Below are 64232 nucleotides of genomic sequence, written 5' to 3' on the forward strand. Positions count from 1 at the left end.
TATTGTGTTTAAATGTACCAGTAAACACAGCAACAAGACCTCCTTTCAGAGAAGACAAAATATCTTATTTTCATATTAATTTAAATGGAGTTGTTAAAATCACTATAGCAGTAAACTCTAATCAAAAAATGAAATAACTATCCAACCCTACCACTAGTTATCTCTTCTTGCTTAAGTCATATTTATAAAAGACTTTTTCTTGAAAAGTTGCCCAAGAAGTTTAAATTTAATTCAAAGCTATTTCTGCATTCACTCACCCACTCAATAAAGATTTATTAAGTACTAACTTGGTGTAAGGCTCTTGTCCTAATTAGTTGCCAATTTCTTATTATGCTGTAAGAATAGCAGTAAAACAAAATGCTTTATACGAAACCAAGAATGAAAGAATCAAAGCCAGTCTGTGGCTTACATTGGTTAAGCTGTAACAAAAATACCTCTGAAGAAAATTTCAAGCAAACAGAGATGAAAACAACTTGCCAAATACTAACTTACCTGTCACAGCTCAGGGTAGCAACATATTGACCCAAAGGATCCCAGGTTACTCCTTGTACATAACTTTTATGTTCATTAAAAATTGAGATCTTTTGTCCTACGAATAAAGCACACAACACACACATTACCAAAACCCACTAATGCACAAATGGTATAAACTACAATTTAAGTATTGTTCCTTCATGCCGTTCCATAATTCAGCAGTTGGTAACTTAGACTCTACCAAACTCCACGTCAGGCTCTGGGGACCAAAGATGACTTCACATGGCCCCTCCTCCCAGGGAGCTCACAGCTCATGGTGGGGACAGACCCACCACCAGCATGCGCACTGTGACACGACGCAGAGAAGAGGGCAGCTAACAAAGCCGGGGTGAGGTCGAGAAGGAGTGAGCTCAGAGTTTGGTTCTCCAGGTCAGGCAGGATACACGGGGCCGATGAGGAGAGAAGAAGGTATTCTGAGCAAATCCACGGGGTGAAAGTCAGTTTAGGCCACTGGAGCAGTGGCAAGTAGCCGAGACTGCTGGTGTGTGCAAGACCCTCGTGTGCAAGGAAACGGTTCTGGGGGTTCATGGTGTGGCTCAGAGCAACGCTCAGCTGGGAAGTGACCTGCATTATAAAGATGAAACTGAGGGTCGAAGAGAGCACAGAAAAGTGTCACTAGTTAGGAGGTGACAGCAGACCAGGTGAGAGATGAGGGCCTGAACCAGAGCATTGTGACTAGGGATGGGAAAAGGGCTTTGGGGGAAACATTTAGAAGATAAAACCAGTAGCACACAGAGATTACCCGGATAAAAAGAGGAGGGAGTTAGGAAGCCTTGGCCAGTCTTAAAAAAGCAAAACCCAGGGAATTCCCTGGCGGTCCAGTGGTTAAGACTCCGCACTTCCACTGCAAGGGGCGGGTTCAATCCCTGGTTGGGGAACTAAAATCCTACATGCCGCATGATGAGGCCAAAGAAAACAAAACCCCAAACCTTCTTCTCTGGGGCGCGGTCTACACCCCGTCACTCGCTCTCCCGACCACTCACTCAACCCTCTGCCATGGGCTCCCTCCCGCTCCTTGCCTGCCCCACCCTGGCCCTGAAGTCGCCAGTGACCTGCCAGTGACTTTACACACTGCACAAATGTCAGGCTAACTTTCCTTCCCCCTCCCCTTCTTGAAGGCCTTTAGGGGAGTCTGCTGAGATTAAGGTGGCCAGGGGTGAAGAAGAAGGCTAAGGAGACCTACGGAGGTTTGGGGGAGCTGCCGGGGAGAACAGGAGTGGGATCGAACCTCACAAGCAAAAGGGGCTGGGACCCCAGGACCCCATCGGAGGCTGGTGAGGACGAATTTATAGCGGCCCAATATGCAGGGTGGCCGGTTTGTGACCAGCTGTGCTCAGTCCGGGACCAGGAGACTGTCAGTATTGTAGCACCAATCCTGGGCTGGGGTTTTCTTGGTACCGTCGGGTGAAAGAAAAGGGTCTATGTACATAAATGATCCCCTTGGGGAGCAAAGTGGAGAGAGAAAATAAGAGGTCAGACGGGCCGGCAGAGCAGGAATCGAGAGGGCTCAGGGGACCTGAGGGCTCTAGCAGGAAGCAGGGGTGCTGAGGGGCCTGAAGGAGGCGTCTTGTCAGGAGAGCAGGACGCCTGGCTACGACGTCACTGTCCGAGCACTTAAGTGACAGGCCTTCAAAGAAGCCCAGCTGCAGAACAGTGGACTGGCCGACAGGACAAGCGTGGATCAAGCGGGCGTTCTTTCTAAAGGGCCACCTTGAAGATTACGACACAGACTTTGGAGGAACTAAGGTGATGGGCAGAAGGAATCACAGCATGTGAACTTCCATAAATAGAAACGTACCGCCTCTAAACAATTTTGCCCACGTTACACGTCAAGAAAAAAAACACGATGGAGGCCTAGGACGTGGTCTTGATTTCCACGCTCCTCAAAACCGCTCCTCCCCCCCACCCTGCTACCTGCTGTGCTGTCCTGGGAGAGTTTGCCACATGCCAGCCAATGACATCTTTTTAAGACATAAGTAGGGGACTTCCCTGGTGGCCCAGTGGGTAAGACTCCGCACTCCCAAGGCAGGGGGCCCGGGTTCGATCCCTGGTCAGGGAACTAGATCCCGCATGCGTGCCGCAACTAAGACCCGGCGCAGCCAAAAATAAATACGTAAATAAATAAATAAATATTTTTTTAAAAATAAGCGAAATCACATTAGTCTACTGCTTAAAACCCATCAGCAGCACGTGGTCACACCTTGGTTACAATCTGAGACCCGACCCTGTGGCCAGGACCCACCACCCTCCAGCCTCAGGTCCCCCCTCCCTCCTGCTCCAGCCATCTGGTGATTTCCTGCTCCTGGGACACAAGCAGCAGCTCCGGCCGCCGGGCCTCTGCACATGCCGTTCCCATGAAATAATGCACACGGCTTGCTCCCTGGATTCATTCCAGTCTCTGTTCAAACTCCACAAGCTCAGAGAAGCCTTCCCAGATCACCCTATCACTCCCGGACCCCTTCAGAGCGCTATCACTTCCTGGCATCATACGTTTGTGTATTCGTCTGACACCCCACTAGGACGTAGTCATTGTATTCACGCATCCTCCAGCACCTGCAAGAGTGCCCAGCCTGCTGGCAGTGTTCAAGATCGTTACAACTGGCTTCAGGGGGTGCTGACGGAGTGTCAACGGACACTGAAATTACCCAACACACGGCCAGATTTGGGAAAAAGAAGACAGTGACACTGGTCCTCCCCATTGCCGAGTGTCTGGGATTGATAAGAAAGAGCATGACGGAAATGAGGCAAGAGAGAGGACGCTTCAGCTGGACCGCACAGAACGAAGAACAGAGGCCTCTACAGCGTGGATGAAAACTGGGCTGATGCAGTGCTGACACCACAGGGGATGCCAATGCCGCTGCCTGACTCCTGACCTGGGCACTTGGGTTGCAGGAGAATCAGCAGATAAAGAAGAAGAGAAGAGGTTTGGGAGAAGACATCAAGCTTGAGTACAGGACTGCAGGGGGTAAAAGTGGTCAGGCGTCAGCCACCACTGGCTTTTGGCATTTCACTGCTATTTTCATCCTACGGTAACTTCTTACATGTTTATTGTCCCCTCAACCAGTGAACAGGTTCTTTCAAAGCAGTGAGGTGTCCTTGGCTTGCCTTGATGTCCCGAAATGGAAACCTTATCCCACCGACCCCAACATCGAGCATGCAATGCCTCACTGATTATGACTTGCTAACTTCCCGAGATCCTAAGTTCCAGGACGGCAGGGATCAGCTGTGTGCCGCCCCGCCGGCCCCGTCATGTCTGCACCCCCAGGCGTGTGCGATCTACCTTGCTTTGGCACCAGCAACTCATGACACCACTGCTAAGCCTCATACATTCTGACTGGGCCCTTAAAAATGCAGTGGATCCATGGCATATGGGGCTAATCCCTAACCTGTCCTGCCAAACACCTATTCCAGTTCACTAAAAAAACTCCTCTGAAGCCTTTAAAGGTTCGGCTTTTTAGACACTTAGAATAGTCCTTCCCCCGACAATAACAAAAACATATTAGCTACCTTTACTGACATCCCATATGATGGCCGTGTTATCCACAGAGGCAGAAGCCATTAAATTCCCATCGGTTGCCCAGCAAATATCATACACATCTTCTAAGTGGCCCCTAGAATCCAAAGAGGAGAAAAAGCAATTCTTGTCTCAAGGAGAGAAAAAATTGTCAAAAATTTAAAAGCACACTCAGGGACAATACATTACAGTGGGACTTTAGGAATTTCCACTAGAGCTATATTAGCTATAGCTATAAACTACTACCTTCAAGGATATTTGTATCTTTAAAATTGATTCAAGTTTACTAAGGAAAATTTTATAAGACAAACTAAGAAAATCCATTTTAATCATATTTTTATCTTTTAAACTATGCCCGTATTACTGTCTTGCACAAGTATAAGTTTTAAGTGAGATATAAAAGTCAAAATGCGGGCTTCCCTGGTGGCGCAGTGGTTGGGAGTCCGCCTGCCGATGCAGGGGACACGGGTTCGTGCCCTGGTCCGGGAAGATCCCACATGCCGCGGAGTGGCTGGGCCCGTGAGCCATGGCCACTGAGCCTGCGCGTCCGGAGCCTGTGCTCCGCAACGGGAGAGGCCGCAACAGTGAGAGGCCCGCGTACCGCAAAAAAAAAAAAAAAAAAATGCGCATCAGCTTAATGTATCCAGGTCGTAAGGATAAATCCCTCCCAGGCCCCTCCCGAGGTTACCTCAGGGTTTTTACGACAGTCCAGTTCTCCTTGTTCAGCTGAGCCTCATCATCATCCTGAAAAGCGATCTGTTCTGGTTCCTTGTTATCATTCACCTTCCACAGAAGAATGACAGCATCTGTGGAGCGAGTCAGTTAAAGATAAGCCACGCTTTACAAAGCATGGCTCCTTCACTTCTGGATTTTTAGGGTATTAAATAATATCTATGTTGTTCAATAGACACTATGGCCACAAGGATTTACGTCTAAGAATTGGGGCAGGAAAAGCAAATTTGCCTTCCGAACAAAAACTCCAAAATCAAACTCATACCAGCTCAGAGCTAGACAAGGTCTCCTTAAACAGAAGTGTCCCCAGGCCAGGAAAACACTACTGCAAAGACTACATTAACAAATCCACAGGCATAACCTGTAAGTGGCCGAATAAGGAAACAACAGAGGCACCAACGCAAGGGTTGGCAAATCATTCCTAGCTGTGTAACCTACGGCCAGTCACTTCCCATCTTGATGCCTCGGTCTCCTCACCCGTAAAATGAGAAGGATAACAGTGCCTAGCTCATCAGCTATCGTGAGCATCAAATGAGGCAAATGCATAAAGCACTTACCCCACGATGCCCGGCACATGGTAAGCCCATGCATGTGTCAGCTGTTAACACCATGGACGTGTCAGATACCTTAGCGTGATGTCATCAATTGTCTGAGTCCTCTAGCTCCCCACGTTCTGACGCCACGCTCACCACATAACCTTCTGACGAAGACGTGGCTTCCCTTCGAGGAATGCCCGAAGGAGGAGAGTGAAGGAGCCGGTGGTGTGGACACACACGTTCTCTCTCTAAATTAACTGGAATCCGGGGAGCTTGGTTGGGATGAGACTGGCCCTGACGGACCGGCACTCTCCATGTGCTGACTGACTGACGACAGGTTTCCGGGCCCTCGAGGCCAAAGGACCTGGGCTGCCCTGTGCGGCCTCACAGAGGACGGCCCGCCAGCCTCCCCACAGCCCCCTGTGCTGCTGCCACTCCCCACCTCCCCCCTCGACGGAAACACTGGACATCAGGGCACTGAATTCAACCAGGCTTCTTTCCCTCCTTCTTCAGACAACATCTGAGATTTCTTCTTTCTTTTTATTCTGACTTCTAGACTATCTTAGTTTTAGAGCATGATAAAAAGATTTACTTCTTCTGTATCATTTTATGCCATTTAAGCGCAAGCAGAAAGGGAATTTCCTGGCGGTCCAGTGGTTAGGACTCCGCGCTTCCACTGCAGGGAGCACGGGTTCAATCCCTGGTTGGGGAGCTAAGATCCTGCATGCCGCGTGGCACAGGCAAAAAATAAATAAATTTTAAAAAATAAGCACAAGGAGGAAATATCAATCAATCTACTCCCACCAAAGAAACATAATTTAGAGGGCTGTTCAGACTATACTCCCTAAGCCAATTAATTCGTTAATTACAGAGAGACATGGAACTGACTGTGATCACTTACAGATGCTAAACTGACAGCCAAACAAGGCCAGGCCAGTTGCCTTGGGACTTAGAATGGTAAGCACCCACCTACTTGTCTCCAAGCAGCCCAGTGAGAGCAAGTGGGAAAGCGGCCGTTTTCAAACAGGTCTTCTCAGTTTAAGCTTTGCATCCTCCACCCCTTCACACTCCCCACAACATTATTTTACTAAACTATCTAAATGACAGATTGAGAGGGTCAAGCGACCTCTAAAATAACAAAGTATGTCTAGCTCAAATCTCACTCTTCAATATGAGACACATGGGTATCTGGTTTCTGAAGAATCTTGAAGTACAATACTCACCATCCCCTCCTGATGCTAAAACTTCCCCACTTGGAGAAAAACGCACGACATTGACAGCTTTGGTATGGCGAACAAGATTGGACAGAAATTCAACAATGGCCTTTCCATCTGGTCCTTTTTCTACCTTCCAGATCTGCTGATACGAACACATTCATTCAGAGAAACGTATAGCGAGCACGCACCATACTGTACCGACGAAAACATCACTACGCTGATTTTCAGAAAGAAAATTTAGTCTTTCTTTTGAAATGTAAGAGGAAGGAACTCCTATCTGAAACATAAACCTACAGTCCCATTGCCTCCCACCTCTTTCTTGTGCAAACTGTTTCCCAGGAGGAAACTGGCTCAGGGTTCTACAGCAATGGGCATCCGGTGACATCACTCTAGGTAACAGGACCCCAGGAAGAAAGGTGCTCTCCTTTGCTTTCGTTGTTGACTCAAGGCCCTGAGACTTTAGCCCTCTGGGCTACATAACTAAGTAGTGTGTCTGTTGACACTCATAAATAGAAGAGTGGAGAATGCTGCTTCAACAATGCTTCCCTGGGCCTTTCTGCCTCGGCCCCATTTACCCTGACAGCGGTGTCCACCCCCGCGGAGGCCAGCCTGTGGATCCTCCCGGCGGCTCCGTGCTGGAAGTCCAGGCTGTACACTGGCTCCTTGTTATGCCAGGCGATCTCACAAGTGATGACTTTCATCCTCCTGAGTCTTCAAGGGGCAGAATACCGTTCCTCGGGGACCGTTCTTTCTCCAAAGACAGAGGAAAGCTGAAAATCGTCGGTAATGAGGTGAATATTATAGCAGGATCGATGTACTGAGCGCTTAGTAGGAGCCAGGAACTCTGCTAACCGTTAAAAACGCACGCTGCGTTGGGAGAGGATGTTACTGTTGACGTGTGACGTTAACACCTAGCAAGTTTCACCTAAAATGGTTCGCTGAGTCGTGGCTGTTCAGTTTATTCTCCTGCTACCTCCGGAAAAGCAAAATGGGACACCCGGGCAGAGGAAATCAAGGCACCAGGTCCGGCCTGGCTGGGCGCCCGCGCCCGCTTAGTGGAGGCTGCCGGGCGAGCCCGGAGAGCTGGGGGCGGGCCGCCTGGGGGAGTGGGCCGCGTGGGAGGGGGTTACCCGGGGAAAGGGGCCGGGACCGCGGGGGAGGGGGCTCTCTAGGGGGAGGAGGCCGCCCAGGGGAGGGGCCTGTCCGGGGAACGGACCGAGGCCGGAGGCGAGAAGGCAGCTTCCTTCCCGCTGGGCCCGGGAAGCCGGGACCGGACCTGCCTGGGAGGAGGCCGCTCGGGGCCGGGGCGGGGATCGGCCGCGCGGACGCGCGCTTTTCAGGAGCTATCCCGGGTCCTCGCGGCCGGCCCTCAGCGAGAGCCTCTCGCCCCCCAGGTCCAGCCGGGAAACCTCGGGGACGCGGAAGCCAGCGCGGGGAAGCCTTACCTATAGGGACGTGGTCGGTCCCCGCGGCCGCCAGCTCCCGCCGCCGCGCGCGCCGCTTCCCGCGCGCTGCAGGCCCCGCCTCCGCATGGGCGGGACTCCCGAGACTCTCCGCCTCCGCGTGGGCGGGACTCCCTGGAGGCCCCGCCCCGCCGCAGAGGCTGGTCCAGCGCCGCGAGTCCTGCGAATCTGGGCTGGATCCCGCGGGTTTATTAATTCCCTGCGGACAGATGCACAGGTGGAAGAAATGGGGAGTCCATCGAGTCATTCGTTCAATCACTTATTCCCTTGTTAATCCATTCTTTTAGGAAACATTTACTGAGCATCTGCTATATGCTGTGCCAGCCCTGGATACACAGTGGAGAGCCAAGCTGACTCAGACTTACCCTCAAGAGAATTTACAGTCTGGTAAAAGGAAAAGAAGAGCCGTCCTGTAGGACAGGTGGGGAGGCTGTAACTCTTGAGACCCGCCCAAGACTACCAAGTCTTTCACTGGTGCAGCCAATATTTGACAGCTGTAACCTGTATCAGGCCCCCGTTTTGGTCACTGGTGTTTCAAACATAAATAAACCACAGAAACGGTCTTCGGGCTTCCCGTCATGTACACAAATAATTATAATTAAAAATTAAAGTGAAAAGGAGTGTGAAAGGAACAATGTGCTCTTACAGTTCTGAGTACGAGGTTATTTTGAATTTGAAGGCTCAAAGGAAGTTTGAAGAGAAGGAGGCATTTAAAGTGGGCTTCAAGTGATAGAGTTTCGGATGAGCAGCTCTGGGAAATGAGAATTGAAGGTAAAGAAACTCACCGTTGACAACAGAGGCACAAAGGAGGAGCAATGGGACCTGGCAATGAATGGGAAAGGATGGATGGGTCAATGACTCAGAAGCCTTTGTACATGAATAAGCAGGTTATATGCACATAAGTTTCAAAGGCAGTTTCAATTCTCCTTCTAAATTAACTGGAATCCTGGTTGCATACATTACTCTGGGAGCTTCCCTGAGATGAGACTGGCCCGGATAAATGGACAATCTCCTTGTGCTAACAGCAGGTTTCTGGGCCTTCAAGGCCAAGGGGCTTTGTAAAATGAGTGCTACCCTGTGCAACCTTGCAGAAGACAGCTTGCCAGCCTACCCTAGGTGACTCTCCCACTCTTCACATTTCCCCTCCTCTCTCTCTCTGGATATCTTGGCCCTGAATTCAACCAGGTCTCTTTCTCCTTTTGCAAACAAAAACTGAGATTTTGGTTTTTTTATGTATTTTTAAGATATATATTGGCTCTAGATCGTTTTGGAGAATTCAAAACTCTGTGATTGTTCAGTACCTGGATTGCTTACAGTATACCTCAACTAGCAGATGTGGTTACAGACACTTTTTAAGAACAGAATTTAACAGTTTAAAGTGAGGTTGTAAATCAGAAGGCAGAAATAGATGCAGCAGGCCTTTTGAAATGGGATAATTTTCCAAATGTGACATTTTATCTGTGAGTTTCCCAGAAGGCCAGGAAAAAAATCCCTTGTGATGCATAGCCTTAATTGATCAAAGGAACATACAGGTTCATCTGAGGAGCCAATTCTTCCTGGCTTTTTAAAACAATTTTCTTTTGGCATTTTTAGGGAAAAGAATTGACATGGATTCTTATATAAATGCTGGTTGATGCTTGTAGCCGGTTTCATGAAAGGTATAGAAATTGTCTACAGATGGATGTCTCATGTTGACAAAAATGACAGGAGGCTCCTTAAGCCTGTTTCCTACAGAAAGCTAGGATAATGTAATCCAGATATGTAGTTTTTAGATGTTCTCTCTTGAGTCATGGCTAGGATTTCGAGAACTTGGACTGGGAATGACTAATATGTACTGTAGATAATCCGATTGTTTGAAAAGCGCACATAAGAGAAAAAAAAAAACAAAAAGGAAAATCCCACTCCTATATATGTACCGAAAAGAAATAAAAGTAAAAGCAAGGATGCAATTAGATATTTATACAGCAGTGTTCATAGCAGCATTAATAGCAAAAAGTGGAACCAACCTAAATGTCCATGGACAGATGAATGGATAAACGAAATATGGTACATACATACAATGGAATATCATTCAGCCTTAAAAAGGAATGAAACTGATACATACAACAAGATGGATGAACCTTAAAAATGTTATGCAAAGTGAAATAAGCCAGACACAAAAGAACAAATATGGGGCTTCCCTGGTGGCGCAGTGGTTAAGAATCCGCCTGCCAATGCAGGGGACATGGGTTCGAGCCCTGGTCTGGAAAGATCCCACATGCCGCGGAGGAACTAGTCCCGTGCGCCACAACTACTAACCCTGCGCTCTAGAGCCTGCGAGCAACAACTACTGAAGCCCGCGTGACTAGAGCCTATGCTCCACAACAAAAGAAGCCACCACAGTGAGTAGTCCCCACTCGCTGCAACTAGAGAAAGCCCACGCGCAGCAACAAAGAACCAACACAGCCAAAAATACATAGATTAAAAATAAAAAGAACAAATATGTTATGATTCCACTTCTATGAGGTACCTAGAATAAGGAAATTCATAGAGACAGAACGTAGAGGCCACCGGGAGGCAGGTGGGAATGAGGAGTTATTGTTTAGTGGATACAGAGCTTATCTGAGATGATGAAAAAGTTCTGGAAATGGATAGTGGTGATAGTTGCCCAACAATGTGAATGTACTTAATGCCACTGAATCATACACTTAAAAATGGTAAAATGATAAATTTTATGTAATGTATATATTTCCACAATAAAAAAATTAATGAGTTAATATTTACAACACACACACACACAAATATTACCGGAGGGATAAGTTAATGAGGATACAGATAAGACAAGATTGACCATGAGTTGGAAATTGTTGAAGCAGAGTGATGGGTACACATGAGCTCATTGTAATAGTTCCTCTATTTTTTAAAAAAAATTTTATTGGAGTATAGTTGGTTTACAATGTTATGTTAGTTTCAGGTGTACAGCAAAGTGAATCAGTTATAGATATATCCACTTTTTTAGATTTTTCTCCCATATAGGCCATTACAGAATATTGAATAGAGTTCCCTGTGCTATACAGTAGGTCCTTATTAGTTGTTGTTTTTTTATTAATTTATTTATTATTTTTGGCGGTGTTGGGTCTTCGTTTCTGAGCGAGGGCTTTCTCTAGTTGTGGCAAGCGGGGGCCACTCTTCATCGCGGTGCACAGGCCTCTCATTATTGCGGCCTCTCTTGTTGCGGAGCACAGGCTCCAGATGCGCAGGCTCAGTAGTTGTGGCTCACGGGCCTAGTTGCTCCATGGCATGTGGGATCTTCCCAGACCAGGGCTTGAACCCATGTCCCCTGCATTGGCAGGCAGATTCTCAACCACTGTGCCACCAGGGAAGCCCAGTTATCTATTTTATATATAGTAGTGTGTATGTCACTCCCAATCTCCCAATTTATCCCTCCTGCCCACCACTTCACCCCCGGTAACCATGTTTGTTTTCTGCATTTGTATCTCTATTTCTGTTTTGTACAGAAGTTCATTTGTACCCTTTTGTAGATTCCACATATAAGCAATATCATATATGTCTCTCTCTGACTTACTTCACTCAGTATGACAATCTCTAGGTCCATCCATGTTGCTGCAAATGGCATTAATTCCTTCTTTTTATGGCTGAGTAATATTCCACAGTATATATGTACCACATCTTCTTTATCCATTCCTCTGTCGATGGACATTTAGGTTGCTTCCATGTCCTGGCTATTGTTAATAGTGCTGCAATGAACAGTTTCTCTACTTTTGTATGCAATTGAAAATTCTCGTTATAGAGGGAATTCCCTGGCTGTCCAGTGGTTAGGACTCCAAGCTTCCACTGCTGGGGGTCCAGGTTCAACCCCCGGTCGGTAAACTAAGATCCCGCAAGCCACCTGGCATGGCCAAAAAATTTTTTAAAAAAAGAAATTTTTAAAAAAATCCCCGGGGGCTTCCCTGGTGGCGCAGTGGTTGAGAGTCCGCCTGCCAATGCAGGGGACAAGGGTTCATGCCCCGGTCTGGGAAGGTCCCGCGTGCCACGGAGCGGCTGGACCCGTGAGCCATGGCCACTGGGTCTGCACGTCTGGAGCCTGTGCTCTGCAATGGGAGAGGCCGCAGCAGTGAGAGGCTCGCGTACCTCAAAAAAAAAAAAAAAAAAAATTCCCTTTACAGAGCTTAAAATATCTGATACTGAAAAAAATCAATTTAGGGACACAGTACATTAGTGGGAAATGAGGAACTACTGGTTGAAGTGATGATGGTGAATATGGTGTATAAGACTATTATCATATACTTTATATAACAATTATATGTAAGTATTATAATATGTAATGATTTTTATTATTGCCCTAGACCCCTGTAATTCTCTGCCCAGGAAAAGAGGTAACAGGTATAGTTAGTTATGTCAGACTGCGTCACTTCTCTGGCTGTCGGCTGGTTAGACAACTCACACTGTAAAGTCACACAGCAAGTTGGGAAGAGCGCTTTCTAGCACCTAGAAAGCGTCATGCAGACAGCATGAACACCACAGTTTGAGATACTCCACCAAGGGAATCGCAAAGACATGGGACAACTGCCTATCCAGAAAAAAAAAAATGAAAAGCCCTCATCAAATTACTTCCAGTCAGCCCTGCTTCAGATCACGGTACAAACTTTCAAAACACAGGCCACACAGTTCAAAACACAGGCCAGTTTTCAACAGCATTTAACATGAATGAGGAAGACTGATGACTCATGTACTTTGTGAATATAAAGCACCGTTACACTTTGCTATGAAGATACAGCTGAATTCTGGGTAATATTTAGATAATTGAAGATACTCATAACCTAAATATTAGCCAAGCTGGGGTAAAAAGTTCTTTGGAGTCTATTCTATATATCATTACCATAATGAGTCCTGACTGCTTTGCAAGAAATTAATACTGAACCTTGAGGTTAAACTTGTTTTCCATGTTTGAAATAGGTAATTGTATTTACTCAGCCCATTCTTATTAGAATGCCTGTGTAGGAAATTTACTTGTGATTCACACTCCAGTTTTGTAATGGTTAATTCATTCTCTATGACCACACTCACCTAAAAACTTCACCTGCATTTGAATGGCTTGAATTTACCAAGACTTGTCTTCAAGGGTCTTGACTTTCTCCCTAGAGGCCAGTATATGTAAATTAACTTCATGACCACAAAATTAATGCTAAAAAAGCAATGCATATATATTTTCCTCTATGCCAAGTGGATGGATATTAATGGTATTCTTTTTGTGAGCCGTGACCAATGTCCCAAAGACAAATACAGGGACTTCCCTGGTGGCGCACTGGTTAGGAATCCGCCTGCCAATGCAGGGGACATGGGTTTGAGCCCTGGTCTGGGAAGATCCCACATGCCGCGGAGCAACTAAGCCCGTGCGCCACAACTACTGAGCCTGTGTTCTAGAGCCCGCGAGCCTCAACTACTGAGCCCGTGAGCCACAACTACTGAAGCCTGCACGCCTAGAGACCATGCTCTGCAACTGGAGAAGCCACCGCAATGAGAAACCCATGCACGGCAACCAAGAGTAGCCCCTGCTCACCACGACTAGAGAAAGACCGCGTGCAGCAACGAAGACCCAATGCAGCCAAAAATAAATAAATAAAAATAAAAATGCAGATGAAGTGCATAACCTAGAAATATCTAAAAATTTAAGAAAAAGTTGGGGGGAGGGTTAAATTAGGTGATTGGCATCAATATATACACACTGCTATATATAAAATGGATAACCAACAAGGACCTACTGTATAGCACAGGGAGCTATAGTTATATTTTGTAATAACCTATAAGTGAAAAGAATCTGAAAAATATATATATATATAAAAAACTGAATCACTGTGCTGTACACCTGAAACATGACACTGTAAATCATTTATACTTCAAAATAAATATATAATAAAATGCACGATTTCATGTAATAAACAAACATAAGAAAAATTTAGGTATATCATGAATGCACAGAATATATGTAGATACTAGTCTATCCTTACATAGGTATAAGGGAGGTGATATTTAATATAAAATTAATGTAAGTTTCCTGTTCTATAACTTTGCTTTCAAAGAATTACATTACCACACAGTATGCTTCTCTCGTAACTGGAGAAACTGCGTATCATCACAGGTAAGAGGTTTTTTAAAATATGTAACGTTTCCAATACTGTATTAAGAATATAACTGTAGGGACTTCCCTGGTGGTCCAGTGGTAAAGAATCCGCCTTGCAATGCAGGGGACATGGGTTCGATCCCTGGTCAGGGAACTAAGATCCCACATGCCACGGGGCAACTAAGCCTGCATGCCACAACTACTGAGCTCACGCGCCTCAACTACAGCCTGCATGCTGCAAACTACAGAGCCCATGCGCCACAACTACAGAAGAGAAAACCCACACACCACAGCTAGAGAGAAGCCCGCATGCTGCAACGAAAGATCCCACAGGCCTCAATGAAGATCCCACATGCTGCAACTAAGACCCAACGCAGCCAAAAATAAATAATAATCTATGAAAAAAAAAACTATTGAAAAAAAATATAACTGTAATACTGTATGCCATAAAAATTTTATAACGAGCTTCCCTGGTGGCACAGTGTTTAAGAATCCGCCTGCCAACGCAGGGGACACGAGTTTGAGCCCTGGTCTGGGAAGATCTCACATGTCATGGAGCAACTAAGCCCACATGCACAACTACTGAGCCTGTGCACTAGAGCCCGCGAGCCACAACTTCTGAAGACCGCACGCCTAGAGCTGGTGCTCCGCAACAAGAGAAGCCACTTCAGAGAAGCCTGCACACCGCAACGAAGAGTAGCCCCTGCTCGCCGCAACTAGAGAAAGCCTGCGTGCAGCAACGAAGAACCAACACAGCCAAAAAAAAAAATTTATAACAGGCTTCCCTGGTGGCACAGTGGTTAATAATCCGCCTGCCAATGCAGGGAGCATGCGTTTGAGTCCTGGTCCGGGAAGAACCCACATGCCGCAGAGCAACTAAGCCCGTGCGCCACAACTACTGAGCCTGCACTCTAGAGTCTGTGAGCCACAACTACTGAGCCCGTGTGCCACAGCTACTGAAACCCACGTGCCTAGAGCCTGTGCTCCGCAACAAGAGAAGCCACCGCAATCAGAAGCCTGCACAGCACAACCAAGATTAACTCCTTCTCGCCACAACCAGGGAAAGCCCACACGCAGCAAAGAAGACCCAATGCAGCCAAAAATAAATAAATTTTAAAAAATTTTATAACGATTAGTATATAGGCTAGGCAACCGTGAAGCAATTGTATTGATTACACCAGGCTACCAAAAAGCAATCATATTCCTTGCTGCTTCTTACCAGTGCATGAATCATTATACCTGTAAATAAATGAATTTTTCATATCACCTTTTCATTTTCAATGGGTACACGTAACATCTAGTGTTGTCTATCATTTAAGATAATACAGATGTACATACTGAGATGGTCCATCTTGTAAACAGATGACGAATTTGGCAGTACAGTACTGTATTTTCCTTATGATTCTCTAACAATTTTTCTCTAGCTTACTTCATTCTAGGAATACAGTAAATGATACCTGTAACACAGACAAAACATGTTAATTGACTGTTCATTGTTGTAAGGCTTCCGGTCAACAGTTATTAGCAACTTTGGGGGAGTCAAAAGTTATACGTGGATTTTTGACTAAATGGGGGTCAGAGCCCACAAGCCCCAAGTTGTTCAAGGGGCAGCCTCATATAAAAAGACATGAATCCAGTGGGTCTCTCACTCCATTCCAATGAGTCTATGTGACACTGTGCAAAGTAAGACTGAACCAACTTCTGAAAGCTAAGAGTTGTCTGGGTAGTGTTTGTGGCCACATTAACAGGCATTTAGCTTCTTTAAAGCAATAAACCAAAGAACCCAACAGAAAAGAATAGGCAGAGAATATGACAGGGTACTCAGAAAAAGGAATTAAAATGGCCAATAAAACATATGAAAACATGTTCAACCTGAGACAAAGAAATGCAGGCTGCCACTTTCCCACCTATCAGCAAGTTTGATGGAGATAGGAAAAAACACACTCATACATCTATTTTTCATAGGAGTATAAATACTCGCAACCATTTTTGGATGGCGACATTTATTAAGATTAACACGGCATACACTTTGACCTACCAGTATTCACTACAAGGTATTTACATTCTGGATATACTTTAAAAAGTATGTGTGCTGTGTATTTTCACAGCAGCAGCTTTTGTAGTAATATCAAAAGACGAGAAATAAATGAGGGCTGGGAGCATATTCATGTCATAAAATGCTACTAAAGCTGTTCAAAAAGTAATATGGAAATGTTACCAATTATATGGTGTGATACCTGTGTAGATTTGATACAAATATATAATCAAATACAAAGATATAAAATTTAATATAAACTGAATGCATATATATATATATGAATGTGTGTATGTAGGCAGCTAATACTTTCTGGAAGGACATAAGAAAACACTTTTCATTTTATATCATTCTGTTGTATTTACATTTCTAACTTGGGCATCAACCCTGCTTCCCTCTCCCTGTCCTTGCTTACCCCAGTGAGAAAGTGGTCATGCAGATCCTGAGTTTGTTTCAGGAACCACTTGAGTTCAACACTTACAAACATTCATCACTGGAGGGTATAGATCAACAGCTCTCAGCTCTGACGGTGCACTGGGAGGCCTTAAAGAAAAGAAGCCTGACAGTTTGGTCCAACCCCCAAAATTCTTAATTAGTACAGGGTGCATCCTCACACTGGGATTCCTAAGAACCGCCCAAGTGATTCTAAAATGCAGTCAGTGAGTGGTAAGAACCATCAGTACATGTCACTTTAATTATTCCTCCATGATAAATAACGACCTAATGGGCTGTATGACAGCAGGAATCAAGTGTCTGAGACCATGGGCAGAGTCACCAGCACCTCCTGCCCACATTAGGAATTTGAGGCCCAAATAAAGGCCACATCCATATGCCACACCTCTCCTGCTGTGTGAAAATTAGCTTTCACTGATTTTGTGGTCTTAGCTGAGGTCCTGTTTGTAGGGACTGTGGACTATTCTGGTTTACGTCCTCACACTGCTTTTAAGTTTTAAATAATTAGTTTAAGCCACACTATCGTCCCCCACACTAGCCTTTGAACAAATTTAACTTGACAAAAAAAGATAGGTAGGAACAAATTTAACTTAACAAAAAAAGACAGGTATCGCTACCTCAATAGATGACATGAAAGCCCATGTACATTCTTCTGTTAAATTTGCTAGCCACAAAGTCATATCTTGGCAATGTTTGTTAAAGAGTGAATATTAGGTAAGTATTTCCAAAGAATCGATTTAGCAAGCAAGTTTCTCTAAATCTATGATTAACTTTGCCATTAAGCCAGTTAACAGCCATATAAAATATGTATTTTTGCAAGAATATAGCTGATCAAAAGGAAGGGAAAAATAGCAAATTCCAGAAATAAGTGCTACATAAATACTCACAAACTTAGACATGCTATACACAGCTGCTACCATTTAGGCAAGGTTTCTTTAGATGACTTACACAAAGTCTCTTTTTGAGTGGAAAATGCACGCACACACTCTCAAGGTGAGCCCAGTCTTAGAGCCTTAATGGAAGTAAATATAACTTCTAAATTTTTAGAAATTATATCTTCTAAATGTAACTTCTAATAAATACAGTAAAATGAGCTCAACTTGAGGGCCTTAACAGACACAATCTTACTTTTCAAAATATAACTTGAATACAGAACTCCTTAAAAGTAGTATCTAAAGTGTGAGCCATCATATATATTTTTATTTTATTACAAGATATTTTAAAATTTGAGCAGATACAACTGTGACAGAAAACCAGCTTCATACCAAAAATACACTTTCAATTACTTTATCAAGCAAATAAAAATTTATTTGCTTTTTCTAGAAGTTAATGTACAGTAAAAATTTAATATTGTACATGACAAACATGTAATTAAGCATACAAAAGGAACATGTATTCAATGTTCAGAAACAAAAGTAAAAATAAATAGCAATGATAAAACTTTGAAAAAAATAATGCACATTTTAGTTGTGGAAAATATGATTCTTAATTATATATACAGTTATACTTAATAGAAAGCCATCTCTTTATAATTGCACAAAACACGGGACCAGTAAAGCATAATTTTTATGGCATGTAATACTATAATCCTAGGTTGTTTGTTGCTTAACTCCAGGATATAAAACACTTAGATTTGTAATATAATAAAAGGTATGCAGTACTGTTGGAGAAAGATTGTCTTCCTCAACTCATATTAACCTGTAGTACTCCTACAAAAGGCTGTACAGGAAATTTCACAAAAAGAAATAGTAAACAATCACTGTGCCCACTCCATGCGGACTAAGCAGCCAAAAATGGGCTTCCAAGTAAATGTGGTGGGGCATTTAATATTTTTATATTTTTATACTAAAAATCATTATTTTTTTCTGTAAAAACACTTTGTGTTTAATAACCATGATCGGCAATCTCAGCACACACAAAAAAATCCTGGCAAAATGGATGGAGTTTCTGCTTACTTTATTTTCATGAATAAAATATTTCAGGAGATAAGAATTTATAGAAAAGAAACATTAATGCTCAATTACTTACAACTTATCGGGAGTGTTATTCCATTTTTAAAAACCCTGTTTTAAACTTCTCTGTAAGAAAATCAAAGGTAACATTTCCATTTGTATTATGGCACAGCCCTCAAGTCAGAGAAAAATACACTTTGGGGAACCAGAAAAGACTGCACAAAGGTTAGGGGAAACCTGAAAACCTCTTGGTGAAAAACACTTGAGTCCTCTAGGGTAATAAAAAAATATGTGTGACTTAATTATAAATATTTACATTTCAAAGCAGAATCATGAGTTAGCTATGTAGCTGCTCAATACCAATGATTCACAGGCATTTCAAAAGGTGTGATAGTGTGTCCACAATATTTGTGTCCACACTTGAATGCATAGAATACAGAAAAGATTATGGTTCTTCAGTCTGTTACGTATCATATCTATAACAAAGTTGCTTAAATTTTGAAAGCTATACAACCAGAAAGACGGAGCAAATATTTTTTAGTATCTCACATAAAATACACTTTAAGTACTACTGATTTCACTCATTTGCTCGACAACTTGTCCTAAGATCTCATCAACTACATCGACATCATAATTCACTTGCTGAAGATCGAGATCAGGTACAATCATGGCCAGGAGCTGTCCTACGTTAACTCGAAGAGATCGAAGTTTGAGGCTGCAAATACAAACATTACACCTATTAGACGAACATTATAACAATACAGTTTAATATTCAGGTAGGCCTTATAATTTAAGGGAAACATTAAAATGGAATCTCTGTAGAATGATATACAAACTAAATGAAAAGCAAAACTTCCTCAAGAGAACTAGATTTAACAATTCATTTAACTTAATAATTCATAATTTAATAACTAAGTATAATATTTATCTGTTGGTATGTAGAGTGTTTCAAAACACTAGCAGCTCTGTTTGGTTCCAACTATTACAATTTTAATTCGAGACTGGAGAAAAGATGGACTGGTAAAATACATAAATTATAAGATGTTATTTACAATTGAAAATCTTGTTATCACCTGGAAAACAATAATGATACACTAGTGAGAACACTGGTCTAAGAATAAGAATGTGTCACTTTGAAGTTCAGCTTCCTTTTGAGCAAAGTGAATTGAATTGTTCCCTAAAACATGTTCTATGAGATATCCATAGTAGTATAAAAGGAAAAAGGAATGGTCCTGTGGTCAAATAAGCTTATACAACTTTGGGTTAAATAATGGTAAAAAGACTTTTTAAAATGCAGGATTTCTGGGACTTCCCTGGTGGCACAGTGGACAGGACTCTGCACTCCCAATGCAGGGCACCTGGGTTCAAACCCTGGTCAGGGAACTAGATCCCACATGCATGCCGCAACTGGGAGTTCGCATGCCACTACTAAGGAGCCGGTGAGCTGCAACTGAGGAGCCCTGCAGCAGCAACTAAGGAGCCCACCTGCTGCAACAAAGACCCGGTGCAACCAAATAAATAAATATTAAAAAAAAAAGCCTTTAAAAAAATAAAATGCAGGATTTCTCTGAACCTATCACATGCTAAAGTTCACTAACTATCCATTTTACTATGCATTTATTATAAACACTGAGAAACCCTGGATTAAATGATCATTATCATTCCTTCCGTTTTCTATACTGTATCTATCTGAATATCCACATTCTAGACTTCAAATTTCTACAACTACACAGCAAGCAGCCTTTGCATCAAAGATTGAGACGCCTAGGTCAAGAGAATGTTACAGTTGTTTTTGTTCTGCCCCCTCCCAAAATATAAGAAGTCTACATTTAGTTTAGATACTGATCTTCCTAGGGTGGAAATCTCTGAAGGAGCGAGCTGCTCATCCTTGGGTTGACAACGCATAAAAATGTGATTTTAAATATGTTTTTTGTGAGCTTATGTTAAGATTCCATTGGACCTTTGATAAAATTTTACATCATGCCCATACCAGCTGTTTTTTGTCCAAGCTTTCCCACTCATCTTCAATCAGAGGCCCATTTCTATACAAAAAATAGAAAAAGACCAGTATGACCCTACAACCATCTTTGACCTATCCTATCCTTTAAGTCTTTTGACTGTCCTGGCTAATTCCTCCTCTCTACAGGACACATCAGAAATCCCTATTTTAGTACACAGAACAGGACTGAGAGAAACATTGTGAGCTCCATATGCAATTTTAAATATTCAAATAGCCACATTAAAAAGTAAGATGAAATAAATTTTAGTTACATATAAAATATTATTTCATCATATAACCAAAATATTGAGGCATTTTATTTATTTATTTTTTCATACCAGGGCATCAAAATCCAGCATGTATTTTATACTTAAAGCACATCTCAATTCAGACTAGCTAGATTTCAAGTGTCAGTGGCCAAATGTGCCTATACTGTCTTGGAAAGCACAGGTCTAAAAGATCATCAGTTACTCAAAGTTTAGTGTGCAAGTGAGTCATCTGGGAGATTGTTTAAAAGTTTCCAATTTAATCAACTGCACTGTGGTCCAAGGATCTGCATTTTTACAAGCACCACAGAGGCTTGTGGTTCCCATTTTCAGAAACACCAGTTGGGGTTTTTTTTTCTGACCCCTTGCCCCCCCATGCTTATATGTACTGATCTATTCATTCTATTTCCATGAATAGATTTAACGAAATCCTTTAAAACCTTAAGCTAAAAAACTAAGTCATAATATAATTAATGTCAAGTAAGGATGGTAAATTATTTCTCAACAATAGTACATTTTAGGTATCAAGTTTTATCATACTAGCAAGAAGAGTTGCACTATTTTTAATGATTATTTTTGTGGGTTTTTTTCTCTCTTGAATGGTTATCAACAGACCACCAATACTGTCAGAACCCCAAGCCCATTTAATATCTTCCTGAGAGGGTAATCATTCATTTACTGTTTTCTTATTTTCACAGAACTTCTTCCTAATTAATCACCTGTAATTAGGAATCACCTGTAATGGCAATTTTTAGTAATTTTGTGATTTCCTAAAAGTTAAAATTGGGGAAGGCATGTAGTAAAATGAGGTAGCAAACCATAAAGAAATGGTGCCAAGTACAGAAATTAAAGAAATCAAGGTCAAAAAGTAAGTTTCATGAAATAGACCCTTGTCTTCTAGTCATTGCCTAATTCAGCCCATCCTTCAATATCTGGCTCAATTTTCACTTTTTCCCAAAAAACATTCCAAACCACTCTGACCAATCAGAGCTTAATTCCTTTGAAATTCCTATTTCATTTAAGTTCACAAAATTGTTAGTTCCTTGAAGGGAAGAATGATGACATGTACTTCTTTTGTATCTCTGTCCATCAGAACGTTGGGATCACAGCAGTCAATAACTTCTTTTGCAAGAACAATCTGTTTGATGTGCACTAGCAAATAAGTATCATGCTAACCAGAACTGCAGCCCTAGCCAAATGCCTCATTTCATATTACCTTTCCCCATCAGTATAATTTACAGACTCCTCGATGTTACTTGACGTTGACACATCTCCAATTTGCCGACTTGTAGATTTTAATTGTTCGATTTCAGTTTTCAGTTCTTCACACTGCAAACGGATTTGTGATTTTTCCATTTCCAATAATTCAACCTGACAAAAAATTAATTTTATAACTGTACAATTTAAAAATACTAATGTCAAAGTGCAAATTTAAGCTAAGAAATGTACAAAATCCTGCTTGATGAAAATTATTACCATAAAAAAATTAGGGCACCTCCCCGCTCCAAAAAGAAAACCAAAAAAACACACACAAAACACAATAGCTTTCTATAAATAAAGCTTCATTTGCTTAGTTTCAGCTCTATATCTTTTTACATTAGAAGAATACAAAATGTTAATTAAAGCATGACTAAAAACAAATGGGGGCTTCCCTGGTGGCACAGTCGTTGAGAGTCCGCCTGCCGATGCAGGGGATGCAGGTTTGTGCCCCGGTCCGGGAAGATCCCACATGCCGCGGAGTGGCTGGGCCCGTGAGCCATGGCCGCTGAGCCTGCGCGTCCAGAGCCTGTGCTCCGCAACGGGAGAGGCCACGACAGTGAGAAGCCCGCGTACCGCCAAAAAAAACCCCAAAAACAAAAAAACAAATGAGATCTAAAAACTGAAAAACCAAGATAAAAATGCCCAAATTATGTTGAGGTCATAGTGACTTTCACTTCTTGCACACTCACCAGCAGTAAGTTACAACAGAAAGCTTATATTTTTTATGTATTTTGTCATCTAGCTCCTGAGCCAACACATCAAGCGGAATGTCTGAATAAGCATTTATGTCGGCAGTATTTCCAGAAGAAGGGGCAATTCAGTACCATACTGTCGTTTCCAAATTCCTTTTAGCAGAGAAACTCTCCTTTCAAACACCATGTAAATATAATACGTAACATATTTTTCAAAGGAGCTACCCAAATTTGAACTAGGGGCTCCTCCTTCCTCAGTAAAAGAACCCCCAAATAAAGACTACATTTCCAAGGCATCCACTGGCCAGGTGACTAAGTTCTGACAGATGGCATATAAGCAGCTTTCAGAAACTGCACTCCTTCTCTTTCCTGTTGCCTGGAATGTAGATATACGTTGGCTGGACCTGAAGAGCCATCTCGGACCACAAGCGCAGTGGTCCGAGTGCTTTGCTTTGAGAAGCAAAGCAACGATGTAGAAGGAGCCTGTGTCTCTGATGACTGTGCAGCTGCTACTGTTATGTGGGGTTTTATGTCACCTTCAAAGGAACCTAATCATAAGTAATACAGGGTACCTCTATAAAATAAGGTATTATCATATACCCTGTGTGGTTATTTGCAGGCTTATTAATAACGGACTAGAACTCCTGGCATGTTAGTAACTGAGCGTCCCAGTGGGAATGAACAGGACGATCCCTCACTGCACAGCAGTGTCCTCGCGCACTACAGGACATTTACCAGACCCGGTTCCCACCCATTCGATTCCAACAATGCCCATCCCTTCAAGACATTTAAGAACCCGAAACTGCCCTACACATTTCCATATGCCCCCAGAAGGACCACTCCCAGTTGAGAACCAGTGGAGTCGGTAAATGGAAATATGATTAAATGATTTATGCCCACCTAGCAACTGGCAGTTAAGCTTTAGATGCCCCTGGACTCCCACGACTCTCACTGTGCTGAATGATGTAACTCACCTCACTTTTATACTGGTCCCTCTCGATACTGCATTTGTCCAGCTGTCTAAATACATCGTCAAGCTGCACAACCATCTCGTCCACTTCACTTTTACTCTCGCTATTGGAACACTGACTGCATTCAGCCTTTACATGTTGCAAAGCACTACACTGTTTTTTCAGCCTTTCTATTTCTTCCAAAGCTTGCCGATACTGAGACACCATATGGTCTGGACTTTCAGATTTACCATTAATACTTTCAAGTAAACATACAGCATCAGTTTCAGTAGACTGATGGCAAGTTTCCTTCTTCACGTATTTGTCATTCATTTCCAGTATCCTCTGCTGTAACACTTTGATTTGGTCAGTAAATACGTGGCACTGTCTTTTATAATTTTCTTTTTCTTGGGTGACAAGAAGCAGCTCATTTCTTAGTTCATTTAATTGGCAACCAGCATCACCAGCAGATTTATCAAAGATTTCCTGGGTTTCACGTATCTTTCCTTCAGTTTCCACACAGGATGGCAGTATGGCTGTGTCATTTCTTACATCTATCTCATCTTCAATAGTTTCTTCCTTTTTAACGACTAAACTTGGTACTTCAGTCTGGGTGGCTGCAGTGGTTCCCTGATTGCACCTGGATGATGAGGTGCCTGTTGAACTAGTCTGGCCACACGGTTCATTATCACCCACAGGCTCCACCTGAACACCGCTCTGCTCCATGTGACTCTGTTGCAATTTCACTTCAATATCATCGTCTACTGCAGGCTTGGGAGTACTGTTTTCTTCTAAGATGATGACATCTTCATCATCATCATCATCTTTATAAGAATTTTCAAATGCTGGATTACTCAATCTCCGATTCTTTGCATTCAAAATTGAGGAACGAGTAGAGAGTCTCCGTTTCAGGCTGGAAAAAATTTTATATATGAAATATAAGATTATAAAATGTAGATATGGAAAAAATAGACGACCTTGAAGTAATCTATCTTGAAATTCTAAGAAATGGCCATGTTCATTTAAAAAAAATGATATATTACACAGTACTGCCCAATGATTTAATGAAGTAGAGATTATTTTCTCCTTTTACAGATAAGGAAACAACTATTGAGACCTCTTTTTAAAAGTAGCACATCCTGGGCTTCCCTGGTGGTGCAGTGGTTGAGAGTCCGCCTGCGGATGCAGGGGACACGGGTTTGTGCCCCGGTCCGGGAAGATCCCACGTGCTGGGGAGCTGCTGGGCCCGTGAGCCATGGCCGCTGAGCCTGCGCGTCCGGAGCCTGCGCTCCACAACGGGAGAGGCCACAGCAGTGAGAGGCCCGCGTACCGCAAAAGAAAAAAAAAAAAAAGTAGCACATCCTTATACTGCCAAATATCTCTTCATTTGATGCCTTCTGGCATTTCAATGTAACATGTCCAAACAGAATGCCACCACCCACCCCAGGGCTGCTCTCTGAATTCCAGAGCTCAGTGAATGACACTGCCATTCCCGTTTGCCCATCAGAATTTTTATAAACGTTCAGTGATCAAAGGTGAACCACAAAGTAAACCAGCATGCCCTATCCTTTCATGGAAAACAATTTCCCCTGCATTAAAAATTGCCTCATTTTCTTCATCTGCTTAGTTTTCTGTGAATTTATCACCAATTGATTACTTTTTGCCCCACTTAGAGGGATATCTGTACTGATTCGCTATTTGGGCCTTATGTGTTAAGACCTCATCTCTCAAAAAGGATTTTCCCCTTTCTTAGGCTTACTCTCTCATATGGAGAGGACATAATCTCCAATAAAATCTTGAGAAAGGGTACATATGACATAAAGAAATGTGAAATTTTGCATGATGAAAATATCTTTATTCACCTCTCAAGTTCACTGCTGGCTTGAAAAATATAGACTTCCAGGTTGGGAATTACTTTCTCAAAACTTTAAAAGCATCAATACATTGTTATCTACCATTCATTGTTCCTGCCATTCTGATTCCTGATCTTTTGAATATAGTCTGTGTTTTTCCTCTCTGAGATATTTCTTACCTTTTCCAGCCACTATGCTGTGTATTTAGTGGCAATTAAGTCTTTCTTATATTATTTCTCTCCCTTTGTTCTCTGATTTCCCACTCTGAAATGTCCTTACTCAGATGTTGGCCCCTCCAGTACGTCGTCTCTTCTTTTGTCTATCTTCCAACCATTTATCTTTTCGTTCTAGGAGATTTATCTGTTAAACATCTACCCACCTCTCAATAAATTTCACATGGTTTCTTCTACTCCCTTTGTTTCAGTTTTGTACATCTGGGGATCCTTGGCTATATTTCTATTTCAGACTAGAAGCAGTGAGGTCTGGTAAAGTGAAGGATGCTCAGGCTGTCATCATCTTCTACAGCTTTTCTCTTGGGAGCCCAGTGAGGCAAGGAAGGGAGGGGGATTTCTTCCACTCAGCATTCAAACTTTCCCTTACTTCTGCTTCCAAAACAGTGGCTCACCCACATCTTCAGCAGTAGAAACTGCTCCAGAAAGTAAACTCCCTGCCTTCTGACAGAGGAGGAGAAGCAGCACTGTTGGACTTCGCAGGCTGGGAAGAGGTCCAGGGAACTACTCTTCCTTAAACTTTCATACAAGCTTCCTGTTCTCACCCCTATTTTCCACCTTCAGAAGTTCCCAATGCTTCCAAGTTCTGAGACTGTCTAGGGATCAACGGAGTTAAGCATTTAATTGGAAACTGTCCTATTATTTTTCTTACCAGGCCAATTCCTATTTGTCTCTCTCAAGACTTAGTTTAGGTACACCTTTCCACAGACTTTGGCTCTATGAATTTAAGAATAAATACAGGCTTTAAAAATTAATGAAGGGGGCTTCCCTGGTGGTCCAGTGGTAAAGAATCCTCCTTACAATACAGGGGATGCAGGTTCGATCCCTGGTCAGGGAACTAAGATACCACATGCCGAGGGGCAACTAAACCCGTACACCAAAACTACTGAGCCCCCGTGCCTCAACTAGAGAGCCTGCGTGTTGCAAACTATAGAGCCCAGGTGCTCTGGAGCACACACCACAACAAAGAGAGAAAACTCACAGGCCACAACTAGAGAGAAGCCCACGCACTGCAGCAAAGAGCCCATGTGCCGCAACTAAGACCCGACGCAGCCAAAAATAAAATAAATATTTTTTTTTTAATTTAATGAAAAGTTTTACTCTATTCTCTTCTTCCATTTTGATGGCAGTCATATCCGAAATTAAATTCCATTATCACGTCTGTAACATTACAAATTTTACTTTTTCTTACTTTGTAACCATCTTTATGAAGAAAAGCCAATATTATGGAGACTAGTCAAAAAAAAATTCACACATGTTCTCAGTTAAGTAGCAATTCAGCCACAAACTAAGACCTCAAAATGCAGGCTATAAACAGCAAACTATTTCAAAACATGCCCTCCCTGATGTATATATGCATTAAGACAATTTCTAATCTTTTCTGAATTTTCAAAAATCCTTTTAAGAATTTAATGAAGGCTACAAAACCTCTCGGAACATCTGGCCTCACTATTTCAGAGAATCTTGTTTCAATGTTTCTCTTTCAATAACAAATATCAGATGGAGTCAGTCTAATGTACTAGTTCACTGGCGTCACACGCCTTTTCACCTGTGTCCATTCTATCCCCTTCGAATGGGCCACCGTGCAGAGCACTTACTGCTTTCAGAATTTCAGGGACCAACCTAAGTACCATCTCATCATAAAGCCTTCCCGACCACTCCAGTCAAAAGAGCTGACTGTCCAATTCATGTATCACTCACACCTTTCTTCCTCTTCCTTCTCCATCCACTCATCCGAAGTGCACAGCATGTCATGGGCTATGCTAAGAACGTATGGGTCACATTTGACATTACAGCGTTGTACTGTTAATTGCTTCAGGTTTTTCTTTACTCAGATACTGATAATCTTAAAAGCAGGAATTTTCATACTATACAGAATTTCAAAGAGGTGACAATTTGATCAATCTCCACAATAAAAACAATTAATGTTCTTTTAATTGATTTAAACAGGTAACGTAAATGGAGTGGGGGTAAGTTCAGACAATGAAAGCAAAGTAACTTGTCCTTAAGACTTTTCACATGCATGTCAACTACACTTTCTTAGAAGCGTATTACTGCATTGAAGTGTCAAGTAAAGCTGTTTAATATTTATTCCCCAAATGGAAAAACACATTTTAGCCACTGACCTGTTATTCTCAGGTTCAGACTGGGGTGAACCTCGATGATTATTTATAAGTCTCGTTGCATAAGTATTTGCCGCTTCTGAAAGATGTGCTCTTGGAACATTTTCCTTAACGGGAGGAAAGCTTTGACTTGACACAGGAGTTGTTGGAAACAAGAGTTCAGCAGGAATCTGTTGAAGGAAAAAAAAACTGATCTTAAAGAAATTTTTAAAGTGTGTCATGTTCCAAACACAAGATGTTCTTTCCCCTTTCCGCCATCCCAGGACGCACTGAGAACTATCCTAACCACATAAACTCCTTGTGCTACACCAGACCAGAGAGTGATCAACAATAGGCCAAAGAGCCAAACCCAGCCTGCAAGTGAGCTAGGAATGGTTTTACATGTTTAAATACATGAACAAAACAACAAAACAAAGAAAGAATATGCCACAGAGACTGTATATGGTCCACAAAGCCTAAAATATTTACTATCTGGCCTTTTACTGAAAGATTTGCTGACCTCGGACTATACAGAACGTATAGACATATAATAAAAACTTATTTTTCTAAGAGAAAGAAATTGAGGATAAAGTCACAAAGACACTGCCTTTAAAAACCAAAGTAAGCCCACTATTCTTTTTCTCCCAGTTCTGTTCTCGCCCTCAAACCCTCAGCCTTTACACAAGAAAACAATTCAATGTAATGATAAGCACACATACACAACTGCAACAGACCACAACTTCTGATACAAGAAGTACAACTACCTATTTATACACTCAGAAAAAGCTCAACACCATTAAGCATTAAAAATGTAGGGGGTATGGAAGGACTTCCCTGTGGCTCAGTGGTTAAGACTCCACGCTCCTGATGCAGGGCACCTGGGTTCAGGGAACCAGATCCCACATGCATGCTGCAACTAACACTTTGCCACAACTAAGGAGCCAGCAAGGCGTAACTAAGGAGCACGCCTGCTGCAACTAAGACCTGGCCCAACCAAATAAATAAAATAAAATATATATATTAAAAAAAAGATAGGGGTATGGATTAAGAGATAAAAACTACTATGTATAAAATAGATATGGGCTTCCCTGGTGGCGCAGTGGTTAAGAATCCGCCTGCCAATGCAGGGGACACGGGTTCAAGCCCTGGCCAGGGAAGATCCCACATGCCGCGGAGCAACTAAGCCCGTGCACTACAACTACTGAGCCTGAGCGCTATAGCCCTCGAGCCACAACTACTGAGCCCATGTGCTGCAACTACTGAAGCCCGCGCACCTAGAGGCCAAGCTCCGCAACAGAAGAAGCCACTGCAATGAGAAGGCGACACACCACAACGAAGAGTAGCCCCCGCTCACTGCAACTAGAGAAAGCCCGCGCACAGCAACGGAGACCCAACACAGCCATAAATAAATAAATAAATGCATAAATAAATAAATGCAACAAGGCCATATTGTACAGCAAGGAAATTATAGCCATTATTTTGTAATAACTTTTATTGGAGTATTATCTGTAAGAATCTGAATCACTATGTTGTACACCTGAAACTAATATAATATTGTAAATCAACCCTACACTATGGTTGAAGGGTCAACACTACAGCTTTGGTCCACGTTAGTACTACCATGTGGCTGCCTGGGTCTTCCTATGAACTTTTCCTTGACTGTCTACCTAACAATAAGATTCTTTTTTTTTTTTTTTTTTTAATGCGGTACGCGGGCCTCTCACTGTTGTGGCCTCTCCCGCTGCGGAGCACAGGCTCCAGACGCGCAGGCTCAGCGGCCACGGCCCACGGGCCCAGCCGCTCCGCAGCATGTGGGATCCTCCCGGACCGGGGCACGAACCCATGTCCCCTGCATCAGCAGGCGGAGTCTCAACCACTGCGCCACCAGGAAAGCCCAACAATGAGATTCTTAAAAGAATATCTGCCTTTCCTCAGAAAATGCCCAACTGTATAATAAAATTGAGAAGTTTGAGTGAAGCTGTGGGTTAGAAGTCAGTATTGGGAAAGAGGGTAAGAAGGGTAAGAAGGTGTATGGGTAATGTATGTGACCCATACGTTAGAAGTCAGTATTGGAAAAGAGGGTAAGAAGGGGTACAGGAAGAGAAGAGAAATGTGAACTGAATGAACGAGACTGCTTCCATTTGTTATGTAACTCCTAAGCTTAAAATTGAGTATTAGGGCTTCCCTGGTGGCGCAGTGGTTGGGAGTCCGCCTGCCGATGCCGGGGGTGTGGGTTCGTGCCCTGGTCCGGGAGGGTCCCGCGTGCTGCAGAGCGGCTGGGCCCGTGGGCCGTGGCCGCTGGGCCTGCGCATCCGGAGCCTGTGCTCCGCGGTGGGGGAGGCCGCGGCGGTGAGAGGCCCGCATACCGAAAAAAGAAAAAAATTGAGTATTAAATTAATCACAACACAATACAAGACACAGCTATAAAATGGAAGGCCTAATTACCCGAGGGATTGCTTCCGGTTGTCTGATCCTGAATTTTTCCTTGTCTCTTAAAAAAAAAAAAAAAAGAGGAGAGAGAAAAGAAAAATGTATTTAAATTTACTTCATTATGATTTTTCAATTCTGTTTTCGAATGCCATACTTGCCATTTTACTACTAAGTCAATAAGATAGGTACACTGAACTTTGCTTCAATTTCGTTATAATCAGTGGTAAGGCCTCAGGCAGGGAAGTACTTTCCACCTCTTATCTCAGCAACACCCTAATGTCTTCCACTCCTGCTACTGGATTTATCTTTAAGAACAGTGTATTATAAATCAAAACCACCCAGAAGATCTTCATCAACTCAGCCTTCCGTGTGCAGTACATAAGCCTAACGTTCCCCGTGGTTCACTATCATTCCCCAGCTTCTCTCTCCCACCTCTATTTTCCATTATCCCCCATTCACATATTTACTGTAGTTAAGCTGAACAAACCACTGCTTCCTACCCAACAAATCCTACCTTTCCTTCAAGGCCTATTACAAAAATGTCCTTCATGAATTTTCCTGATCCATTTCCCCATCCCCAGCCAGAAGTAATTTCTCCTTATGGGGTTCCTCACAGGACTGGATCATGCCTTTTACGGGAGTCGTCAACTTCAAATTGATAATACACACATCTCACTTTCCCCGTTAGACCATGAGCTCATAAAGGGCAGTATTCACTTTTGATTCACTGGTGTATAGTCCAAAAGAACAAAACTATACTGTATATTCAAAGTATCCTGTAGATAGGACAGCAATAAACAGCAGGTACTCACAGTATAAACTTTAAAAGCACTTGATGTTATGCACTCCACATCATATCTTTGTTTTTGGAGTCATAATCTTTTTTGGCTATACTGCTTTATCTTGGAGAAATATCAACTAATGCTAAAGACATACCACTGTGGATGATCTGGGTATTATTTTCCCACCATACATTAATATAATACTCACTTCTTTTTGTAGGTTTTTTCATAAGTGGGATGCACCAAATCTTCATCTTCAGGCTCTTCTGGAACATCACAATTTCTAGTCAGAAAAATCACATGGGAATAACACGTCACCAGCGCCTATTCATACACCTTCAACAGTACTTTCTGCCTTTCCAAAAAGGCTACTACCAACTATATGGTACCTGAACTGTGGGTCAGGGTTATTGGAGCAATACCATTTTTCTGGAAGTTGATCTATCCCATCTGGTAATTTTCGCCACTTTAGACAGGAATCACATTGAACCCATGTCTGATCAGGACGTTTCCTGTAACAAAATAGCAACTAAATATTAGCATGGAAATATGGATCTAAGTACTTCACTAGACTTTCCACATCATTTCTACCACAAAATGCCCCTATTATTTAATTCTGTCCCTGAAAATTCCGGGACGTTTGACAGGGAGTTAAGATTTTAAAAACAACAATTTTGGCTACCACTGAAGGTTAAAAGTGACAGACCAATTTAAACAAAGTGACTTAGTCTTGTTTAATAGCATACTATTACATTTTTTCTATAATAAAAACTAAAAAACTTAGAAAATACTACAAATGCCTTGCCCTGAAATTTATGTTAAGTTAGTATCTGCAGTGTCAAATCTAATATACTTATTAGCACAATAAACCATTCAAAGTACAGAAAATAAGCAAGTTCTATTACTGTAATTCAAGCAATTTTTATAACTGTATTACATTCTACCCTCTATTATAGCACATCTCTGAATAACTTAAATGTATATATTCTTTTAGTTTATAGAAGGCTTTCGAGTTGTGGGATTTATTTCTTACTATGGATTAGATTAAAAAGTTTATGAACACTGTAGAATCACCATGCCCTCCAATATCACATCTTGATATTATAGTCACTTATTATTTTTTAAATGTACTTACTGTATATCTTCAACCAGCAAAGTCAGAGGATATTCTGCATTTTTCTTCACTTTCATTTCATTCCAGTAATCATTGAGCTTATCTCCTAGTGCTGTTATTGTAAGCCTTAAAAAAAAGTAAATTATAAAATCAATTCAAGAAAAAAAAGATAAAGATTAAATCTTTGACAAACAGAGAAAGAATAAACAACCTGGTACTGATCATGTGAACACGGGGCGAGGGGCCTCCAAAAGGCACAGTTAAGAAAACTTAAAGTAATGGCAATTTTCTCTAAGGATGTAGATGAGTTCATAGAACAGAGTCAGGACCATCTAGGAATAAGATGGACAATACTAACACTTTAGGTCCTCTGTTGAGGAAGTGTGTTGCAGACCAGCTACTGGGAAAGCCACAGGCTTTCTGAACTTCACCCCAACCAACAAACTTACAAGCTTCAATGCAAACCAGAATGCAGCTGTTTGCTTTATAAAAGTATGCAACCATTACCAGCAAGTATAATTCAAAATAGCTTCTGTCCCACAATTAAGACTTTCACTTTTCCCACAATAAGGTGTCAGTAAAAAAGCAAACCAACAGGACTTACTGAGATAAACATGACTGTGGTCACAACTGAATAATCATTTGTTAAGGAGTTAAGTACCTACTGTGCCAGGAACTGTCTGCACACACAAGATACAGTCAGTGTAACATCTTAAATTTAAAACAGCCAATGTGATCCCTATCAAATTACCCATGATGCTTTTCACAGAACTAGAACAAATAATCCTAAAATTTATATGGAACCACAAAAGACCCAGAATTGCCAAAGCAATCCTGAAAAAAAAAAGAAAAAAGCTGGAGGCATAACCCTTCTGGACTTCAGAAAATACTACAAGGCTAGAGCAATCAAAACAGTGTGCTACTGGCACAAAAACAGACATATAGATCAATGGAACAGAATAGAAAGCCCAGAAATAAACTCACACACCTATAGTCAATTAATCTTTGACAAAGGAGGCAAGAATATACAATGGAGAAAAGACAGTCTCTTCAGCAAGTGGTGTTGGGAAAGCTGGACAGTTGCGTGTAAATCAATCAAGTTAGAACATTCCCTCACACCACATACAAAAATAAACTCAAAATGGCTTAAAGACTTAAATATAAGACATGACACCCTGAGACACCTAGAAGAGAACACAAGCAAAACACTGACATAAATCGTAGCAATGTTTTCTTAGGTCAGTCTCTCAAGGCAAGGGAAAAAAAAAAAGCAAAAATAAACAAATGGGATCTAATCAAACTCACAAGCTTTTGCACAGCAAAGAAAACAAAAAGACAACCTATGGAATGTGAGAAAATATTTGCAAAGGATACAACTGCCAAGGGTTTAATTTCCAAAATATACAAACAGCTCATACAACTCCATAACAAAAAAACAACCCAATCAAAACTTGGGCAGAAGATCTAAATATACATTTTCCCAAAGAAGACATACAGATGGCCAACAGGTACATGAAAAGATACTCATCATCACTAATTATCGGAGAAATGCAAATCAAAATGACAATGAGGCATGACCTCACGCCGGTCAGAATGGCCATCATCAAAAAGTCTACAAATAATAAATGCTGGAGAGGGTGTGGAGAAGAGCAAACCCTCCTACACTGCTTCTGGGAATGTAAATTGGTGGAAGCACCATGAAAAACAGTATGGAGGTTCCTTAAAAAACTAAAAATAAGAGTTACCATATGATCCAGCAACACCACTCCTGGGCATACATCTGGAGAAACCTATAATTCATAAAGATAGGGCTTCCCTGGTGGCGCAGTGGTTAAGAATCCACCTGCCAATGCTGGGGACACGGGTTTGAGCCCTGGTCCGGGAAGATCCCACACGCCATGGAGCAACTAAGCCCGTGCACCACAACTACTGAGCCCACATGCCACAACTATTGAAGCCTGCGCGCCTAGAGCCCACGCTCGGCAACAAGAGAAGCCACCACAATGAGAAGCCCGCACACCGCAAAGAGTAGCCTCCGCTCGCCGCAACTAGAGAAAGCCCACGCAGCAGCAACGAAGACCCAACGCAGCCAAAGATAAATAAATAAAATAAATTAAAAAACAAAAAGATACATGCACCTGGGGCTTCCCTGGCAGCCCAGTGGTTAAGACTCCATGTTCCCAATGTAGGGTGCATGGGTTCGATCCCTGGTCAGGGAACAAAGGTCCCACATGCCACATGGCACGGCAAGGGGTGAGGGGGGGAAAACGACACATGCACCCCACATGTGCAGCACTATTTACAACAGCCAAGACATGGAAGCAACCTAAATGTTCATCGACAGAGTAATGGATAAAGAAGATGTGGTGTATACATCAATATATACAATGGAATATTACTCAGCCATAAAAGAATGAAATAGTCCCATCAGCAGCAACATGGATGGATTTAGAGATTATGATACTAAGTGAAGTAAGTCAGACAAAGACAAATATTATATATCAACTTATATGTGGAACCTAAAAAATAGTACAAACTTATTACAAAACAGAAACAGACTCAGACTTTAAAAACAAACTTAAGGTTACCAAAGGGGAAGGGGGGTGGGGAGGCATAAATTGAGAGTACGGGATTAACAGATGCATACTACTATATATAAAATGAACAACAAGGATTTACTGTATAGCACAGGGAACTATTTCAATATCTTATAATAAACTAAGATGCAAAAGAATAAAAAAAGAATTTAGACGTACATATATACATATAACCAAATCACTTTGCTGTACACTTGAAACTAACATAATATTGTAAATCAAGTATACTTCAATGGAGTAAATAAAGCTTTTAAAAATTAAGACTCGGGCTTCCCTGGTGACGCAGTGGTTAAGAATCCGCCTGCCAATGCAGGGAACACGGGTTCGAGCCCTGGGCAGGGAAGATCTCACATGCTGCGGAGCAACTAAGCCCGTGCGCCACAACTACTGAAGCCCGCGAGCCTAGAGCCCGTGCTCCGCAACAAGAGAAGCCACCATAATGAAAAGCCTCCGCTCGCCGCATCTAGAAAACGCCCACACGCAGCAACAAAGACCCAACGCAGCCAAAAAATAAATTAATTAAAAAATTTTAAAAAATAAATAAAAATCAAGATTTGAAATTCTGTACTGACAGGTTAATATTAGACATATCTATCCCCATTCATTATCTCTATTTTTCCCCACCAGGAAGCCCCACTATAACAACACATAAACATCCGAATAAGAATGTATCATCTCTCCTCCCAAACATGGTTCACCTTTCATATCACTTTTTCAGTTCTTCCTCATCTCCTTTTCTTATCACCTCTATTCCTCAATCCATGAGACTGAACCCATTTCTGTTGAAAATACACCTATAGTAGTGGAACTGCGGGGTCACAGGGGTGGGCACTGATGTCCACCTTTACTCAATACAGTCTAATAACGTTCAAAAATGATCAACAATTCTCACACCCAACAGCACATACAGGAGTTCCAACTGCCCTACATCTTACCAACATTTGCTATATCTTATTCATTTTAGATAATTTTTCCATTTTGATCTAATGTATCAATACTTTTGCATCTTGTTTAAAAAAAAAACACCTAAATTAAAGGTTATGAAACTATTCTTGTTTTCATTTTGTTTTTGCCTTTCTCATTTAGGCTTAAAATCCATCTGCAATAGATTTTTTGCTTCATATAAGAGGGAGAAGTTAACGTTCATTTTGTTCATACAAAATGCTGAACCGTCATTTTTAGAAAGATGATCATTTTCCTACTACACCTTCATCATAAATCAGCTGACCATATGTATAAAAAGCAGGGATTTGTTTCTGGCTTCTCTATTCTATTTCACTAGACTATTTTTTCATTAATACCACACTTTCACTACAGCTTTTTAAGTACTGATATTTAGTAGTATGAGTCCTCTTGACTTGTTCTTTGTCTTAACTATCTTTGGTCTTCTGATTTTCCACATAAAGTTTAAATTAAGCCTATTAACATACACACACACCTGCTGGGATTTTTTTTTTAACCTGGAATTGTATTTAATTACTTTGGAGAAAAAAACAACATTTTATAATATTCAGCCTACCAACTCCTGAACCTGGTATACCTATTTATTCAGATTTGAAATTTCACTCCACAATGTTTTATAGTTTTTAGTGTGTTAGGTCTTTGCATATTTTATTTACTCCAAAGCACTTGCTTTTTTGATGTTATTATGTATAAAAATTTTTGAATCGCATGGTTGGTTTTCTTTTTCTGGCTGGTAAACAAACTTCTAAATACTTCTTATCAAGCAAACTTAGACTCTGTATTACACTGCAGATTATTTGGGACTTTCTATATACTTGATATTGTCACCTACAGAAAATTATTTATTCCTTTCCAACGCTTATTCTTTCATTTCTTTCTTTTTTGCCTTATTTGTTCTGGTTATTTCCTCAAGAACAATGGTGAATAGCTGATAACCTTATCTTACTCCCACTCTTAAGTGGAAAGCTGTCAATAACTCACCATTAGGAACTGCTGTTTTTTGCTAAATAGTCGGTATTGCTAATATGCCCTTTCTATTAATGGTTTTGTAAGAGTTCCCTTTTTTCCTACATCACAAATTGATACTGTAGTTTCTCAAGCGCTTTTTCTGTACCTATGAAAATAACCATGAGATTTTTCTTTAACATGATGAATTACATTGAATTTTGAATAGTAAAAACCACCCATGCCATCTTGGAATACAATCCACTTGGTTTTAATGTATTATTCTTTTTACAAGTTACTAAATGGTATTTCCTGTTTAATTAAGATTTTTATATCTTAATCACGAGAGACTGACATAAATTTCCTTTCTTGTAATGCATTCGTGAGTTCACTACTAGTTATGTGGTCTTTTAAAACCTTTAATGGGGGCTTCCCTGGTGGAGCAGTGGTTCAGAGTCCGCCTGCCGATGCAGGGGACACGGGTTCGTGCCCCGGTCAGGGAAGATCCCACATGCCGCAGAGCGGTTGGGCCCGTGAGCCATGGCCGCTGAGCCTGCGCGTCCAGAGCCTGTGCTCCGCAGCGGGAGAGGCCACAGCAGTGACAGGCCCGTATACCACAAAAAAAAAAAAAAAAACCTTTAATGATTGTGTAAGCTGGCGCTGCCAGTTCCTTAAATGTTTGAAAGTATGTGGGAAATTTTTAATTTGATTCCGTTTGAAAGGAAGGTGTCCATATCATCTAAAATGGTCTAAAACTGTTCATGCTGCCCCTCTGTGTTTTTCTGTCTGTAGATCTGTAGTAATGTCCTCCTTTTCATTTCTGATATTGATGATTATTGTTTTCTCTTTTTCCTTAGTCTTGCCAGATGCTTATAGACTTTGTTAATCTTACCAAAAAACAAACTTTGGGCTTTTGATTGTGTCAATTATCAACTTATTGTCTTCCCGTTCCAAACAGGGTTTTTTTGGGTTCAGTTTTGTGATAATGGAGCTTGATCCTGTAAACATTCATCCTTTGCCAGCCTGAGGAATGTTACACCAGGTTAACGGGGCAATGAACCTACCAGGTGAGAGCAGCAAGACACATGGCCTTCAGGTCTGGTGCTTCATTGTTATTTGGCTGGAGCCCATGGCCTCCCAAAGGAGCTCCAGCTGTGCTTTCAGGCCACGCTCTTCCCTCCAGCAGCAGGAACCAGTTCCAGCATATACTCACACCCTTGGGCACAGACAGGTCTCCTCTACAGAACAGCTCCAGCCCAAGCCCACCCACATCCCCTGGCAACAGCAGGCCATGTCTACAGACCCAGACTGGCCAGGCCTTCTGGCAAGCTTCTTGCCATGGCAGAAGTTGCTGTGTTTGTTATGTTGCTGTGGCCTGTTGCTGTGTTTGTTATGACCTCTACAAAGAGATCTGAATCTCTGACATCAGGGACCCGGGATTCTCTCTTAGTTCCTTTATTGTCTACTCTTTTTCAACCTAGAGGTAACTGCTGCTCTTTTGTATCAGCTAGTTCTGGACATCTACTGTCCTCTTTCACCTCTCTGAGTGATCACCTTCTACTATTCTGGTTAACAACTCCCTATATTTTCCCTGTTCAAATAACAGGGGTAGCTTCTGTCTCAGGACTATACTCTGAATATTTATTGATTTTCTCTATTGTGTGTTTCCTAATTTGCTGATTTTGCTCTTTAACATCTCCCTCCTTCCACTTTGTTTTTATATGAAGTTTGCATTCTTCTTCATAATATACGCTCATTAGGACAACTGTTTGTGCTTCCTAAATTTACAAGTAAAATTGATGGTCATATTTATTTTATGGCTTCTGATCACTCTTAAAAGATACGAGCATTTCTGTCTCAAGTACATAGGACTAAGTTATCTTAAAGTTCCCATCCAAGATCAGAGTTTCTGGATTTTATATTACACAAAAAAATGTTACCAAGAAAGCAGGAACTTCCTCTATTTAGTACAAATCTCAAAAATTCTTCATCAGTAAAGACAGAGGAGAATATATTTCTATTTGTGACGGAGTAGAATACAATCCCCAGGGATGAGAAAATGATTACATGTGTTTTCTATGCAAGCTTCCCACAAAACAGAAAGAAATCCAGCTTAGAAAAAGTTATGAAAGTATTTCCAAAATAAATAGTAAGAAGCCAGTCATTTAAATAGGTAACATACCTGTATTCGTTAGTATAATCGAAATCTTGTTTATTATGAGTCGGCTTTAGGAAATAACAGTCTATAATCCCCACTACTCCAACACCCATGTTGTTTGCCTGAAAAATAAAACTGGCATTTTAAACATGAAACATGATGCTTCAAACAATTATCCCTTCACCAAGATTTAAGATCTGCATGAAACATTTTCCTATATTTTATCTGATGCTCATGACATTTAGATTGAAAAACAGTGTCTGGCAGGTAATTTACCTTTCTGGGAGCTAACTCCTAAATATGTAACAGCAGCTTTCCTCCAAAACCACTTCCACTGTTAGCAAGTATTCATGTCGACAAGTATTATCATTCCCGATTTTATACTAGGGAAAAAAGATCCCCTCTACTGGGATGCCATTTCTTAGCTACTAAAAACCACAAGTAACTCCTTCCAGTATCCATAGTGCCTAGCAAAGGCTTTGGCACATAATATTCCGTAAGTTCGTTAGATAAAAATTAAAGACATTTATCCAAAGTTACACATTCAGTTGTTTATTGTGATGAAGTAAAAACTTTAATTCAACTGACCTAGGTTATTTTTTAAACCTGCTAGCTAAAACACTGAACTCAAAGTATCTGAGTCATTTTCTGATTATCTACATGTGATTAACACATGTATTTTGTTCACGACTATAGCTGAGTCTAAGTATAAAGAGAAAAAGTGGAATACTGACTTCTGAGAATTTTCATAGATGCAACTATAGACAAAACCATGAAAACCTAACATAATGCTACTCCACTAAAAACCATCAGTGGTTCCTCATTTCATACAGCTTGTAAACCACAGAACCCTTCAATCTTAGTTCTTTTCTACCTCCTTTCTGGCCTCATCTTCCTCTCTCCCATTCCCCACTTACCACCTGGTCCAGGCATGACAACTCCCCTAATGATGCCATCCTCTCAGAAGCCTCTTTCTTTTCCTTTGCAGACATTCCTTTCTCTGTCTAGAAAGCTCTTGCCAGACTTCCCCAAACAGTAAATCAACTCAGTCTCATCTCAATCACCACTTTCTACAAGAAGCCCCTTCTGCTGCTCCAAGGATGTACCACATTCCCCTCATCAGAAAGAGCTCTGGGGGCATGTGCTGTACCTTTTCATCTTTTTATGCTGAGCATCTAGCGTGGAAAATCATACCAAGTATTTAATAAATGTTTACTGAATCCAAATACTACGACCAGTCCATCTTCTGGTAAAGAAAAACATTAAAAGTTGGCTGTAGGGCCTCTCTAGTGGCACAGTGGTTAGGAATCCACCTGCCAATGCAGGGGACATGGGTTCGATCCCTGGTCTGGGAAGATCCCACATGCTGTGGAGCAACTAAGCCCGTGTGCCACAACTACTGAGCCTGTGCGCCTAGAGCCCGTGTTCTGCAACAAGAGAAGCCACCACATGGGAAGCTCGTGCGCATCAACGAAGACCCAATGCAACCAAAAATAAATACATTTATTTAAAAAAAAAAAAAGTTGGCTGTAAAAGCATATTTTTTACAAGGTTAAACTTAACCAGAAATTATATATAATGCAAATTTAACTGGGTTGGAAAAATGGATTATGTACCTTAAGTCAAAACACTTGAGAACTAAGGCCTATTACCAAAAATACATTTCCAATTACCAGTGAAATTCAGAACTTTATAATTATAGAGTATTTCTGGCAAAAATTACTATTCCACGGCTTCCCTGGTGGCGCAGTGGTTGAGAGTCTGCCTGCCGATGCAGGGGACACGGGTTCGTGCCCCGGTCCGGGAAGATCCCACATGCCGCGGAGCAGGTGGGCCCGTGAGCCATGGCCGCTGAGCCTGCGCATCCAGAGCCTGTGCTCTACAACGGGAGAGGCCACAACAGTGAGAGGCCCGCGTACAGCAAAAAAAAAAAAAAAAAAAAATTACTATTCCAATTATAAATAAAAATTAGCATTTTAAATAAAAGTTATTGATACCTTGTATCATGGTTGTCATATTTCTGGATTTATATTTCTAATTGAAATCAGTGGTTACAAAGAAGAGCCCAACAAAGTTCATTTACTTCTTTTTTTTTTTTTTTTTGCGGTACGCGGGCCTCTCACCGCTGCGGCCTCTCCTGTTGCGGAGCACAGGCTCCGGACGCACAGGCCCAGCGGCCATGGCTCACAGGCCCAACCGCTCTGCGGCATGTGGGACCCTCCCGGACCGGGGCGCGAACCTGTGTCCCCTGCATGGGCAGGCGGACTCTCAACCACTGCGCCACCAAGGAAGCCCTCATTTACTTTTTCAAAAATTGAAATATAGTTGATTTACAATACTATATTAGTTTCAGGTGTATGACACAGTGATTCAATATTTTATATACTCCATTTAAAATTATAAGATATTCGCTATATTCCCTGTGCTGTACAATATATCCTTGTGGCTTATTTATTTTATACATAGTAGTTTGTACCTCTTAATCCCCTACCCCTATCTCCCCCTGCCACCCTGCCCCCACTGGAAACCACTAGTTTGTTCTCCGTGTCTGTGAGTCTGTTTCTGTTTTGTTACATTCACTCGTTTTATTTTTTTGATTCCACATATAAGCGGTAACATACAGTACTTGTCTTTTCCTGACATATTATACTTCATTAAGCATACTATGCTCCAGGTCCATCCATGTTGTTGCAAACAATTTAGAATGAAATAAAATGAATAGAAAATGAACATCATAGAATTGGAAAACAAAATATGCCTGGACTTAAAACCTTAACAAAGCTGAATTTCAGAATTTATCACAAATTCTTAACACCCACCCACACACAACAAAAAAATTTTCTGTGAAAACAGGTAAAGGATAAACAGATCGACATAGTGGGCAATGTTCACCATCCTAAATTGAATTCTACAACAATGGAAGTGGCTTAGGAGGAAAACTCTGATATATTCAGGAACTAACTCCAGAAAAGTAAATCACCTATCAGATACTATTTTTTAGGCTATTGAGTCAACAACTAATTAAAACCAATCAATTTTATTCTAGTATGAAAAAAATCAAGGATCATTTTCCAAGTGTAGAGAAAATATCTGCACCTGTGCCTGAGGTCTAAGGCGGGTTACTTATTAGCCCCAATTCCCTCATCTGTAAAAGAGATAAAATGTTCTGTCCTCAAATTAATATAAAAGCGTTCTAAGGTCAAGTGCCATACCAGTTATTAAAAACATTGACATTTAAAAGTCATTAGGCAAAAAGTACATTGTTACACATTTGACCCGATAACGTTATCCTAACTTTTTTCTTGCGCTACGCGGGCCTCTCACTGTTGTGGCCTCTCCCGTTGCGGAGCACAGGCTCTGGACGCGCAGGCTCAGCGGCCATGTCTCACGGGCCCAGCGGCTCCACGGCATGTGGGATCCTCCCGGACCGGGGCACAAACCTGTGTCCCCTGCATCGGCAGGCGGACTCTCAACCACTGCGCCACCAGGGATGCCCTGTTATCCTAACTTTTATAAAAGATACAGACATTTTCAGATATAAACTTACCCTTAACTGACATCCAACTTTTTCATAAGCTTTGATGAGTCTATTTCTGTGATACATCATTATCCCATAATGATCTTTATTTCTGCAGTTGAATCCAAAAGTAATTCTCACAGTTTTATTAGTCTTAAATGTTAAGGAAAATTCTGAACACACCACCTCATTTCCTTCAAACCACCCTTCCTCTTTTTTTTTTTTTTTTTTTTTTTTTTTTTTTTTTTTTTGCGGTACGCGAGCCTCTCACTGTTGTGGCCTCTCCCGTTGCGGAGCACAGGCTCCGGATGCGCAGACTCAGCGGCCATGGCTCACGGGCCTAGCCGCTCCGCGGCATGTGGGATATTCCCGGACCGGGCATGAAGCCGCGTTCCCTGCATCGGCAGGCGGACTCTCAACCACTGCACCACCAGGGAAGCCCTCATTATTGAATCCAAAGGTGCAAAAAAGGGCAAAAGTTGGAGAGGATTGACTCTATCAAGATAAAAGGAGAAAGGGGGAAGGGAAGTACACTTGACTGATACGTATCTATATACAGCATCATAACAAGCAAAATAAAGGATACTAAAAATTTGGGTCGATAAATATCACGTTCAATGTAGGCAAGACTCTTCGAAACTAGCTGTGTCTTCACTTTCTGTCCACGCAAGATGATCTGCATTCGTGGCTTTAGATATAATATACTGCAGTAAGCCTGCAAAGACACACAATTATCTGTCCTTTCCACATAATTATCTATGGATTTGTTCAACATTACTTATGCATGTATTTAAAAAGGAAGCTACCGCCTTGCTTTGATAAAAGACATATTAACTCTTCAATAAAATACTATAGACTATAAAGGTGTATTAGTTAATATCTGAATACTTTTTATTAAAAACAAGCTCAATATACTGTAGCCAGTAAAAATGACTTACAGAAAACAATCTACTGACCTACATAGATGTTGATATGTTAAGTGAAAAAAAGTTAAGAAACAGCATGTATAGTATGGTCTCATTTTAATTTTAAAAATATGTTTATGTGTACAAAAAGGACTATTTTCTGACTCTCCTGTCAAAACTATATATTGCTATTATAATTTTTAAAGCATCAATAAATTTTATTTGGGCAAAAATAAGCAAAATCTAATATAAACAAAAGGGACGATTATAAGCTTGAAAAGGAAAAAATCATAAATAATGCACCAACATTTCAGCACAGTAGACAAACAGCACTTCTTCCATACGGAGCTGTAAAAATCAGCAGTCATCTAAATGTGTTTTCCAGTCTTTTTTTTTTCTTTCTTTTTTTTTTTTTGGCCGCACTGAGGCTTGCGGGATCTTAGTTCCCTGACCAGGGACTGAACATGGGCCATGAAAGTGGAAGTGCCTAGTCCTAAGCACTGGACCGCCAGGGAATTCCCTAAATGTGTTTTCAATTCTTAATACATGGAAGTTTAGATACCCTAGAATTGTGACCAAACTTTGCATCCTAAAACATGTTAAAATATGATCTCCTGTGCCTGTCTCCAAGCTATCAGAAATCTCTGAGGGAAATGAACTGAACAACTTAAGGAGGATATATGAAAAGTTCAACACAAAACTAAAATTTGAACATTTCTCTTGTTTTTTTTCCTGACTCCTGATTTCAAAATTAGTGGTGTTTTGCTCATTTATAAAATTCATTAATGATATTTTAAAACAGTTTTTTCATGGTACACTAACATTATACCATCTGCTCTGGCGACCTCTGTATATTCTTGAGTTAAGATTTTCTTAACAACTAGGACATACTTCACTAACACACTGGAGTATATCAAGGAATAGTAATAGCTGCCATTGCAATTGCCAGAATCTCAGAAAAAATTACATAGTATACTTGTAAACGTCAAATGAATCCTTAGCTTGGGGTTATGAAATAATTTTAGCACAAAAAAAGGGAGAAGGGGAATTCCCTGGTGGTCCAGTGGTTAGGACCACTCTCCCTGGTCGGGGAAGTAAGATCCCACATGCCACAGTGCAGCCAAGAAAAACAAAAAGAAGGAAAAAAAAGGGAATAGTATTATATGTCTTATCATAGTGACTAAGAAACTTAATATTCTTTGTTTTAATTAATTTATTTATTTTGGCTGCGTTGGGTCTTTGTTGCTGCGTGGGCTTTCTTCGGTTGCAGCAAGCGGGGGCTACTCTTTGTCGTGGTGGCTTCTCTTGTTGCGGAGCATGGGCTCTAGGCGTGCGGGCTCAGTAATTGTGGCTCGTGGGATCTAGAGCGTAGGCTCAGTAGTTGTGGCGCATGGGCTTAGTTGCTCCGCGGCATGTGGGATCTTCCCGGACCAGGGCTCGAACCCGTGTCCCCTGCATTGGCGGGCGGATTCTTAACCACTGCACCACCAGGGAAGCCCGAAACTTAATATTCTTATTATATCAACACTGTTATATTGAGATATTAATTCCTTCAATCTTAAAAACATTCTCATCTCTAAGGTCAAATTTCAAAGATATTTATCACAAAATTATACTAACGTGCATTATGTATAGGCTATACATAATTTATTGCTTTAGGGTATCTGTGTGTGTGCGTGTTCTAGAGAATATTTTAAATTTTAAAAGACACACTCTGAATCTGGCGTTTTGATTGAATCAATCAATATGGCCATCACAGGACAAACTGATTCTAGTATTCCCAATTCAAATAATTAACCACACAGTGAAAGAACTTTTACAAGCACTGTTAGATCTGATGACTTCGCAATTAAAAAACTTTTCTAGGCAAATAAAACAAGCAGTGCACACAAGACAAATTTAATAAGTTGGTTCATGTCTGAGATACTTAGAGATTTCTGGCAGCATTTATAATACAAGTGGTTAACAATTTCCATTATTTGATGATTTTCTCACTCCCACAAAGAGAGCTAAATACATACCCTCAGAGAATAGTCACTCTCAGGGGCAATTTGGTCCATCCTTTCTTGCTTCTTGTACCCTTTCTTCCCTGCTGTCTCATCTAAATCTTCTGGAATTCTAATGTCATATTTATCCTTATCAAAATCAAACTCTGTTGCACTTTTGTAGCTGCAAAAATAATTTTTTATAAGAGCTAAATTTTAACTTCACCATAAGATAAGCAAGCAAAAAACTTCAGTTAGCAAAACAAAACACGAACATGTGGTGGCAGTTAAGGTCAGAGGAGTTGGAGGGAGGGAGAGAGGGAGAAAAGAAACCCAGAAGGTACAGGAAAGAACTGTATTCATTCACACATTGCCATTGGGAATGTCAAATGATAGAGCCACATTCTGATAGTTTCTTAAAAATATAAACATGCAACTACCATATGATCCAGCAATTACACTCCTGGGCATTTAGCCCACAAAATGATGACCATATTCCCACAAAAATCTCTATGCACACATTTTATAGCAGGGGTCTCCAACCCCTGGGCCTGTTAGGAACCCGGCCGCACAGCAGGAGATGTAAAGCTTCACCTGCTGCTCCCCATCACTGCATTACTGCCTGAACCCCACCCCCCCCAACCCTGCGGAAAAACTGTCTTCCATGAAACCGGACCCTGATGACAAAAAGGTTGGGAACCCCTGTTTTATAGCTCTATTTGTAATAAATGAAACTTGTAAACAACCAGATTGGTAAACACACTGTGATCCATCCATACAATGCAATTACCACTCAGCAAGTAAGAGGAAGCAAACGGACACACAAGAACCTGGATGAATCTTCAGAAAATTATGCTGAATGAAAAAAGCTAATCCCAAAAGGTTTCACACGGTATGATTCCAGTTACAGAATATTCTTAAAATGACAAAGTTACAGAAATGGAGAACATGTTAGAGGTTGCCAGGGATTAAGGAAGAAGTGGGTGTGGATATAAAAGAGATCCTTGAGTTGATGAAATTGTCCTGTACCTTGACTGTATCAATGTCAGTATCAACAGTACTACTGTACTGTAGTGTTCCAAGAAGTTATCATTGGGGGAAACTGGGTAAAGAGTACATGAGATTTCTTACAACTACATATGAATCTACAATTATCTCAAAATTAAGTAAGTTAAAGAAAAAATGGTGGGGGGGATGGGAGGGGCAGGGAAGAAAGTAAGAAAAAGAAAATAAAAGAAAAACGGAATACAGGTGGTCAGAAAAGCACAAGAATTAAAGGATTTTAGGATTATCACTATGTGTGCTTTATTCCTATGGTTCAACAGATCTCAGATCTCTCAATATCACACATTTACCCTAAATTTTAGAACTTTATTTGCAAAGGATTTTATCCTCACAAAGATTTAGCAACACAGAAGTCTCATTCGTATTATTTTTCTCAACAGATGCTGAATTGTGCTTAGCTTTATGTAATTAACCAAACAGACAAAGATTTCTCTAACTTACTCAAGTTGGGACTTGTTGGCTGGGCTTTATCTTTTCGTTTCATTTCTCTTTTTTTTTTGAGGAGAGGGATGGTATAACCAAGAGCGAAAATAGAGTGCTATGGAGACAGAATGGCAGGGCTAGGAAATTTATTTTTAGTAATATGAAATTATCTCAAATTGAAGCCAAAGTAGCCTCAATAAAATACCCTTGGAAAAGGTAAATCATTAACTATGCCATAAAATGAGGACCTTCCAATATATTTGCACTCTTGTGTGACAAAGCATGAATGTAATGAAATTATTCCCACACATGCGCTTTACTTCCCAAATGGTTAACAACTAGCTGAGGTCTACCGTTTACCTTCTGAGATTCCAAATGATGATCCTTGTCCCCTTCTTACCGATGACAGCATCAAGCTCTGCCAGTAATTTCTGTTCCGTAGAAAACAGAGAATGTTCCAGAATTGCAGCAAGACTCGCTTTCGATTCTGTTAAATTAATTATCTGTCGTATATCCTAAGTTAAAGACTTAGACCAATGGCGTATTTTTCACAATTACAATATGGAAACCAACTCAAACTAACTGAAAAACCATTTCCTAAATTATTTTCTAAGTTTTAAAATGATAGTGTGATTTCAAATGAACACCAAGAGGATGAAGTATGAAGAAGTTTATTATTATTCCTACTTTAATTATTTCCAATATTTGAATGTTTATACAGAAGACATTTTCCTAAGGATATCTTGCTTTTTCATTTTTTGGTGAAAATATCAAGCCAGATCATAAGCTTATCAGACCACAAAAAGACTGAAATAAAGAAGCTTAACATAAAATGCAATCGCCTTATGCTAAGGATTTCCATGGCACAATTCCAATACAGAAAACAAAGGGACAAACATTTAGCCCAGATGTAGAGTAGAGGCAGTGGATAGGAACAAGAGCTAGAATGGAAGGTATGATTAAAAAACAAGAATCTGGAGGAGGGCAGAAGGATGGAATGGTTCAGATTATTTCTTCATAGTTTCAATTTCAAAATCAAAAGGATATGGTCTTTGTTGAATGCCACTATTGGGACAACAACATGTTCTGCTTTTATGACTTCCAAGTAGGTCTGAGACAAGAAGCCCACGCTCATGCTTTCTCCATTTTTGGTAAAAACCATTGCATCTTTACCCAAACGCATAGAACCTGACTTGAAGCCATTCCCATACAATCCAACTGGGACGTGACCATTCATGGTGACTTTGTCACTGAAGCCAAAGCTAAAAAGAAAAAAAAATTTAGTAAGTATGTATAATCTTCATTTATGTTAATACAAAACTGTAATACCAAGTAAAGTGCCTAAGTTTGAATGTTAGCCTCATCCTTCCTTGCTGTACAATCTTGGGCAAATTACTTTTAATCTATATTGATGTGTTTCCCTATCTCTGAAAAGAAGGAAACCAAATCCACATTATAGGGATGTAAAGATTACACATACTAAAACAGGAGCTCATTGCCTGGCACATCCCAGCTAAATGGCTGAATTATAATTTAGGCTCCAGGGACCTTGAGATTTCACCCCATGAAATCTCTTCCTCTAAGTGTGAAGGGTTCTCTTGTTCTCAGCAAGCCTGCCGTACTGTGATTATCGATCGGGTGAACCTGACTTTTTTATCAGTGTAAGGAGTATTTGAGAGACAGTAGAAAGGCCTCTGAGGCAAATCCTCCCTCTACCTCATACCTGTACTATGTATCTTAGCTTCTATTTCAGGCACAGTTGGCTTCATCCTGACATCCTATTCTGTGACCCTAGAGCCCAAGCCCTTACAACTACGCTACTTCCTCATCCTCTGTGTCACTTTAAAATTACCAGTCCCCATTCCCCAAAGTGGTAAGTTTTATAGGAAATAGTAGCTAAAACTATTTCCACTAAAGCACAAACAACTGATGTCAATGTGCTACAACTCTAAAGGAATGGTGGAATTTTAGATAAGTCAGAAATGGGGAGCCGGTGATGAGAATGGCAGGGACTGCTTAATAATCTAACAGTAGGGCTTCCCTGGTGGCGCAGTGGTTGCGAGTCCGCCTGCCGATGCAGGGGACATGGGTTCATGCCCGGTCTGGGAAGATCCCACATGCCGTGGAGCGGCTGGGCCTGTGAGCCATGGCCGCTGAGCCTGCGCGTCCAGAGCCTGTGCTCCACAACGGGAGAGGCCACAACAGTGAGAGGCCTGCGTACCGCAAAAAATAAATAAATAAATAAAAATAAAAATAATAATAATCTAACAGTAGTAGAAAATGACAGAAGACTTAGGAGAATAGAGCACACTGTGGGTATAGCATTTCATGTTTAAAAAACAAAAACTACAGGGTCTAAGTATGACACATGAAACACCTGAACTAGGTAAAAGCAATGATTTTAAGGAGGGTGACACTTTACATACCTCAGCATTTTATGTAATTTGTCTGAAGTCATACCATTCCCATTATCAGTGAATGTCAGGCATATATGGTCATTTATCACTGTTTTGTCAATCCATATCTGTTTAGCATTCACATCAGGATCGTAAGCATTATCTGAGAAACGAAAGTTTTGCGAAATTTTGATTCTGCATTTTGAAGAAGAGCAATTAGTTCAGAACAACACTTTGACAAGCAACAGAAAAATATATTGTAAGGAAAATTTAAAAGCTGAAATGTTTTAGAACTCCTAAGATTTGACAACATGAAACTAAACTGTACCATGCTATATATTGTTCATTGACTATTACAGAATTAACTCTATCTAAAGCCCTCCATTTGTTATATAGAGAGCAGAGACTGGTACCCACTACACTGAAAAAGTGTAAAGCCAGAAGAATCGCTGTACTGAAGAGATGATCAAGACAGGAAGGTCTTCTTCTGCCCAAAGAACTAGCCTAGCTATCATAAGGGAAACTGAGAGCTGAGTGTCAACAGCACTGCAAGTTAACATGGAAGGTCCACAACAGTTACTGAATAAATGAGAAAGCAGTATGCTAACCTATACACACAGATGAAGGTTCACTTCTACCCAGTTCTTCCAATTGTAGTCCTTTTCAATCTGACAGAAGTTTCTGGTGGCTGGTACATTTTTCTAATCTCTGTACACCTCATCGTTTAACACCCTTGCCTAGCATACTTGTTTCTCTCAGAACAGGTAAGTATGAGGAATATATCAAAGAAAAATGAAAAAATTTTCAACAGTAGCAGTAATAAAATCAACTTGTGAACTATCTAAGATCTATCAGAATATCCCTGACTAAAAATACTTTTGAGGTATATTTTCAAGTCTTCATTATAATATAAATAATGGTTCTCAAACTATCCTTCTGTAAGTCCTCAATTAAAATCAAATAATCTTTTTCATCAACCACCTTAGCTTCATAAAAAAACTTAAAAATCCGATACACCACAAAGAGCACCATGACTTTCAGTTGCCCAAACCCAAAGCCAGAGAAGCACTATGATGAACAACCCCAGGCTAAGTAGCTCCTCCCGTTACCATGAAAAAGAATGACCGTGAATAGCTGCAACGTTATCTCATTTGCACTTCAGAGTCTACATCTGAACAGCACATGTTAGCTGAGAGACTCTGGAAAATCTAACTTCACCAAAGAAAAGAAGGGTTCTCAAATTTTCTTTCTTTTCTTTTCCTTGCACATCCAACATAGGACCCTTTCTTGATAATGAATCTAAAGAATTCCCAAGAATTCATGTGCACTAATTTTACCAAGAAAAAAATCATGACCCATAATGCAAATCTGAACACAACCTTGCCTCTTTCCTCATGTTCATTAAAACACTTTTAAATATAATCTTATACCTTGATCATTCTATCTACTGGAAAAACCAAGAATTTATTATCACAAATCTAACATAATATAATCCTCCTAGTTACTAACACCAGAAAAATTAATCCACTGTTATAAATACTTTCAGACTATTAAAAAAAACATAATTCTCACTTTTTGGCAATAGATGTATTTCTTTTATAATGGACTAAAAATATTTTCAACATAAATGCTTTAGGACTTTGCAAATTAAAATACTTTGATAGTAATATAGGGAAATACTCTGAGTAGGAAAGGCTGAGCACTGATTAACTTGACATCAGTTTGAATAGTTGTTATGCTAGGTAACCTTTACCAATGTTATCGCTGAGATACACTTTGGTTTTTTTTAAAAGCACATCTGTATACTATTTTTCAATAAAAAGCTTTTTAGAACTTCAATTGCAAGCAACAGATTATATACGAAACACGAATTTACTTACCTATTAATTCAGCAACCGCACTAAATGGCCAAGTGTGACTAGTAGAATTTGTATGTAAAAACTTCGGGCAAAGCTGAAATAAACCAATGATTCACGTAAATTAATTAAGGTCTTACTTTTGAGAACAGACGCCAAAATAATTTTCTGTCCCAGTATTAAGAGAGACCAAGCAAGAATGATTTAGCTGCTTGTGTCAGGATATACCTGGAAGACATAACCCGGAAAATGAGATTCCTGGAAGATACGGCTGTAAATCAACTAAACAGTTTCTCATCAAGCTGTGCTGCAAAACCCTTGCCTCCTGTGTCCACCAATCCAGAGCCATATCATAAAGTGCCCAATCCCAAAGCTATCCACCCTACAAGACCTACCTCAAAATTACCATGAGATAAAACTAAGACTTTGTCAAAGGGGTGTTTTCTCCTTTAGTGCATTAAGCTTAAGAAACTTAGCTTTGTTTATCAATCAACAGGCTTTTCTCATGGTCTCTCCAAGTTCATTATATCAACAGTTGAACTTGCAGCCCTGGAACAGTATACATCTATAAAGCCTTCAAACAATGTCAAATAACAGTTCAAATGCAACAAACCTTCTTGACCTCCAGAGATTTTATGTCTGATTCATGGTAATACAGTATGGAAGAGTATGTTAATCAACCTCATGCTATAGGGAACTCTCTAAATTCCTGAGTAGTGCAGATATCAAATGCCTAAAAATGTACAAATGGTTTAAAAAGGCTGAGGCTTGGAAATTTCAATATGCAGAGTATTTCCATGAAATGAGGACTTTTTTGTGTTCATTTTGAACAGGTTATCTCATATTTAAGGGAGAAAAAAGAGGCACTTTAAGTGTTTCATGTGAAGAGCCCTAGAAATATGATTAGATTATAAATCCACCCAGCTGCATTTACAGCGTTCAGCTGCTGCCACAAGGTGTCAGAAAGAGGTCTACTTTTCCTCTGTCCACCCTCGATTTTAGACAATCCCTAAGCATTTGTTTACTATCAGGTTAAAGTACACATGTGAAAAATAGTATTCTGTAGAAGAGTGGTCTTCGAACTGGAGCATATGTAATTCAGACCTTCTATGGCATATTTTCTATAGCATACATCCACGTAATAATGGTGTATAAGGAATTCCCCAACTTTCTAAAACAAGGGTTTTTATAACGAAAATCAATTTCCAGGGCTTCATCTTCTACAAGAAACCTTTTGTCAAATTAGTATACCTGAGTCCTGTCCCAGGCCCTCCCCTTGCACAATCATCAGTCCTCCATTTATAAAAGAATACATAGTGTACTCCTCACCCATTCTAAATCTTACTATGGGGCATGGCTTTGGGGTGTAAAGCCTCTGGCTACCAAAGCAGAAAACGATTAAATCAACACCAGAAACCCTTAGAATAGTTTCTGTCTTTGCTCTCAATTTTATGAATTTGTTAGGTGTGAAGTCTGGAGTTAGAAATTGGGTATTTTGGTCCATGTTGTAATACTTTGATTTTAGATGTACGGCAGACTGTGGGCAGACTGTCAACTTACATTTAATAACTTCATCCTATATACCAACTCCAAACTGACATGGCACACATTGTTCTTGAGTAAGAGTCCCGGGGGAACAAAGCAAAGAAGGCATCAGTAAGAAAAGATGAATGCTAAACAGTGGCTTTTTGGGTATTTAAACAAAAGCATTATTTTCAACTACTCTTAATTCTCATCTCTCGAACATGTCATCAGCTGGAAAGAAAAACACCTTTCAACAGCCAACACACACACACACACACACACACACACACACACACACACACACACACACGACATGGACTGTGGAGTATCTTTAACTAGATGTGTGATCCTGGGTAAGCAACTTAACCCTCTGTACCTCAAGTTTTATCATCTGTGAAAATGAGGATGATAATAATATCAGGTTACCAAGACATTAAGAGAATTAAAAAACTTAATATTTATAAATGCTTAGAAGAACACCTGGGACATAATAAGCATTATAAGTGTATGTTTTTTTAAAAAGGTAAGTATACCCTTAAAGGCACAAATGAGCTCATATATAAATAAAGAAAATCCTCAAGGGCCTCAAGTAAAGAAAGAATTAAAAACTAAAATAAAATTTGAAAATGTGGATTAGAGTGGGGTGCTTAACTGGAATACAAAGGTTTCAATTTTAATGGTGACTCAGGGATAGGAGACATGGCAGAAGAGAAGCATGCACTGGAAGTAACTGCCCCCTCTTACCTCCTCAGTAAAAAAGGGGGTGGGGGGAATATGCCCAATGCGAAGCTTTCTGTTTTGCTCTGGACTCTAGGTTAAAATCAAACAAAAAAAAGTGTAACATGAAATTCTGTAAAGAGGCATGCCTTCACTTGGGTTAAGCATTTCAATTTATATAACCTGCAGAACCACTGTGGAGACACAGCCTCAACCAGACTGCATAGGATTCTCCCAGAGACATTATTTGGGGAATATTTGAGTACACAATCTAAAATAACATTTAAGGAAACAATCCACCAGGAGAAAATATTAGCAGACAAGATACAGCAGTATTAGGCATCGCCCCCCAACACTAGGTAAAAGAAATAACAGCCTGTAAAACAGGAATCTCTTGAAATAACTAGACATTTAAAAAGTAATCCTCGGGCTTCCCTGGTGGCGCAGTGGTTGAGAGTCCGCCTGCCGATGCAGGGGACACGGGTTTGTGCCTCGGTCTGGGAAGATCCCACATGCCGAAGAGCAGCTGGGCCCATGAGCCATGGCCGCCCGGCCTGCGCGTCCAGAGCCTGTGCTCCACAACGGGAGAGGCCACAACAGTGAGAGGCCCACGTACCGCAAAAAAAAAAAGTAATCCTCCCCTCCAAAAAACACACAAAAATGAGATACAACGAAGACCACACATATTTTAAAGAATCAATAGAGGGACTTTCCTGGTGGCGCAGTGGTTAAGAATCCGCCTGCCAATGCAGGGGACACAGGTTCAAGCCCTGGTCCAGGAAGATCCCACATGCCGCGGAGCAACTAAGCCCGTGCGCCACAACTACTGAGCCTGCGCTCTAGAGCCTGTGTGCCACAACTACTGAGCCCGCATGCCACAACTACTGAAGCCCACATGCCTAGAGCCCATACTCTGCAACAAGAGAAGTCACCACAATGAGAAGCCCATGCACAGCAACAAAGAGTGGCCCCTGCTCACCACAACTAGAGAAAGCCCGCACGCAGCAACAAAGACCCAGCGCAGCCAAAAATAAATAAATAAAAAATATATATTAAAAAAAAGAATCAATAGAACTTTTAGAGTCAACAAATAGTCACAAATTTAAAAAATCATTTAAATATAAGATGGAAGCCTGAACACATGGACAGTGTTTACCTCTGCTGCCTCCCGAAGCCGCTCTATAATGAAGGAAAAAAAGGGGCAGAAACCCAGAAGAACAAAAAGAATCAAAGAAGTGATTACTAATAGCAGACAAAATAGTCAGTAGTTTGGAAACTGGAAAGCACAGACTAGTGACAACTGATTTAATAGCCTGGAAAAAGCTAAATCCGAAGCCTGTAGGAGATGAGAAAACCAACCAGAAGCAGGTCAGGAACCTTGGCAACCCCAGAAAGTCTTAGAAATTAGACTTTGTACCTTTGAAGTAAAAGATACTAGAAGTTGTATGAAAACAAGATAGGTTGAAAGTCTTTAAAAGAAGAAAGATTCCCCAGATCCTTCTTTTAACCTGAGCAGCCCTTCAACTACCCTCAGCAAACCACGTAAGGCTGGAGGTCTGTTCTCTGGAGAAACTGACAGCGGCAGGCTCACAGACAATCAAAAGCAGGTGGGTTAAAAGCAGGTCAGCAAATAGACCAGAAATAAACCCTCTCATATATGGTCAAATGATTTTCCACAAGGGTATAAAGACCATTTAATGAGGAAAGGACAGTTTTTTCAACAGATAGTGCTGGGAAAACTGGATATCCATAAAAAGAGTGAAGTTGTGGCCTTACCCTATACCATAAACAAAAACTAACTCAAAATGGATCAAAGAGCTGAAACCATAAAACTCTTAGAAGAAAACATAGGGGAAACCTTTTACGACATTGGACTCAGCAATGACTTCTGAAATCACCAAAATTTAAAACTTCTGTACATCAAAGCAGCAGTCCCCAACCTTTTTGGCACCAGGGACTGGTTTCCTGGAAGACAATTTTTCCACAGACTGGGAAGCGGGGGGTGGGGATGGAGAAATGGTTCAGGCGGTAATGCAAGCGATGGGGAGCCGCAGATGAAGCTTTACTCGCTTGCCAGCCTCTCACCTCCAGCTGTGTGGCCTGGCTCCTAGCAGGCCATGGACCACTGCATCCAAGGACACAATCTACAGAGTGAAAAGGCAACCTACAGGATGGGGGGGAAAATCTGCAAATCAAGTATCTGATGAAGGGTTAATATGTAGAATTTACAAAGAACTCCTACAACTCAACAACAAGAAGACTACAGATTAAACAATGGGCAAAGGACTCAGATATTTCTCCAAAGATGCTCAACATCTCTAATCATTAGGGAAATGAAAATCAAAACTACAACGAGATACCGCCTCACACTCAAAGGGTTGGGTATCGTTAAAAATCAAAACAAAAAATACAACAACAAAAGCAGAAAGTAAGTGTTGGGGAGGCCATGGAGGAACTGAAACTCATGCGCACCCTTCGAGGGAATATAAGATGGTGCAGCCACTGTAGAAAATACAGAGGGGGGCTCAAAAAATTAAATAGACATTTGCCATAGGATCCAGCAATTCTAATTCTGGGTATATACTGAAAAGGACTGAAAGCAGGGTCCTTTTTTTTCCTCCTTAATTGAAGTATAGTTGATTTACAATGCTGTGATAGTTTCAGGTGTACACCCAAGTGATTCCATTATACATACATACATACACACACAAAGATATGTGTGTGCATGTGTGTGTATACATACATAGATATATATATAGGTATGTATACACACATACTTTTTCCAGACTCTTTTCCAGTATAGGTTATTACAAGATATTGAATATAGTTCCCTGTGCTATACAGTAGGTCCTTACTGTTTTTTATTTTGTATAAAATTTATCTATTTTGTATACAGTAGTGAAAGCAGGGTCTTCAAGAGACATCTGCACACCCATGTTCACAGTAGCATTATTCATAATAACCAAAAGTGGAAGCAACACAAATGTCCATCGATGAATGAACAAAATGTAGTATATTCATAGAGTGGAATATTATTCAGCTTTAAAAAGGAAAGAAAATTTGATACATGCTACAACATGCATGAACCTTGAGGACATTATGCTAAGAGGAACAAGCCAATCACAAAAAGACAAATAATGTATGATTCCACTTATATAATGTACCTAGAGTAGTCAAATTCACAGAAGGTAAAAAGGCCAGGAGCTGGTGGAAGGGGGAACGGAGGGTTATTTTTTAATGGGTACAGAGTTTTAGTTTTGTAAGATGAAGAGTTCTGGAGATTGGTTGTACAACAATGTGAATGTACTTAACGTACTGAGCTGCACACTTAGAAATAGTTAAGATGGTAAATTTTATGTTATGTGTATTTTACCATAATAGTAAACAAATGAAAACCAAATTTGCAAACTGAACAATGGGATACTCCTATCTCCTTTTCCCTGCTTCAGAAGAGCTAGCAGCCAGGATTATATAAGCCATGCAGGAGACTAGATGTAGAATTCCTCTCTGGAAAACGGAATGATTTCTAAAATTTCTATCTGGTTCTTTTACAATTGTGCCAGGCCATTCTGGATAGCTTTTTTTATCCCTCACTTGAAAAAAAATTATTTTACAAGTTTTAGAAGTTATTTTAAACATACTTACTTTATGGTCTAACACTTCCATTCTTTACGGTCAACAGATACTGACAGAGAGTGCTCCAACAACACTGCTGGCTCTTTCTACCTGATCACCCAACACTGAAGCCCACCAAAGGACTAGCTCTACTCGGGTATGAACATCCATTTTTTTAGTGTCTCACTTGGAGATATAAGTAGAAGGCTGACCATCTCCAGACATTTGAGAATGTGTAAAATTAGAATAAAAAACATACAGTAAAAAGAATGTAAAGAAACTAGAGGCAATGCAGTGAGCAAAAGAAAACTTCAAAAATACTATGATTAATATACCCAGAGATAAAAACAAATATTTTGTTGAGAAAGATTTTTAAAAGATATTCAGAGAATAAGACAGTGTTTATAATAATTAAATATATGGTAAGAGAAAGGTAGGAGATGAAACGGAGGAAATCTCCCAGAAAGAAAAAGCAATGGGAAGGAAAACAGGAGACAAAAGAAAACAGAAAAATAAAGGGAAAACTGTCACCAAATAAATGAGAAAAATTTCCATATATTAAGGACTTGAGTTTCCAGCCTAAGTACCAGTACATAGGACTCTATTAAACAATAAAGCATACCTTTAAAATTCTAAAAAGAAATAATTTCTAATCTAGAATTACAAACCCAGCCAAATTATATGTAAAGAGCAAGGGTAGCAAAAACATATTTCCAAGAAAAGACATAAATTTTCTTCCCATGTACTCTGTTCTCAAGAAGCTACACCTGTTTTTGGAAAAATGGATAGGCTTCACTGCTAACAGTAAAAAAAAAAAAAAAAAGCCGCAAATATTTACTGAGTATTTATGGCGTGAACAGGACTTTTGTAAGACTTTTACAGGCACTGGCTCATTTAAACTAACTTTCCAGTGGGTAAGATTATTATTCCCACTCTTCAGGTCACATATACAGTTATCAGTCAGGATTTGAACCCAGGCATGTGAGCTCCAGAACCAATGCTCTCAGTCACAAAATGGTATTAGCATTTGAGAGCTATACCAAAGGAATAAGCAAGCCTTTATTCCAACAAAACTTCATTTATGGAAAATGAAATGTCTATTTCACATAATTTTCATGTTACGAAATATTATTCTTTTATCTTTTTCCCCCCAACCATTTAAGGATCGTGTGCCATACAAAAACAGGTGGCAGGCTGGATTTGGCCCATAAACTGCAGTTTGCCAACTCCTATCCTAAAGCAAAAGACCAGTGTAAATACACTCCAGAAGCTGCAGATGGGAGATTTCTGTCAATGAGGTTCCAAACGGCCCATTATTACCCACAAAAGAAAGATTTAGCACATGGACAGCTGCTACACCCAGAGAGCCAGCTAACAACAATGCCAGTCTCTCAAGACTGTTTGACCCTTATCTTTGCTCCCGGTCTTCTCAATCTTGAAGAGACAGAGATAGCAACTTGGGAGGAGCTGGGGAATGGGGAAAAGAATCAAAGTGCAGAAATAGCAAGAAAAAAAAAAAACCCCAGTTCACTCCTTTTTTCTCACCACAGTTTTCTGGGCCAGAATTTGGCCCAATATGAGGGGAAAGAGCAGGGCTTTAAAATGAATAAGAGCTTTAAAAGTAGTTAAAGTCTGACTTAAGTGTACCTGAGGCTAATTGGAAAGCATCAGAATCTGTCCAGATTCACCCAGGTGAATTAGCAAATAATGTTTAAAGCCAGTGGTAAGAAAGAGTAAAGTTCCTCTCTGTCTTCCATCTACTAAATACTACCTCATTCAATAAACCAGTTAGGTAACCAAAGAGCCTTTATTCCTAATATGTAAAGAACACTCACAAATCAATAAAAATACCCCTCAAAGAAAAAGAAAATAGAAAAATGGGCAAAGGATATGAAGTTGTTTTTTTTTTTCTTTTTTAAATCCCAAACCAAAAAGGGTGAAATGTGACAAACTTTCAACTTCACAGTCAAGTAAACGTAAAGTAAACAGATACCATTTCACACTCATCAGGAAAAACGTTAAAGTCTAATGATACAGATGTTGGCAGGAATCTGGCTAAATGAATGCAAGTCAATGGGCAAAATACCATTTTTAACGCAATGGTATTACCATTCGAATAATGAGACTGCTGCAGCAATTCTTTGGCCAGCACCAACACCCTTCAGAGAAGAGGTACATTTTTGTATAACAACGCCAACTTTTTAAGGAGAATCATGTAGAGAGGCCACGCCCACACCTTAGGCTGTGAAATTTTAATTCATATTGTGTGACCGCTCCCTCCGAAAAAAACTCACAGATACAAAAAACATGCTCAAGGATCCCCAAGAACCCGAGACGCTCCGGAACAGACACGACCCGGAGACTAGAGGGGAAACGGGAGAGCTCGGTGGTGACCTAGTAGCGATTTGGGCCCGAGGGCTTAACTGGAGGGAAGCGGCAGGAATTTAAATGAATCAGGAAGACTAGTCCCAGCTCGCAGCACCCCGTCCCACCGCCAGGAGGTCAAGGCCGCTGGGCATTTCTGGCAGCAGACCACCTCTCCCTCCCCCTCCGGGACACTCCGCGGGCCCGCAGGCCGGGATGGGTCAGAGGCCCCGCGGTCCGAGGGGCGGGCCGACTGGCCGCCGAGGCCTCGCCCTCGGACGACAGCTGCGGAGCAGCCAAGAGGGAGCCAGGAGGAGGGGCCGCGGCCCCGACCCGCCCCGAAGCCGCGGAGGCAAAACAGAAACGCAGCCCGGCGCGCGCCGCCCGGCCCTGCCCTGCCCTGCCCGCCGCCGAGCAGCTCCGCCGTCGGTAGCGAGATGGCCGCCGCCGCCTCCCCCGGCCCCGCCGCGGCCCCAGCCGCCGCGCCGGGCCGACGAGTCGCCACCGCCCACTGCCGGCCCCCCCTCGCTTGCCCGCTTGCCCGCCCTCCTGGGACACGGCCCGCTCCACCCCTCGCGGCTGCTCACCGCGCTGAGGCGGATCCCGCTGGGTGGCTGCGCCGCCATCTTGAGGAAGTTACAAAGCCAGGACCGGCCTCGGCCGCAATCCGACTGGGAGGCGGCGGGCGACAAATGTAGAGCCCGCGAGGTCCCTCCCACTTCCTGGGCGGAGCGCGCGGGTGACACCGCCCACTCACTTCCGCCTCCTGGCGCTGTGGAATTGGGAGGGTAGGGAAGGTAAATCGCACTGGGGGTTAAGGGAGCAGGGACAGCGGGAGAGATAGGCTTCCAGCTCCGGGGCCCTGCAGAGTAGGGCGCATGCGTGAGGCACCCGTAGGCTCGAATGGGTGACTGCGGTAACTGAACCTAGAGGCTTTGTCAAACAGTAATCAGCATGGAAGCCGCAAAGAGCTTTATTTGGGATCTTGGGAATTGCAACTGGGGATAGGTGCCAGCAAAATAGGAAGAGTGTTTGGGAAAGAGAAAGAGTCAGAGGCTTATAAAGGCAAAAACCACAAGGTTGTTAAAGTTGTCTTGCAGGAATTATGATTGACTTTGATGTAAAAAGGAAATATTTGTCCTTAAGGGATAGACTGTCACTAGTTATTTAGGGTAAGGGCTGGATAAGTATCTTGAATTTCTGGAACATCGTGCTGGATACCTTTGTTAGACGATAGATAGGTGGTCAAAAGGTCAGATTCTATCTGGGCTGAGACATGAATAAGTCACTTCCTCAGTGGCCTCTGGCTCCATTTTAGAGAGATCTCTTAGCAACACCTACTCCTTTTTGATTTTCCTTTTGCAGCTTGAGGGCCCCAAGTTTGAAGCCGGGTGCCATGGGTGTTGGTGACCCAGAAATGTGCACTTGAGGTGCTTGACCAGGCTGGACATGAATTACACTGAAGAACGCCATCACATGCCCACCAGTGTCAACGTGATTTGAAACCTTATTAATGAAATGAAGACTGTACTTTTGGGATGTACCTTGAAAATTATCATCCTGATAAAAGGAGTCCTTTCTCATATTGCAACTTATTGAGTCCTTTTGCTCGTGCACATTTATTCAGTATCGACTTTGAGCTGGGCCTTGGGCTAAGTTAGTAGTATATAGAAATGAATAAGTTGGGACTTCCCTCGTGGTCCAGTGGTTAAGACGGCAGGGGGCATGGATTACATCCCTGGTCAGGGAACTAAGATTCCGCATGCCATGAGGCGTGGCAAAAAAAAGAAAGAAAGGAAGGAAGGAAGGGAGAAAGAAAGAGATGAATAAGTCAAGGGCTGTCAGATACTGTGGTTAAAGAAAGAGTTAAAAGGTTTTTAAAAATATTCACTGCGTTTTTATAATTGTAAAAGAAATACATTTTCTTTGTAAAAATTCAAATAATACAGAAATATAAAACATAAAATTTACCCCAATACCTTTACCAGAACATATAAACAATTTGGCGTACATTACTTCAGATTTACTATATGCTAAATATTGGGTTGGCCAAAGAGTTCCTTTGGTTTTTTCTGTAAGATGGCTCTAGTAGCACTTAGTTGTCCTTAACTTCATTTGAAACAATTTTGTTAGATTGCATAGTGATAACTGTCATATCAGCGTGCACTTAAAAAAAAAACAACATTGGGCTTCCCTGGTGGCACAGTGGTTGGGAGTCTGCCCGCCAATGCAGGGGACGCGGGTTCGTGCCCCGGTCCGGGAAGATCCCACATGCCACGGAGAGGCTGGGCCTGTGAGCCATGGCTGCTGGGCCTGCGCGTCCAGAGCCTGTGCTCCGCGACAGGAGAGGCCGCGGCAGCGAGAGGCCCGTGTACCACAAAAAAAAAAAAAAAAAAATCAAAATTGGTGAATTTTTGTGTAGCCATTTTAATATTGAAGATGAAAAAAAAAGCAACATTTTTGGCATATTATGCTTTATTATTTCAAAAAAGGTAAAAACGCAACTGAAATACCAAAAAAGATTTGTGTAGTGTATGGAGAAGGTGCTGTGACCGATTGAACATGTCAAAAGTTGTTTGCGAAGTTTCATGCTGGAGATTTCTCACTGGACCGTGCTGCTTGGTCGGGTAGACCAGCTGAAATTGATAGCGATCAAATCGAGACATTCACTGAGAACAATCAGCGTTATACCACACGGGAGATAGCCAACATACTCAAAATACCCAAATCAAGCGCTGAAAATCATTTGCACTAGCTTGGTTATGTTAATCACTTTGATGTTTGGGTTCCACATAAGTCAAGCAAAAAAAACCTTCTTGACCGTATTTCCGTATTTCTGCATGCAATTCTCTACTGAAATGTAACAAAGATGTTCTGTTTTTACGACAAATTGTGACGGGTGATGAAAAGTGGTTATTGTACAATAGTGTGGAACAGAAGAGATCGTGGGGCAAGTGAAATGAACCACCACCAACCACACCAAAGGCCGGTCTCCATCCAAAGAAGATGATATTGTGTATACGGTGGGATTGGAAGGGAGTCCTCTATTATGAGCTCATTCCAGAAAACCAAACGATTAATTCCAACATGTACTATTACCAGTTAGACCAACTGAAAGCAGCACTTAACGAAAAGTCTGGAATTAGTTAACAGAAAATGCATAGTGGACTTCCCTGGTGGTACAGTGGTTAAGAATCTGCCTGCCAATGCCAGGGACATGGGTTCAAGCCCCGGTCCGGGAAGATCCCACATGCCACAGAGCAACTAAGCCCGTGTGCCACAACTACTGAGCCCGCATGCCACAACTACTGAAGCCCACGTTCCTAGAGCCCGTGCTCCGCAACAAGAGAAGCCACTACAATGAGAAGCCCGTGCACCGCAACGAAGAGTGGCCCCCGCTCACTGCAACTAGAGAAAGCCTGCGCACAGCAGTGAAGACCCAACACAGCCAAAAAAAAAAAAAAGCCATTATCAAAAAAAAAGAAAACGCATAGTCTTCCATCAGGATAACGCAAGGCCACATGTTTCTTTGATGACCAGGCAAAAACTGTTACCGCTTGGCCGGGATTCATCCGCCATATTCACCAGACATTGCGCCTTTGGATTTCCATTTATTTCGGTCTTTACAAAATTCTCTTAATGGAAAAAATTTCCATTCCCTGGAAGACTGTAAAAGGCATCTGGAACAGTTCTTTGCTCAAAAAGATAAAAATCTTTGGGAAGATGGAATTATGAAGTTGCCTGAAAAATGGCAGAAGGTAGTGGAACAAAACAGTGAATACACTGTTCAATAAAGTTCTTGGTGAAAGTGAAAAATATGTCTTTTATTTCAAAAACCAAAGGAACTTTTTGGCCAACCCAATACTATTTACAATATGGAAGTCTAGTTCCTCTGCAACTTGCATTTTTGTTTTATCTAATTATTTCAATTTGAGGTTTTTAGGTTCTCAAATATTTTTGAATAAATGAATGAGGAAATGTTAAAAAAAAAAAAAGCCTGTGTTCTGTTGCCACCCTTGCTACTGACCGCTGGGTTCTCAACTGAAAAAAAAAAAAACAAAAAAAACACAACCTAAAGGTTGAGAATTATGTTTTATTCAGTGGACATAACAAGGACTTGAGCCAAGGAGACAGCCTCTCATTAGCTCTGAGGGACTGTTCTGAAGATGTAAGGGAGGAGCCAGGATATATAGGGGTTTTTGCAAAAAACCCAGGTAGTCGGAGCATCAAAAGATTACTGTTAATTAAAGAAAACCAGACATCTCCAGTTAGTGAATTTAGTGCTTTTCTAGCTATGGGGAGAGGCAAGAGTCTGGGCTTATTGAAATCACCACTTTGATGTACACTTAACTCTCTATTGCCAGTATCCTATTATTCTCCATCCTGAATCCCCTCAGTGTGTACAGTGGGTGATGGCTTGATGGCCACAGCATCCTTTCTTTACTGATATGGCAGATGACATTCTTTGTCCACAGGGTAAACGACATGTGGAACACCTAAGTAAGAGTGCTAGTTGATACCATTTGCAATCCTCTGGACTGGGTAATTTCTCAGTTTCCTCCAGCTTTCAGATTGTATTATTATGTGAGAAGCGCTTTCATCAACTGTTTGTTGAGAGAGAACCTACTTTGTGTCTATCAAAGTGAGGGCTCCAAGAATGCAGTGAGGAGCACAATAGAGGATTCCACTCTTGTGGAATCTACAGTATCTTGGCTGTTTATTCAATAAGTTGTAGCCCATTAGTGAGTTGTGAAATCAATTTGGTGAGTCTCAACTAGCACTTTGCAAAAAAAAAAAAAAAATTTTAATTTAATAGTATAGTGTAGTGTCTGTCTGGGCCTAAATCCAACGTATTCACTTGTTAACTATGTGATGTTCAGCAAGGTTGATTTTGAAATGAGATTAGCCTGGAATATCCGGGTGGGCCCTAGATGCGATCACAAGTGTCTTTGTAAGACCGAGGCAGA

At 41.2% G+C, this 64232-nt stretch overlaps 2 protein-coding genes across 2 annotated transcripts in view; both read right to left on the reverse strand.

Annotated features, from left to right (window-relative positions):
- CHAF1B (chromatin assembly factor 1 subunit B) overlaps window positions 1-7234 on the reverse strand; it is a gene marked incomplete at its 5' end in the record, with an annotated part of 22557 nt that extends 15323 nt beyond the window's left edge. Inside the window, 5 exons of the mRNA XM_082839744.1 lie at window positions 493-589; window positions 4042-4145; window positions 4737-4854; window positions 6540-6672; window positions 7109-7234. Of these exons, the coding sequence (XP_082695870.1) occupies window positions 493-589; window positions 4042-4145; window positions 4737-4854; window positions 6540-6672; window positions 7109-7234 (578 nt within the window). The remainder of the gene's footprint in view (window positions 1-492; window positions 590-4041; window positions 4146-4736; window positions 4855-6539; window positions 6673-7108) is intronic.
- A 10342-nt stretch (window positions 7235-17576) lies between these two features.
- Window positions 17577-59947, reverse strand: MORC3 (MORC family CW-type zinc finger 3). Its single transcript, XM_082839543.1, has 17 exons — window positions 59853-59947; window positions 51070-51142; window positions 49220-49352; window positions 47841-48055; window positions 47154-47301; window positions 45342-45489; window positions 43002-43130; window positions 42446-42568; window positions 38923-39020; window positions 32257-32361; window positions 31511-31633; window positions 31330-31404; window positions 30355-30400; window positions 27934-28100; window positions 23749-24637; window positions 22039-22193; window positions 17577-19272 (listed from the first exon to the last, which is right to left on the reverse strand). Exons 1-17 carry the CDS (start codon window positions 59889-59891, stop codon window positions 19119-19121), a joined length of 2820 nt encoding a protein of 939 aa, XP_082695669.1. The 5' UTR covers window positions 59892-59947; the 3' UTR covers window positions 17577-19118.
- Between the last annotated feature and the right edge of the window lie 4285 nt (window positions 59948-64232).

This window comes from Leucopleurus acutus (genome assembly GCF_964270905.1).
Source record: "Leucopleurus acutus genome assembly, chromosome: 5".
NCBI lineage: Eukaryota > Metazoa > Chordata > Mammalia > Artiodactyla > Delphinidae > Leucopleurus > Leucopleurus acutus.

What these genes read in the sequence shown, in the direction of transcription:
- MORC3 (XM_082839543.1), bottom strand. Translation starts at nt 59,891, where the DNA reads ATGGCGGCGCAGCCACCCAGCGGGATCCGCCTCAGCGCG. An exon ending in AGTGGCATTCAACAAAGACC is followed by an intron (nt 47,302 to 47,840) that starts ATATCCTTTTGA and finishes CTTAGGATATAC; the next exon opens with GACAGATAATTAATTTAACA. An exon ending in AACCGGAAGCAATCCCTCGG is followed by an intron (nt 28,101 to 30,354) that starts GTAATTAGGCCT and finishes TTCCTTCAACAG; the next exon opens with ATTCCTGCTGAACTCTTGTT.